Consider the following 72,089-nt stretch of genomic DNA (forward strand, 5'->3'; position numbering starts at 1 on the left):
TCCACTCATCTGCTGCAAATAAAACAAAAACACATAAAAACACTCCATTAAACGCTTGTAATGTTTGAGGACAAACTCTGGACGTAAAATGTTCAGGTGCACAAAGGTGCACTTCATATACCTTAAACGTATCCGTTCAGATAAGCTGTACTCTATGTATTTGATCTTTATTTGTCATTAAAGCATTTAAATTACAGGCTAACACAATGCAGCATCCATACTGTAAAATCATTCCGATGGACGGTTGGGATTTTGGCGCGAAACGAAATTCATCCTCTGAGAAAATACACCAAAAAAAGAAAAAGTTACAAAAGTGATTTTATAATTTCACTTCCTTTTTAAAAAGAGATTTGTCTTTATGTTCGTATAAAATAATCCTTTCTTAGTCCCGCAGTAGGGACATCTACAGGATTACAGCAGCATAGTGGAGTATATATAATAAATATAATATAAATGATATATCTTTATATATATATATATATATATATATATATATATATATATATATATATATATATATATAATACATATATATTCAAATATATATATATATTATATTTATATATCTTTACATTATTACCCACATAGTGGACAGTGCAAACAAGATACATTGTAAAAACAAGTATTATAAATAAGAAGTAAAACTGTAAAGAATATTAAAAAAGTAGAAAATCCACAATAACTATATATATGATATATACAGACAGAATAATTGTTGTGTTGCAGAGTGCATTCATATTGCACAGATTGTTGGTGTTGTGTGATCTAGATCACCTTTAATCGAATGACAATGATGCATCTGAACACCACATCTGGCTGTGAGCGCGATGAAACAGTCCAGCGGAGCTCAATGCACGAACAGAACACACCGGAATCACTCGGCCTGACTTCACGAGGACAGGCCAGTCTCTCAGAGACGGTCCTCTCGTGATGAACGAGGAAAGAGACGATACTTCTTCAACTGACTCATCCGAACCCTCACCTCATGATTCACAAATACTCCAGCGTCTGAATTATTCATCCATCAACCGTCTGCTGCTCACGTCCTCATGGCTGCATTCAGAACGCAGACACACTCACGGACAGACTGCACATTAGGCCAACAAACAGATACAGTTTCTCTCCATTCCTTTCATCTCCGAGGGTTTCGTGGTAAGTTTGTTAAAGTTAAAAGACTTTAAAGTCTCCCCCTTCCTCCCTCCTTCCTCCCCCATGCTTACCCCCTCGGCAGACTCCTCCAGGCCCAGTCGAGGCAGACTTTGGGGGGGAAACTGATCTCTACCACTGAAGACGTGACCCAAAAAAAGAGACGAGGGCAGAGCGACCTGGAGACAAGTGAGTAAAAAACAAAAAGAAAGGCCACTCCTGCTGTGTTTTTACTCAGCTGTGACCTCATCGTGCTCTGTGCTACCAATGGGGATGCAACACACACACACACACACACACACACACACACACACACACACACACACACACACACACACACACACACACACACACACACACACACACACACACACACACACACACACACACACACACACACACACACACACACACACACACACACACAGCACCTTCCTGTTTGTCAGTGCTGGTGGTAAACTTTCCACTGACACCTTCATTCAAAAGGACCAATATGAAGTTTTCATGCATTTTGACATTTAGGGAAATAAAAAAATGCGTCTGCATCGAATTTGAATACAATTTAGGGAAGTGTCGTCATGCAATAGAAGATGTGTGTGTGTGTGTGTGTGACTTGCCAAGTTAAAAATTAAGCCAGTTCAACAGATTTAAATAAATATGTAAATATGTAATAAAAGCTCTTCAACGTCGGAGCCATGCGTGTTTAACTCAACAGGAGGAGGACGAACATGCTGCTGCTGATGTTCCTGATGTTCTTAGCTCTTGCACGTCTTCTGACTGTCCTCCTCACGCCCCCCCCCCCCCCCCCCCCTCTAAAAAAGATGCCTCTTGTGGGTCAGTATCTGCAATCTATAATTGTCCGTCAGCCTCATCAAACGCCTGTCAATCAAACGTCTTGACAGCTGTCAGGGTGATAATTATGGAAAGCGATGAAAGATTTCGAAGGTTTTTTTTGCCATGAGAAGAGGACAAGCACCACATCCTTCCTGTTCATCGTTTTAAAAGTGTAGAAGAAGAGTGGTTTTATAAAGGAACAGAACCTTTACGTTCTGTGCTTTAATAAAGATGCGACCTGTTTAACTGATGAGTAACACCATGACGCACATTCAATAATACACCCAGACACTTAGAAGCTTGACTGCACTTTTATTTAACAAGTAAATATATATATTATATATAAAAGAGCACGCAGCAGCAGTGGTAAACACAAGGCAGCACGCAGTCAAACACAACTGGATGTTCAGCTCAGTGACTCGCTAACAGGACTCAGCAGCTCGAGCGCCGCACGTAACGGCTGAACACAGTGACAGACAACGCCAGTGACTGTTTTTACCTTGATGTGTATGTTAGATTCTTTATAAAAATGAATATTGAGCAGCTGTGATGTTTGGCTGCATGATCTGAAGTGAGCGTAACATGGAGACACCAAACATCTGGTTCACTGTCTGAAGAACAAGGCCAGAATAAATAGGCACCGACTTTAACCGACGGATCTCATTCATCTCAGTGCCGACACCGTTCTAAACACCAGGAACCAGCTGTGTGAACACGTTAACATCCAGATGTTGTGAGTTCATGTGTCCTCCACTCAACAGCCCTTTGAATACAAACAACAGAAGAAGAAGAGCATCTGACGGGGACTGAGAGAAACTCTCAATCTATGTTTGTTGAATGCAGATGAGCCGTTTCCTTGGCTGCATAAATATGTAAATGAAGAACACGCAGCATGAATACACACCACGAGTGCATACTTTGAGCTGTACAACGAAAGAGAAGCGTTTCAACACTCGTTTAAACTGGTTCGGCCAGCGTCCACAGAAAGGAAGAGGGTGAACCAGAGAGCTCAGAGAGACGGATACGCCCACACACTTCCCGGCTGGCTGGTCCTTCACAAAGCGCTCGCGGCGATGGAGTGTTGAGCAACACGAGTTCGTGTTCTGATTTTTACTTTTGTGAAAGTTGTGAGGAAGGTATACGCGGTGAAACAACAACCTTAAAAGCTTGACGTCTTCTTCTTTTTGCGGCGCGTTTGAATTCACATTCGGTCGCGTCGTCCACAGTTCACGGCTTAAAGCAACATGCCTGCAAACAATAAAATACAAATAACATACTGTACATATAAAAATATTTCATACTTCATAAACTTCCCACGAGAGCATTTACATGATATGAAATAATAAACGTCAGAATGTCAACAGGGCGACTGCGCAGTGCTTTCAGTCGATTCCTCTGGGCTCCTTGTTTCCTACAGTGTGTCCTCGTATCGTCCTCCGAAAGGGGGGCGGAGCCCCGAATCGCCCGATGGGTCGGCGATAGTTCCATCAGTAACTGGGCTCATCCATCTCTTCGTCGCTCCAGTCGGGCGGTGCGTCTGTTCCAAAGTATCGGTCCCCGAAGTTCCCTACAAGAGCCAAAGAACACCAGTTAAAAGTGACAGTTGAGGTGGTAGAAACACTAAATGTCTGTTGAGTCACGTCCATCGCTGAAGGAGGTAACACAGCGGGGATTGAGCTCAAAGTAAAGTATTACAGTATTTACATATTTGCAGTATTATGAGGTCGGACACCTGGAACGTGAGCTTTTATCTTTTAAACACTGTGTGAGGGTTGTTTCTACGTTATCGAAGCTCCTCAGAGTTCTCAGTCTCCTCCGCCCATCAGCGTCTGCGCTGGGAGAAGATGTGGGACGTTTACTCACCGATGCCGGGGATGATGTGAAAGAGGTTGTTGACCTTCTTGTCCACGGCGGTGGTGATGATTTTGACCTGTGGGAACGCGTAGGCCACTGAGTGAACTCCCATTTCTGCCATGAGCAGAGACACCAGCAGGATCTTGTCCTCCTGAACGTCATGGTCCTGCAAATGAACAACACACGCATGAACACGGGCGACATGAGAGGAACCATCGCGGGCTTTTCGTGGACTTGCGGCGCACCCACCAGCAGGACTCGAACGGCCATCATGGCGGCGGCTCCGGTGGACACGGTGCAGTCCATCAGGATCACGTGGTCTTCACCGATGTCTTTCGGGAGACGCAGGTAGTGAAGCTGAGGACGTTTAGAGACGAGACGTTTAATGCCAACATGTCACGTACGTGACCGGCACCATCCTGTAGCTGTAGCAGAGTAGTGATGAACTTAAATCCACACCTCTGGTTCTCCCGTGTCCTGGTTGGTCTGGATGAGGATCTTGCCGATGCGGACGTCTTTGCACACGGCCCTGAGAGCCGGCTCCATAGTCTCCCCGGCTCGCAAGATGGACACGCCTGTGATCTGAAGAAAAATAATAAGAAGAAGAAAATAATTCAAACGGAGGTTAATTACATCCGTTTCAGGGGAGAGACGGAAATCCGTCCGAATAAAGTAAATGGAGTTCACTCACCCTCTTCCCGTGGAAACTCCTGCCTTCATAATCCTCTCCCTGGGGGGTCTGGACTACGTGGACCTGAGACGATATTAAAGATCACAACAGTGTGACTGTGTGAATGTATGTGTGAATATATATATATATATATATATATATATATATATATACATATATATATATATATACATATATATATATATATATATATATATATATATATGTATATACATATATATATATACATATATATATGTATATAAATACAACAGCGCTGCGCTGTAGCGTACTATAGGAGTCATTCATTTTTCACTTTCAGTCACGTGTGTGTGTGTGTGTGTGTGTGTAATGCAAAGCCTGTATCTTAAGGTTCAGGTATGGGAACTTTCCACTGTGGTGACTCGGTAAGTTTCCGTGCTCATGCTGCGTCTGATTCTCTTTTTTAGGAAATACAAGTGCGTACTACTTTCTTTTTCCTTCCATCTTTATCTCTCTCCGTTTCAAGTTCTCATAATGGATCAGCTTCTGTCTGTCTCCTCCTCCTGCAGGTATCTAATGTCCTACTGCAAACAGAGGGACTACAGAGCATGTGCATTCAGTCACGGTGTGTCTGTGGCACCTGCGAGGGGAGGAAGGAGAGCGCTCGCTCGATCAGCAGACGCATCAGCCTCTTGGAGTAGAAGATGAACTCGTCCCGGCTGGTCTCCTTGTTCCTACACGAGGCCGAACGGAGGACAAAGAAAGATGCTTCTGTTAGATGGCGGCTAACGGAGACAGGTTGTCGCGGTGGACGTGGCGAGGATCGTACCTGATGATGGTGTGCATGCCCCTGACCTGAGGCGTGCTCTCCAGAACACTGAGCGTCTGGGGGAGGGGCTGGGCCTGGTGTGCAGAAGCCAGGGCTGCCCTGTAACCACGGCAACAAATAGCGGGGGGGGGGTGGGGGGGAGACGCATGAATACGACTCACAAGCAAGGCTTCAGTCTGATGAGATGGCCGTTAAGAGGCAGAACAAAGCTCAGCAACGATGTTCATGTTCTGGTTGAAGAACATTGTGTGGTTAAGTTGACAGACGTTGACACACACACACACACACACACACACACACACACACACACACTCACACACACACACACACACACACACACACACACACACACACACACACACACACACACCTTTATGTTGCACGGCCTCGTCATTCCAGCACACCCTGATTGATCCCAGCCAAAGTAAATAAATACATCTGTTAAAGACGCACGGAGGATGCTGATGATCGTTATGGGCTGATATTCAGCGAGGATAAGCGATCTATAGATTGTCACTGGCTGATCTCTGATCACTTTGAACTGTGAACAACAAATCAGTGTTTAAATCAGCAGGAGGAGAGCTAGTAACGTTAGCATCACCGGCGCTAACTGCTCCATGATGATGCCTTCAGGCTCTGTGATACAAACATGAGTACATTACAACACGATCATGATGTGTTCAATGTAATCTTGTAAAACTTTTGTTTTCACAGCAACATGAAATAGATCTTCGAGAGGAATGATGAGCTGATCATTTCAATTGTGTCGTTTTTTTGTTGCAAATAACCGCTATAGATGACTACAACAAAGTAAAAGGATGAACACTGACTTCAGTATCTTTGACGGTTGGCATTTAAAAAGCGTGATCAGGGATCTTAAAACGATTTATTTGTAGTTTTATGATCCGTTGGTGTTTGTAGTCCATTTCCTCAAGTCATCAACACATCCACTCTCTGGTTCTTCACTCATGTAGACGAACCCTCTGCCAGCTTTCACACCAAATTTAAGGATCACTCATGAACTTCAGTTCAGGTGCATCGTCTCCACTCGGCCGAGCTTTATTTGGTGTCACAACTTCTGTCAATTTAACCACGTTTGCAGTCAAATACTTTCAGACAACAATCCATTCCGTGTGTCGGAGACGAAAAGGAAAGTGTGAAAAACACGCCGGTGCTTTGCTCTACTTCCACTACGGGCACATCTAGATGCTGGGTGCCCTCCCACCACCCTACATGTGCAGGTTTACACACAAGCTGTGCACTCACACACCGTACTGTATGCACATTCAGTAAACACACACACAGAGAGGTGTAAGTACGTGCAGAAAACTGAATACACCACGAATCATTTTTCAGCAGGAGTTAAAGCAAAGTTGATTATGGTCGTGTGCAACCGCTGTTGCTTTGGGGGGAAAAGAGGCAGACGCACAAAATTTGCAAAACACACGGTGCAAGTGTTGAGTATTCAGAGGAACGATTACAGCAGAGACCACCATGATGGAAAATACACTAAAGTTAACACAATACATATATATATCTATATATATATGTATATATATATGTATATGTATATGGGTTTGAGATGCTGTGTCAAATGAATGCACGCTGGTTATTTTCCATGATAGGTCTCTACTACTTGTAATGACTCCACACATTCGGTTGAGTTAGCCTAGCCTCCGTTAGCCTAGCCTGGGCTCTAGAGGAACAGACACAGATGCAGTCGTGTTGACACTACAGTCTCCACCACGTCTCCGTTAGCCAGATGCAGAGAAACAAAGAGAAATCATAGCAGATCTGCTCACATATCCCAGCGAAGTTTCCTCTAAAGGGAGAGGTTTTGTTTTTGTTTGAAACGCAACCACAACAGAAAGGACACACAGAAAGACGACAAACAGATAAGAGGAGGGGGGGGGGGGGGGGGGTGAGAGAAAAAACAACATCAGGTGGATGAGGAGGTGAAGGGATCATCACACACACACACACGGGGGAGAAAGGGTGACAGCTTTGGGCCTCCAACTGTCAGAGAAAGGTCACTTTAAGTAGAATAACGTCTCCTGGTTCTCACGTGTGCTCCAGAGGGAGAAGCAGAGTAACGGGCTGTAAGGGAGCTTTACAAATATTAGATTATCTTTCCAGATCGGATTCATACACAAACCATGTGTGTGTGTGTGTTAGCGTGGGAGGTGCGGCTGTCACTCTTTCACCGTGTAGAAACAGCAGAGGTTGATATTTCAGCTCACAGGCCTCGGCACATCCTGTGTCTAAAGACAGGCACCGAGCTCACTTCCTCTCTCTCTCTCTCTCTCTCTCTCTCTCTCTCTCTCTCTCTCTCTCTCTCTCTCTCTCTCTCTCTCTCTCTCTCTCTCTCTCTCTCTCTCTCTCTCTCTCTCTCTCTCTGTGTGTGTGGCCGACATTCAATGGAAAAACTCAGCGCTTTGTAGTAGTAGGGTATTGGAAACTTTCTCTGTGGCTGAGATATGTGACAGTCAACAATAGCTTCCTCCCTGTCTCTCTCTCTCTTCCTCTCTTTCTGTTCTCTCTCTCTCTGAAAGGAGGGGTCAGCGACTCCGACTCGTTGGTGTATTTTTAGACACAGAAGGCATGAAGGTACGAGGTAGAGAGAAGGAAAGTCTTTACATGCTGGCTGCACCACACCACCTTCATCTTAGCGGCTTTTGTGCATGTTTATATATAAATATCTATTTCACGATGGTCTTTTTGGAGTCTTAACGACTCTTGATCGCCAATTAGCCGCATTAGCGCTACAACAGTGCCGCCTGGTGATGTGCCGAGGCAGCCAGCAGATCAGTGGAAGGTAGAGGTCGTTGTTTTTTTCCTCTCTCGCTCCCTCTTTCCCCCTCTCTACCTCCCAGTAAGAAGCTGGAGCAGTCATGCGGGAGGTGGGGGGGGGGGGGACAGATGGCGGGGGCACTGGACAGATGGCGAGAGGAGAGAATGGTAGACAGGATAAAGGCCACTCTACCTGACGCTGAGCTCACGCTGTGGGCCGCGGAGGGATTTTGGGGGTGGAAGGGGAAGTGGGGTGAGAAAGCAGTCCATCAGTTGTGTGTGTGTGTGTGTGTGTGTGTGTGTGTGTCTTCGTTTATACTCGCGTGTGGCACTGTAGCGCGTTTGTTACATTACTTTACGAAACGCATTAAACCGACCTCCTCACTGCTGAGGAGGGATTGTAACTCACCGTTAACTCATATCTCATGTTCATGGACTACTTTATCAGCCCGGTAAAGAAACAAGTCAAGTTTTAAATGCATTATAAAATCGAAGATCCTGTGGCTGCAAAGTATTTACTCAAATGTAGATTCTTAAGACCCCTTCGATTTCTAAAGCATTTCAAAATGAGCTTTTATGGACATTCACATCGGCCCACGCCTCCTTACAAAGAAGTAAGTAGAAGTTTACGTCATTTCCTGCCATGCAAACCATGCTACGGTGAGTATAAACCAAGATTAAATATATATATATGTGTGTGTGTGTGTGTGTGGTGGAGAGAAAAACAAAACTGCATTGTGTCACAAAGTCCCCCCCCCCCCCTCTGAGAAAACAATCAGTGACACTTGGTGCATGTTGCACAACAAATCCAAAAGTCCAAACTGAATAGTCTTATTCTGGAGAGGAAGCAGGATGAACCTGTGATGGTGGGTTATTGTTATTAAGGCCGAGCAATTAATGCCAATTATTCATCAATATTAAATGCTATTTTTAATTAATCTAAAAACCTACACTCCATCAAGTATATATTCTATGTTAGGGCTTAAACTCGGAGTAATACATTAATAACATGCTGTCAATAAGACAGAGTGAAGTGTATAGTTTGATACTTTCGCCCAAATCAGGTAAAAAATTCAAATTGCCATGTTTTTATTTTACTGAAACAAATAGACGACAATCCTATATTTCTATCTTCTATCTTTCTGCTCACACTAACGAGCCCAGTTCATCCTGCTCTTATAATCGGTGCAGTGCGTCTTCTCTCCACTAGAGGGAGCGATGGAGCCTTTCAATGACTGACAGTAAGATTAAGGGACGGTTGCAGCTGATTGTTCAAACGGTGTTCTAAAAATGCTTCAACCACATAGAAAACTAACACCAGGAGGGATGAATGAAGGGCCATAACTCCACTAATATGCTGAGTCAACTTGTGTTTACTGTGTGTGTGTGTGTAGGTCTGTAATACCTCCTCCAGCTGACTGTGGACATGCTGCACGATCAAATCGATGGCCACCATGTTGCAACCGCCTGACGACAAACAGGAAAATAAAGCGACGTGATGTTCACGTAGAATCATGGGAGTTATTCACATATACAGTGACTTATTCAGGTTGACAGCAGTGCAATGCAAGAAAAAAAGACTTACAAACACAAAACAATCTTGTGTCATAGTAGTAGTAACCTGTATACTGTGTGTGTAAACATGTGTGTATGTGGAGTATGAACGCACCGCGGGGCACCACGATGTCGGCCATGCGCATGGTGGGTTCGATGTACTGCTCGAACGCCGGCTTGACGAACTTGTTGTACTGTTTGATGACGCCCTCGATGTCCCGGCCCCGGCCCGTGATGTCCCTCCTCAACCGACGAACCAGCCGGATGTCGGAGTCCGTGTCCACGAAAATCTTCATGTCCAGCAGCTGTCGGGGGAACGTGACACATGAGAGATATTAATGTTAGGGTTAGTGCTGCAGGAACGAGTCCAAAATCCAGGAAGTGAGTCGGCGTAAATGAGACGGCTAAACTTCCTCTATAGTTCCTCTATAGACTAACGTGAAGTCACGTGACCGCGGTGGAGTTCCTTTATAGACGAACGTGAAGTCACGTGACCGCGGTGGAGTTCCTCTGTAGACTAACGTGAAGTCACGTGACCGCGGTGGAGTTCCTTTATAGACGAACGTGAAGTCACGTGACCGCGGTGGAGTTCCTTTACAGACTAACGTGAAGTCACGTGACCGTGGTGGAGTTCCTTTACAAACTAACGTGAAGTCATGTGACCGCGGTGGAGTTCCTTTACAGACTAACGTGAAGTCATGTGACCGCGGTGGAGTTCCTTTACAGACTAACGTGAAGTCATGTGACCGTGGTGGAGTTCCTTTACAAACTAACGTGAAGTCATGTGACCGTGGTGGAGTTCCTTTGTAGACACGTCAATTAGTCTATAATTCTGATTAAAGAGTCAATGACTTTTAATTAATATCAGCTATAATCACATTAATAAGTGCAGTATCTTTCTCAATAGACAGACTTGAAGATGAAAAATATGTTTTTAAACTCATAATTATTAAAACAATGACATTTAAGCACCTGAAAGCATTAACTTTGTTGTATTAGTCTGTCTATAAAAAGTTAAGGAAGTGACATTTTACAGTTGAATATGAATCTTTAAACATGTCTTCAGTGTTTCTGTGCGCGACACATTTCAGCCAACATTACATGCAGATACATATAGAAGTAATATGAATCCTAATCCAGTGTTTTGAAGTTACATTTCAAGACAAGCCTGTTTTTGCAAAGAGGACACCGGTTGGTGTGAGTGAATTTTAAATAAGTTCCCTCCCACATTACGCACAGAGACAACATGTTTTGACTCATCAGCACAATAACCTCGCCCTACCTGCAGGAGCTTCTTATCAGCAAAGGCCATGATTCCCTCGAAGATGATGACGCTGGCTCCGTACACGGTTTTCTGTGGAGGACACAACGTTGCATGAGTTGTTACACACGGACATACAGGGAGCACGTCACCATCAATCCTAATTAGACCGCTGAGAGAAAGTCCGAACTGTGAAAAGCACGAGAACGAGAAATCACAACAATAGCTTGTCGGAGGCCACCTGGAGAAGCGGATTTGCGATGTGACTCTGAAGCTCTGGCGGAGGGAGATTAAAAACCTCTGAGGTAATCGAGAGAAAAACTGAGTGTTTCATCCTCACCCACTCCTTCTGCCTCCCGTGGGTCGTGAAGTCGTACACGGGGATCTTCACGCTCTTGCCCTGTTTGAGTTTGCGCAGCGTGTGCGTCAGCAGGTCGAAGTCGAAGGCGTCGGGGTGGTCGAAGTTGTAGTCGTTGCTGGCGGCCAGAGTCTGCTGGTCTGGGGTCAGCACCTGCAGGATCGCCACAACGCCGGGATTATTAAACAGCGAGAGACTTTCTGTGCAAAATATTTCATCTGTCTCTGTTTCTTGCTTTTGCCAAGACGCTCACATTAAAGTTTGCATGTAAACAGTTTGACACGAATGCATTGTAATAAAAACAAGCACACAGGCTCAGATCGTGGTTTTCCGTATCGTTAACACGAGCCGAGCGTTCAGGAGCGGTCGAAGTTAGGGGACCTAAATTTAGGAAGAACATCATGCGCCACTGTGACGTCTGTACCAGGTGGTGTGTGTGTGTGTGTGTGTGTGTGTGTGTGTGCCCTTAGGGTAGCTCAGCATTACAACCTCAGACTTGGTATGTTGGATGATTTAGAAGAGCAACACTATTCCAGTGAGCTCATTACACACTTAGTGTGATGAACTGGTGTACCAGGCTCAACACGATGAAACGCAAATGGGAGATATGAATTTGGAAACTTCCCCAGTTCATTACTGACATCAAGACAAGTTTTATCTGAAATGTTCTGTTTAAATATGTAAATGAGGCATTATGTAAAGGTAACGTTTGGTGAATTTAGTAGAACTCTACAGACGAAGTGAAATAAACACCTGAATGTGTGTTTAGGATGTTTTCTTGAGACTAGTCTGACAGAAGACGTGTTATTGAACACACACCTGTTCATGAATGTTGTGATGTGAGGTTGTGTGCAAATGGACACACGCAATCATTACTGGACCTGCACCATTATGGCCAAAATGATATTTGTATTGCTCCTCTACGTTTAAATAAACCGAGCACTGCTTTCACTTCCATGTGGAGCTACGTTACTGCTGATAAACCAATCTTTGCATCAAAATAAAATAACTTACAATAAGGGTTTTTGTTTTTGCTTTAATGGCTAAAGAATGAGTGCGGCCCGCATTTTAATAAAACGTCAACAGCGCAGTCGATCGTGTTCATGTGACTGTGAGAAGCCAAAAATGTATGTGATTGATGCTTGTTCAGTAAATATACACTGCACACACATGCACACCTTGTAAAAGGAGTCCATGGAGAGCAACACGACCCACGGCACGTCCAGAGCTTCGATGATTTTCCGAGCTACCGTCGTCTTTCCTGAAGCGCTGCCGCCGCACAGACCTGTGACACAACATGAGACACAACATGAGACATCTGTCAGGCTGCGAAAGTAATACAAAAATACCTTTGCTTGGTGGGACCGCACTGTGCAAGCGCTAGCTTGACGAGGCACCCTAATAACGTGCGTGCTGAGAGCGCTGCAGGCTATCGTTGGCATGCAGGGAGGCATGCTGAAACAGATACCAGAGCTCTCTTCAAGATAAACCAGAGACACTTCTAACTCAGTTACAATGCCAATAACAATGTGAAAGAGCTCGTTGATACACATTAGCAGTACCGTACTTTTCGGACTATAAGTCACTACTTTTTACCCCACGCTTTGAGGAGTCGGCTTATAGTCCGGTGCGCTTTATATACGGGTTTTTTCCGTAGCTTTTCTCCGCCACAACAACCGCAACTTCCGGTTCCGGTCTAACACAACATTTACGAGCTCCCGACACAGAACAGTTGCTACCAGCAACCCCTCTGCTACCAGCTGTTACTGACAGGGTCGCTACAATATGGATGAAGTACCTTTGACCTCTCACTAGGACTGTTAACAAAAAAGGTTGAAGAGCAAGATGCTTTTAACAGTACATGTCCGACTCGCTAGCTTCTAAGCTAATTTTAACATTACGGCCAATGGGGAAATGTTAACCGCGATTAGCATTATCGAATATATAATATATCTTTGTACATCTTTTCATGCAGCCATACTTGCATTACAGACTAAGGTCTCTCACGGCCACCAAACGAAAAGCAATGAGGCAATACCGGTAACTGTTGTTGCTCATAGCTCTGAATAGCTATTGTGCTAGCAGCAACTGGCCAAGCCAGTTAGCCGTAAATGCTATTCAGAGCTATGAGCAACGTCGACACGCTGCATGAGAAGATCAGCTTTTTCACAATTGTGGCAAATCTTCCAGATATGATCTTAGTTCATGTATAATTGTGTTTACAATGGCTGGTATGATGATAGTCTGCTTTATCTCAGCCATTCGTTCTTATTCAGCCATTCAGCCGTGAAGGTACCGGGACATGATGTGGTGTGTTCAAGGACCCAAATGCAGACTCCGGACAGCAGAGTTATATTGCAAACCAAGATGAGCTACGAGCAACAAGTTATTGCCTCGTTGCTTTTAGATTCTAATGAGAAGACACGCTGCTTCGTTTTACTTCTTCAGTTTGGTAGCCTTGAGAGACCTTAGTCTGTAAGTATGTCTGCATGAAAAGATGTACGAATATATATTATATTCACTATATTCGCAAATGCTAATCGCGGTTAGCATTTCCCCATTGGCCGTAATGTTAAAAGCTTAGAAGCTAGCGACATGTTATGACGTTCATAGAAGAAGACAACTTCAGTACTGTTAAAAGCATCTTGCTGTTCAACGGGGACGCCTGCGGCTTATAGACCAGTCTATATCTATGTACAAATTATTTTTTCTTTTAAAAATCAGCTGGTGCGGCCGATACACCGGTGCGCTCTATGGTCCGAAAAGTGCGGTAAATACAGTGTTCACTTATTACTGTAAAAAACACTTCTTATCTGCTTGTAGAGGGTATCAATACAAAATGACCTTTAAATTCAACAGTGTCCTAGTAGAGGTACTCAGTTCTTTAGACTCAGACTCAGTTCTTTAGAACGAGTGTTTGTTGCGTCCTACCGATGACGAAGGCCTCTTTGGACTGCGCTCCGTGCTCGTTGTACCACGGCGGGCGGCCCGCGGTGTAGATGGTTCGTTTGGAGGTGCGCAGAAGAGGAGGCTCGGACTTGCACTGACTGGTGGTCCTCTTCCTCGGGGAGAGGCCGGTGCTGACTGTGGGGAGAAGCCGGTCCAGAGACCCCTCGCTGCCTCCGCTGCAACAGAACATGTTGTCACCGTTTATTTTGTTGCTCAAATTACTGGTTTTGCATACAATTCTCTCACTCTCGCAATTTCTCATTGTTGTATTGCGCAGACATGCGCTAAATCACACTTATTACAAACAGTGACATGTAATCAGGGTTTGTAATCTGCAGGTTTGCCTTTGAGCAAAGCTCCTTCCTGCGACACAAACAAACACAAACGGTCAGCTCGTCTTTGGGATGGAATACAGCTGAACTTCAGAGAACAGTGACCTCGTTAGCCTGTCGTGGGTTAATGTTTAACAGGCAAGCTTTGTCTGATCGTGTACAGTAAACTGCTGCAGATATCAAAGTGCACTATAAGTTACTACCTCTGTGGAAAAACATTATTTTGACTCGATAAAACCACAGCAACTACGGCCCTCCCATTCGTTGTGCAACTGAATCATGCAGCACAGGGAGTTGCAGTGACTAAGACCTTTGTGATGGAGTGCTTTGACAGATAAACAGTGACGAGTCGTTCAAAGCAGGTACGAGACTCTCGTGGGAAGCAGGCACAATGAATTTGCATTCACTATTCAAACCAAACATGCTGGTGGATCAACATATTCGACACAACACCGATACTTCTTCCACTCAGAGAACTTCATGTAATAAGTAGAGCGACTCGCCTGTATTTCAACACGCACACTTCTGTAACAGAATCTGGCAACCGAGCGCTCAGAGTTTAATTGAGGGGCACATCGAGAGGGCGGTGGAGAAGAATGAGTTAGTTTATGGTCGTGACTAATGAAGATTAGGTAAGAACTGGTCTGACCCGTTGCTGAGTACAGTAACCTGCCCCCCCTCGGATGAAGTCTGTGGTTCTGTACAACATATTATAGCCTGAAGACAAGACTGCTTGGACATAATCTTAATCACTGATGTCATAAATAATCACCAATGTCTTTGAGCCAGAAGTCTTGAAACAATACTCACTGCAGTATTCTAGACATCCGCACTTCACCCAGTGAGGATTGTAAAACGCCAGATGCCATAACTACAGTATGTTGTGTAAGAGAGCTCGTAGATGTACCCTTTAGTCTCTTTCTCTGTTATTCAGTAAACTCAGAGAGAGAGAGAGAGAGATTCTGCTGGTTATCAGTAAAAAGTCAAACCAGGGTGCCATAAAAGATAAGCCTGGTGGACTGTGCGGAATCATTCCCTTGTGCAATCTATCAATGCTTAGGTTGACTTCTAAACCCCCCCGACAGTCAGTGGAGGTATTTTCCATTTTTAAAGATACATCCCATCATGAACGGTTCTGCATCGAGACGAAACAAAACATAATCGAGAGTTTGGTTTCATTTCAGCTCAGTGCGACTCCTCTGGTCCTCTGCGTTTCATCGAGGGCGGAGCCAAGAGACGGCAGTCCGCTAACTGGTTGCGCTCGCTAACAATGTCAGCTGCTCGCCTTCAACAATGCTGGGCGGAATAAAGAATTTTAAAACTTGTGCACGCAGGCTGAAATTCAAGAGATGCAGTGACTTCAAACCAAGTAAGAGTAGAAGAGCTTTAGGTTTGTATTAGCTGTGAGTAATTAAAGTCCGCTAGTCGTCTTAGAGCTGCTATGTGAAAACCTTTATTTTTTGTAAACAATGAGGGAGTTCATATTTACCTAACCGCTTGAAAAAGTAAACAGCATCGCAAATAGCGGCTGAGATGCATTGGGACTCGTTGGAGGCCTCTAGTGATCGACGATAACAGCAGCAGTACATAAGACGGAGGTTAAACTACATCTTGAGTCTTTTTCCCGCCATAGAAACCGCTCTACGTTGTGGAGGATCTTATGGATTAAAGGCAACACATGGCATTCATTGAGAAAAACCCAACCATAAATCTACTGAGCATGACTACAACTCCTCAGTGCAGTTTGGGTTATGAGGAAAACAATTCAATGAAGTGAGAATATTTCTTCAGCTAAAGACACATTTCTGAAAGACTAAATATTAAATAATTAAACGTGTTTGTCTAAACAAACTGTACAAAATTCCTTACACACTGAAGCAACTCTTTACAAGTTGTGTTGAATCATTCATTTCTCCATCAGAGATGTGTAAAACAACAACACGATATGAACGTAATCGTCACGATATTTCGACGAAACCACAAAAAAACACCAGCGCAGTCACTCATTTTCAACCCGTCATGTTACTAAGTGACAGATGTAAAATTTCCCAAAGCAGTTCAACAAGAACCTGATATCAAAGAGAGCAGCCGTCTCTCCTGTTCATCCACAAAAAACAGAAGCTCTGGAGACAAAATATCCACAAATCCATAAAAAAAATGCACTTACCCGCCATCAGATCTCAGATTCCAACAGCCAGATATTCTAGCTCCTGAGTAGTATGGTAGAGAGTTCATGACTGGAGGAAAAACACAATGGAGGCTCCCACTGTGAGTACTCCACAAGTTGTGTTTCAATCCCAAATTACTACCAACAAGTACACTCCAAGTGTATATATACACACACACTCCCGCACAGTAAAGTTAACGGGTACAACACATCCAGAGGGCAAAATATAGAGGGGGGAGTCAGATTAGATGAGAAACGAAACTTTAAAGCATCGGTTTCGCTTTCTGTTTCTTCCATTCAGTGGAGCAATATAGAAAGAGACAGAGAAACAAAGAGAGAGAGAGAGAGACAGGACGCACTGCAGCTCGATGTGGAAATTCAGCAGCTTTTTCCCTCCTCTTTCTCTCGCTCCACTCCTCCCCTCAGCCGCCCGGCCAACAAATGTAAGAGGATAACCTCCCCTTCAGATTATGTTCATTAGGTGGTATTAATAGCATCAGGTTAGATCCGGCCCGTCCCACTCCTGACACACACACACACACACACACGCCACGCTCGGGTCATCTGCTTTTGACAGTCGGTGTCGCAATATAGTGACTGGAGCTGCAAGAGGGACAAGAAGAGGCACCAATAAACAAACTTGAAAGAAACTCCTCCTCTTATTCAGGTTTGTGTTGAGGAAGCGACAGAAAGGGAAGGGCACAGTGGAGTCCACCCCCAACTGGGACTTGCTATGTGTCTCTTAAACCGAGTACACCAGAGTCTGGAGACGTCAGCACGACAGCAAAGACACGTGTTCCCTCCCTAACTTCACTGGAGGTGGAGGGTGGGGAGTAAACAGCATGATGAAACCCAACACTACCGCTACTATCAGCTGACAGAGGAACCACCCAAGGCAATGCACACATAAGACACATAAACACACGCATGCACTCGCACCAGACAAACAAATCATTATTCTCAGAGATCAGAGGAGACAGACTAAACTCAGCAGGCCAACAGCTCACTAACCCACACCGCTTAAGGGGAAGTTAAACCAACATTTAGAGCAATATTTGGGGAGTGGACCTCATGTCGGGTTTACTTCCTCGTTAAAAAACCCACAGGGGAGAGGCACAGATGCAGTGTTTATCCCTCCAATGTTCACTGTAGTTTTCGGGACTGTTGCTTTAAAAGCTGCAGCCAGGAGACAGCTGCTGTAGCAAGAAAGCCACATGGAAACAAGAAGCCTGAACCGGTAACTATGCCAAACATCCAGCTGTCTGTCTCTCCGTGGCTGCAGACAGACAGACAGACAGACAGACAGACAGGTCAGCGGACACAACTCAAGTCACATTAACTAATACTGTAAGTACAGCGAGAGACGTGTGTAACTACTACTTATTAAACGTCTCATTTAAACTTTGATAATTTCATCATGAAAGAAAATGAATGTCTTTAAATTAAAAAAGTCACATTTCACAAGAGGCCATATCGATATTTCAACATGATCCAAAGTCCACACGCTTTATTCTTATCTATTTAAGAAACTAGGACAGAGTTATGTAAGCAGATACTATATATACATTACGGTATATATGTAAATACTATATGTATATTACGATATATATATATAGTATATACAAAATAACTGACCATAGCCATGCAGCTAAATACATTTTTTTTGAGGCTGTAGTTTTCTGGTACTTGTGAGCTGTACCTGAGTTATCTTTTTGCAGCAATATCAGTGCCAACAAGGCTTTGGCATGGCATGTTCCATTTAATCACGTGAGTCTACCAAAAACAAGGAAGAAACCCCCTCAGCGGATAAACCAATGCAGCAACACCCTCTGGTGGCTCAGTAGGGGAACCAAGTGGAACCTGTGAGACAGCTGACTAACACAGCATGACACCATGTATATTCAGATCAGCGCATTAGCCACCTAGCTAAATAATATGTTATTCTGTAGCCTTGTATTTCATCAATCAATCAAACTTTATTTCAGACTCAGTGTCCATATAAGACAAATACATAAAATGACATACAGGTACAAAAGCCTATCAATGCCTTACAAAGAGACATCTGTACCAATGTCTCCACAGCTGGGACTGGTAGCGTGTGCACCATCTCGGTCTCTTTAGTAGTGTCATCATGGCGTCATTTTAAGCGACTTGAAGTCTCTGTAAGCTTTTATTTTTTGTAATTTGACCACAAGTGTGTGTACAATATGCTGTGAACAGACATCTTCACTCCATCTGTACACGTACACTTTTCATCCTGAGGGCATTTTTTGTTTGTCAGAAATCAGCATTTTAATCAGCAGAAAAGAAAGCCCACGCCATGCTTATCCTCTCTGTCTTTTTCCTGCTTTATTCGAGCTATGAATGTCTCTCTTTAAGCTAATGCTAACGCTACTCCAGTGACATGTAGCATATTTTAGGAGACATTAAATATGCCTGTTTTTTATTTATTTTTATTATAGTTTTGAGGATGATGACTGTGAAGCTACAGCTATGTCAGGGGGGCACCGCGTGTGAAATATGTTGATAACCAAGTGAGACAGTTTGGGACAAAACGACGGTTTGAAAGTACGATGTGACATTTTTGTAATAAACGGTTAACGTCGTTACGGTGTAATTAACGTCCCGGCTTCCGTAACAGTGACAGTTAACTCATGTTACTTTTACATAAAAGATGACGTTACTTGAGTGACAGGTCGTGTTTCACGTATGTTAAAGATGCTTAAACCAACTGACAGTTTAAAATGTCTAAAAAAAAAAGAAAAGTCCCCCCAACACCCCCCCTTCCAAAAAAAATAAAAAACGTTTTATGAAGTCCGTGATTTCCGTTTTTAAAAAAAGACAACGTTTTAACCGTTTTACCTGGTCGACACAGAGGACGCTCTCTCTTCGGTCTCCATCTTTGAGAGCCGTTCTTCCCTACTAACGGCAGACATTGCTACTCTGTTGACAATCAGGTGTTGAGAGTAGAGCGAGGGTCAACGTTTTCAGGCATCATGGGACTTGTAGGCGCATCGTATTTCACTGTGGCGACGTTACAACTCCTCCACAGACGGACTTCAAGACCCAGAATGCACGCGGCTGCCTTCAGCCTATACAGACGTGTGCATGTGTGGGATTTTACATCTGAATACTGATTTTTTTTTTTTAATAATTGTATTACAGACATAGACATATTTTATAACATGGTTGTGTGGTTCAGTTATGTATATCATAATTATAAATAGATAAGATCATAATAAAAAAACTTTAGATACAATACACAATACAAAAGTAAATTACAACTGACAAGAATAGGACAATAAATGTGATAACACAATTACTAACTGCTGTTACAAATTGCACATGTAGGTCTAACTCGTAATTAATTAATTATTAATATTGATAAGCATCATATATATATATATATATATGTGTATATATATATATATATATATATATATATATATATATGTATGTGTGTGTGTGTGTGTATATATATATGTATGTGTGTATATAAGTATATATATATATATATATATATATATATATATATATATATATGTTTATATATATATATTATATATATACACTTGCATTAAAAGTTGACAGCTGACAGTTTTAGTCAACAAACTTTTATTAATTAGTTGAGGGATACTAATGCACAGGTAATACAACAAGTTTGGGAGAAAGAATGTAACAGCTCGGACTTGATGGAGGCGCTGATGCCTCCTACGTTAGGTTCTACACAGCTTAACTTCAGATACATCTTTAACACACCATTAGTCTCATTTCACCTGTTACCTAAATATCATAACCACGTGTGAGCTACAACATCGCCTCTTAAAACCCTCAACGGTTTTAAAGTAGGTAGCATACAAAACGAACCATTGTTGTTTTTGTCCAAATAAAAGGGTGAAATCCTCAGGCTGTCTCGGGGGCGTTTCTAAGGTTTTTGGAAATAACATCGCTGACAGAGGGAAGACACTTGAGCCTGCTGCTTTTCCCTGGGTACAAAAGTCACACCACACACAGTCAGGGTAACTAGAAAGCTCCAACAACACTCCTATGTCAAGCCTATTTCATGGTATAGTAAGTGCACTAAATACAGAAACAAACACACATACATATGCCCTGTTGTCCCATATTGAGTAGATAACAACAAAGGACTCTCTCACTGTGTTTGTCATCGTGTACTGAAAAAGAAAAGCTAAATTCATGTGCAATCGTCAGAATGGATAAAATAACAGTGTAGCCGACACACAGGCCGACAATGTTGTTTGTGGTCTACAAATGTTTTTTATCAACCTTTTTTTTTGTTTTTACTTTTTAGATTTCATAATGGGTAAAAAGCATTTTTCAAAGCAAACAAATAAAAGTAGGGGGAGTGAAAAAAAAAAAAAGCCATACAATTTTTGAGAAGACAATATCAAAATATCAGCAAGCCAACAAAACCAGCTGAACATGGTGTATTGCTGTTACTCTCCAATACACATTGTTGCAGTCAGCTCACACTGCGGGATAGATATGTGTGTTTTCCACATCGTAGGAAGACGGATAGTAAAGGGTGTGATAAAATATAAAATACCCACTGTCATAAAAGCAGTGCCTAGATCTATCATATTGCAACACCGAAGCTCGTCAGGTAAACACGGTCAATGTGACGTCATTGATGAAACGAGTAACAAGCAGCTGATGAACCCTTTCTGTGCCAACGCTGACATCCAGTCTTTTACAAAGGTGCTAACAGTTTATCACACACACACACGCACGCACGCACGCACACACACACACACACACACACACAAGGTCTGGACAACTCCATATCGAGGTCCGAGGACCGATCAGTGCTTGTCTAACTCGTCCCGTCGGTCAGTTTGAACCTGGATAGAAGATAAAAGGTCCATCAGAGACGGAACACATGCATAATCATCCCCACCTGAACTTAAGCTCCATCAGTTGATTAATGATGGAGTGAATTCAGCTCCAATCTTTGCTCTACAATATAAAAAAAGTCGGTCACGGCGTAGGGATGACACCACCTGGGACACGTATTATTCTTTTTAAATGTTCTGCTGACATCAGTGCTCGATTTATTTTAAATATTTTTGTCTAAATGATGACGTTGACATTTGTTGGTGCAAAAAATTCAGACGACGTTGCCGGTGAGGCCGGATGGATTATCGGACTTCAGGTCCATTAAGGTAGAGTGGCAGATGAAACACCCTTTGTTATCTCACCAGGACATCCCCACATCACCGCCGTGTCCACAGCTATCAGATTGCTATATCTGGGGAACACGCACGAGAGAATATAAAATAGATTTATGATCTGTCAGGTTTTTATTTTAAGCAAGCAAGTCATTATTTCTATGGACATAGACTCCAGATATAAATCAAATATTTGAATCCATTTGCTCGAATCGTTAATATAACTGCGGTTTCTAGTACTTCAAACACGTTAAAGTGAAAATATTCTCTGATTGCACACATTTTAGATGTTAAAGTTAATTTAATAATAATGGATTTCTATTATTTTTTTAAATATCTGAAGCTGAACTAACTCGGAGCAGTTATGGCTTTGTGTGGCGAGTCATAATTATTACAGAATCTATCTAGAGAGAGTTCAGCGTCATCCATGTAAAGAGAAATTTAGTTATTTTTTAATTCGCTAGAGTAAAATATTACTCCTGGAGTGCAAAAATACAAGAGGGGAGCGAGAGGGGTTAAGGGTTAAAGTGCAAGGCGGTAACTTTGAGCATCCAGGAATTAATTCATAAACATCGTAATAAGTCTTCATTTGCGATTATTTTGTTAATAAAAGATTATTTCCCCTCAACCTCTCTATAAAAAGATATTCTCTCCTCAGCTCTTTGATTCAAGCTAAAGCAGAAGCCCAAACATGGCCTCCTTTTTAAAATGGTGTCGCATCTTTTGTCTTTTGATTGTGCTGCAGCGGTGCAACAAGCTTTCACCCCTCGGCCCAACGTTGAGCTCTGCCGGTCCTCTTTTAGACAGAATTCTTCAAGTTGTTTCTTGTTTAAATCAATTAAACAATGCCTTATTTTGTATTAACGTATACTTTAGAGATGGAAATCTCAAAACAATCACTTTTTTTTAGGGGGAAGGGGGGGGGGGGGTGGGGGGTGTTCCACTTATTAACTTAAGCGTAAAAGAACTATGGAAATAATCTTTTGACACTTCGTCAAAAAAACATACCTTTCATCGTCACGTGATGCAGATTAAAAAACAAAAACAAATCAAGTCATAGCTGCAGGAAAAACAGACGGGAATTTGATTAAGAACTGACCAACATTTTAGCTTATGTGACATTTGCTTACTTGAAACATGAAAAGTAAAAAAAAAAACAGGAAAAGTAAAACCAGAAAGAAATTCGGAAATTCAAGTTCATTGCACTACAGCACACACTGCAAAAAGAAATAGAATCTGACTGCTCATGATCCGATTGGACGTGTCAGGCTTTAAAAAGGACAGATGGCATCATTGCTTTGAGTATATAGATATATAGATATAGATATTGTTTATGTACACAGTACAGTATATCTGTGGGAAGAAAAGAACGAAGTGAAAACACTAGCTATCATTAAATGACTTCACCATGCTAATAGAATATCCTTTTCTTTTTTAAAACCTCTCAAACACAACATGAACATCGCAGAGAGAATCTGCATCTGTTTAGAAACCGCTGCCATCTTTGATTTACGACCGACGCCCCCCCGCTGTGAGTGCAGAAACCCAAATGTGAGCCTTTAAAAAAAAAAATTAAAAAAAAGGAGACAAAAGCGGAATGAAGAAATAAAACGCTACCGTTACAAGAGCGTTGTTTATAACAGTAGACACTCTGGAAAAAGTCTGTACTAAATGTTTTACTTCTTACGGGTTGATTTAGCTCCTCGGTGCAGAGTCCCTGCGGAGGTACAAAGGTCTTTTTGAGCTTCCTGTCACCACATGTCCAGCGAGCGTCCTCTCTGACAACAGCGCCCTCTAGGGTTTGCTTCGTCTGGCGGCGCAGAGCACGGGCTGTCTGTTTGGGCCCGGATTGGCACCGTCCGTTGGGTCGGGGATCCGGGCGGGGGACTGTGAGGGGGTCACGGCGGGGGTTGAGTTTTGAGTGGCGGGCGACGCTTCAGTTTGTGTGTGGAGAGGCTCGGCCACAGGGGGGCGCTCTTTGGGCTTGCGGCCCCTCTTCTTGCCGGTGGCGGTGGCGCCGTTCCTCACCTCGGCTTTGAGCCCGTTGTTCTCCAGCGCTTTGCTCTTCGTGCTGGAGGCCACTTGGCTGGCCGCTGCTCGAAACCAGTTCTGAGGAGATAGAACTCACACGTCAGGCCGGTCTCATCCAGAATACGACCGCCGTTTGTTCCTCGCGTGAACCGAGAAGTCAATCGGTGTGTTTGTCACGTAACTTGCGTACTCAGTAACGGCACTTAGCGTGGTTATTTTAACCCAAAAGACGATCTTTTCCGAACCCTAACCAAGTATTTTTGTTACCTAAACCTAACTGAGTTTCCTGTGAAGACGGAAGTTTATTTTGAAAAGACCGCATGCATGTAACAAGCAGAAATTGTCACTAACTTCACTTTGAATAAATATTTTTGAGGAAAAAAGCGATTTTACAGAGACGCAGACAGAAGGATATGTCCATTCAGTACAATGTCAGTAGCTAGCGTAGCATAGAAATGCTAACGCTAGTTAATGACGTGCTAACTGCTAATGTTAGCTACACGATGTTTTACGTGGAAACGTAACGTTTTTAGGAACGTATATCGCAGCCTGGTCACAGCTGGCTGATGCCGCGCTATGATTGGCCAGTCTGCATGCAAGGGGCGGGGCATAGCGAAGAGTCCATTAGTTGGGGTAAGCCACCTCGTCTGAATACAGTAATATGAAGCCCCATAAGATGTTAATCATTTCAGATTGTAAACATTTTGGGCACCAGTCTTTTATGCGTGGGAATTTTTAGTGGCAACAAAATGTGTTTATCAACTAAACAAATTATTGTTTTACACATATTTCTGATGTGTTGACAAGATCGGTGTGAATTTGTTCCCACAAGTAATGCACTTGTTTGCACAACACAGGCGTAACACCTTGTTATCTATCTATAACGTCTGTAGGGTTTTACTGTATGTTCACAGAAATATGCCTATGAGAGAATACTTTCAGTCATCATCAATAATATAGAGGTTTGTGAAGTTCACCGCTGAGGCTGACCCACCTGTGAGTGTGTCTTGCTGATGTGGTACTTCACACCGCTCTCCGAGCTAAAGTCCTTCTGACAGATCAGACACGTGTACTTTCCCAGTTCTCCACCACCCTGCAACACACACACACACACACACACACACACACACACGTGTTATGTAGCTCAGAACAACGTCTACATCACTACATGCTTTTGTGAATCTGCAGCCATTATATAACATTTTTCTCGTACATTTTAGTTTGTATTGCTTTCATGTGTTGGTGCAATAATAACAACATTTTCAGCTATTTTAAATCTATAGTTTTCCGGAATCAGGTGAGAGAAGTCTGTAACGTCCTTTATGCCTCTTCTAAATAACTCATATTTATATAAGTATAAATGTGGGTTAAAGTTCTGTGTGTATGTGTGTGTTATTATTTCTACTGCAGTAGACACAGAGAGAAATGAAACCCGGCTGGGGGCTTTTATACCTGGCTGCAGTTGGCAAGGTGTGCTTTTAGTCCCGATACACTGGAATACACAGCTTCACAGTTCTGAGACAAAACAAACAGAAAGAACACGGAGAGATCAAACTCACTCAATCCACATTCCTGTGAGATCAACAGCCGGAATATCATGAACCTGGTGCTCAATATCAAGACAAATCTCTGAATCTGGATTTAGTTGATTTCAAATACGAAAAGTAATTTTCTCTCCGTGGAGACACGTTAAAACAGCCGGTGTCCTTACTTGGTTGATGCAGCAGATGAAGCCCTTCTCCTTCACTTGGTTCTTCCAGGTCTCTAGAAGCTCCTGGCTGAAGTTGGGGAGGCCGGGACGGGTGTAGTTTAACTACACACAAAAGAAAAACATATACACACATATATATATATATATATATCAGTATTCCTGGAAGTCTTATGCTGTCAAAGTATGGATATAAATTAAAAAGGGCCGACACATTTACATCCGTTTTTTTGTTTGTGGAACCTTCTCATGGAAATGTTGGCTTTGATGCGTAGCGATGTATAACCCAGACGGCAACCTCCCGTTCTGCCGAGTAAAGCCGATGCTTCATGTGTTAAAGCTGCATTCTCTCTCGTGTCCACCAGGGGGCGACTCCTCTGGTTGTATAGAAGTCTATAGAAAATGACTCTACTTCTCTCTTGATTTATTACCTCAGTAAACATTGTAAACATGAGTTTATGTCTCAATCTCTAGTTTCAAGTCTTCTTCAGTACAGCATGATGTTCATTTAGTACATTATGGTCCATTTAGAGTCACACAGACCATAAAGCAGGGGATGCTTTAGGCCGGGGCTACACGGTGATTGACAGAGTGCTGCCGCTACCAGATACCGATACATATATATACATGTTTACTCATCTTGGTTTGTTGTGTAAAAACTAAAATTACACACGTATCATTTCCCCCCCTTTTGTTTCGGACCAGATTTGCACACAACCTCTGCATTATTTACAGACTACCAGAGGATCAGGCTCATGTCGGCTATGTTCACGTCTGCACGTGATGTGGACTACGTGTGCTTCACGGCGCCGCCCTCCGTCCTCACCCTCTTGCTGTCCGGCACCAGGTCGTCCTTGATGCGGCGCTTGGTGCCCCAGTCTTTGGCCAGCTCGTCCTCGGCGATCTCCTGCAGGTGGAACACCGCCACCTGAGCCGACCGGCGCCTCACTCTGCCGCTCGGCGTCCGTTCAAAGTCGTCCCCCTGGCTGGCGGTCTGCGGCGCTCTGACTCGCTCCCTCTCCTTGTCCTTGTCCGCCCCGGCTTCTCTTTCCTTGTCCCTCGGCTGGCCGGGCGGGGCTCTCTCCTGCCAGTCCTTCTTCTCCGGCTGGCTCGGCTCCTTCTTCCCTAGTGATGGAGACTCCACAGACACCACCTGGGGGAGCAGTAGCACACTACTTTGAGTGGGAAGTGTTTGTAAACTAGTTATTACAAGAGATGCAGCGATACCAACGCTGATATCGGTCCGATACCGACTCAAATAGCTGGATTGGATACCACTATTCTGATAAATAACAAGTCAGTACATTTATTTCTCGTGTGCGAAATACAGGGGAACACTACCCGAGAGCCTCAATTGCAAATTTAGCTAGAAGACAATTTAATTGTTACTAAAATGTCTTTTAAAAGCTTAGTAATGTCCATAAAACACAGTTATTCACAAATATGAATCGTGAGTACGAGAGACGATTTTCAACCATAAACCACAGCCAGCCAGAGCCGAGCAGAGGTAGCACGAAGCGAGCCGGTCTTCAGCTCTGTTTGTGGACCTAAGCGGACCCCCTTTGGACAAAGTTGATCCGGTGGCTGTTCTTAAGAACCTGGATTAAAGCAGGACATCGTCTCTCCTCTTCTAGGAAGAAGCCGAGCAGAGGTCCGTGTGTGTCGGTTAAAGAGAGGCGAGTGTGTGTACGTGTGAGTGGCCTTATGGTGTGTTAACGTGTGCAAACATATTGGTTATCGCGTCTGTGTAGGACTTCAGCCCATCGGGCTTCGTTTTCAGTTTCAGCCCCGGAACAGAAAGAGTCTGCTCGGTGCATCCCTATTCATTACAGTGAAGTCAAGTTAAAAACTGCTTCATCAGTGGGGAGCTGAACAAAGACCGTCTCCCAGGATGATCTTACCCTCTCGTTGCCAGTGTTGTTGTTGGTGTCGGTGGTAATGTCCCTGTTGTTGGTGGCCGTCACGGCGGCGGCGGCGTTGACGATGGCCGGAGAGTGTTCGGCACGCACGTGGTAATCCCTGCCAGCCTTGGAGTGGTAGGTTTTCCCACAGTGCTGGCACAGAAACACAGGCTTCTCAACGTCAGAGAACTCTCTCCCACAACGTTTCTGGTGGTACTGGTAGCCCATCAGGCTGGAAAAGTGGGCCGAACAGCCCTGCATGTATGTGTGTGTGTGTGTGTGTGTGTGTGTGTGTGCGCACATGTTTGTGTGATCGAGTGAGGCCAGTGACAGAAATGAGACAGAACGAAAAACACACGTTAAGCAGGAAACTGGGTTAGTGTGACGGCATGTAGCTGTAATGGAACAATATCACAATCCAAACAGACAGATGAGGAGAGTAAGAGTGAAACTTGGTTCTAAACAGGAACTGGTTCTAAATTAGTAAAAACACGGAGTATCGATGCAGTCCGGAGTTCACGGTTCTGCTATCGGTACTTTTTTAGTTCCTGAGTGAGACGTCCTTGTCTCAAACGTCCTCTCTCTGTCTCTTTGTCTCTCTGTCTCCTCCCAGCACAGCGTGAGACTCACATCACGATCAGAGAGAAGGAAACATTGTAGAACTCTGGTCGTCTCAAACACAATAAAAGCCTCACAAGTAAGTTCATCACAACATGTGACCAACAAGCAGAACATCAGTCTGTCTGTGCAGCAGCCAGCAGGTAACGGTAGTGATGTCATACGGCAGTGATGTCATACGGAGTTTGATCAGAAGAACAGGATCATCAATGAGAGATGATCACTGAGATCATTGTTTCGCTGAGAATGTATTTTAAAGATTTTGAGACTTCTTTTCTGAATTAATTGTCTTTTATTCTCACAAAATAACCATAAAGAACCGATAAAAGTACCGATAATAGTACTAGTATCAATAAAATCCTAACGATACCCGAGAGGAGGGAGTGACATGTGACATGAAAGAGAGAAGGAAGCAAAGAATGGGAGAAGGAGAAAAGGACACGAGGAGACAAACAGAGTGTGTACCTCGCTAGGACACTTGATTCGTCCCATCTGTTTGAGAACTCGCCGCAGACGTTCTCTCTCCTCGTGCTTGTCGCCCGTCTGGCCTTCGCTTCCCGAGGGCTGAGGAGACAAACAACAACGTCGCATTAGAGCATCACACCACAACCCCGCCTCCCCTCTCTACCCCTCGTGTTGTTTTAAAGAAAACAACAACAACTATGGTGACGAAAATGTGTTTTCCATCTCGGCAAAAACGCACAGCGCCAGGATCATTAAACGTTTTCATGGCGAGGCCGCTACTGAAGGCATGTTTATAACAAAACAACTGTCAAACTCGTGTTTTCACTCGAGTGCTGGCTGGTAACGACAGCACGCCGCAGCCAAGAGCAGAAGAACAGATGGCGGCGCTGCCAGGAGAGAGTCTCACCGAGGAGTCCCAGAGGAGCAAAACCTCGCGTGTGTTCCCTCCCGTGTTAACGCTCGGAGAAACAATTGAGACGACTGGAGAACACGAGATGAGATATGCCGCCAAACGTGCTTCGCTTAAAATCACGCTCAGCCACTGATTTACACCGGCGGGAGCGGAGAGCACAAAACCAACATCACAGCACCGTCCGCTTATCCAACGATACATAAAATGTCCTCAGTATACAAGATAAACAACAATTAAAAGCACGATTTATTGTACATCTGTTAACTAGATAAACAGGCATCAGAGGTGTGAGTGTGTCTTAATGTTCTGTAACTCTGATTCCTTCTCATTCCTTCATTTTTGAATTTACTCCCGTTGAAACTTTTCTCTTAGATAGAAAAAGGAGGACAGAAAAAGAAGCAGTGTGACACGAGTCAAAGCTGCACGTGATGAAAGAGTTCTTTAATCAGCAGCTACTCGAGTCTGGAGCACAATCACAGCTCAGCTTGTCACAAAAGTCTTAATCATCTAATCTGAAAAAAATGTTGTGGGAAAGTTTGCTGTATGTACCGGTATATCATATACTATGTGCTCACACAAGCACACAAACACGCTACAAGGTTTGCCGAACGCGCATTCTTTCATTAATCTTTCACGATTAATGAAACACGACTGAATTATTTAGCACACTTTCATAGCCGCGCCGTCGCTCTAATGCAGGAGTGTCACGATACGTTCCTAATGAAGCTCTCTGCCGTCACGAGTGAAGACAGCTGCAGGGAAGAAATGTGAGCGCTTCAAGGGCGAGAACGCCATCGGCAGTTCAAACGCATGATCGTCGACAGACATTCTATTTATTTTCGAGACGGGCGCGGCGGCGGCGGCCGACAGTGAATATGCAACACATAGGATGTGATGTAGCTCACGAGGGAAGACACGGGTGTTCTCGCCTGTGGATGCATACCTATGAGGGGAGGTGTGTACATGCAGGACACCGCTCACCAAACACAGGGAACGCTGACACTAGCAAAGTGTAAGTCTGACCACCTCCTGAATGGGTGTTGTGCTTTGGTGTCTATTAATAACTAACTACCCTGTTCAGTGGGTCAGTGTGACAGCGGTGAAACATTAGATGGTTTAAGGGGCAAAGACCAGTTTTAAACAAAGTCAGAGAGCAGAGTTGGGTCGACTGATTCCGGGTTTTGCCGGTTGGTCCTGGCGTACAAGCTTAAAAGCGGTTTGATTTTGTGCAAACTGACTGAATGTCCCTCATGACACGTCATTTAAAATGTAGCCCACATCAGCAACTTTTACTGCATTAGTAATTTACTGGCAACCGAGATGAAAGAGATCAAGTTCTTTTGGGATGACGCGACTCCTCCGGTTGTATAGAAGTCTATAGAAAATGACTCTACTTCTCTCTTGATTTATTCCCTCAGTAAACATTGTAAACATGAGTTTATGTCTCAATCTCTAGTTTCAAGTCTTCTTCAATACAGCATGATGTTCACTTAGTACATTATGGTCCATTTAGAGTCACACAGACCATAAAGCAGGGGATGCTTTAGGGCGGGGCTTACTGTGATTGACAGGTCTCTACCAGAGACGTCACGATGACTGCGTCCACTTCTTACATACATTCTACGCTACAGAGCCTCCGTGTTGTTGTACGTACTGAATATGACATCGCTCTTTCGCCTCGTAATATTCGCGTTCTGCGTGAACATACACATGAAAAAAATAAAAATAAATCGGACAAATTGTTAGGTGGTGGCGCTGCGGTAGTGGCATTACCGTGGACTGACTTAATGGACTGGAGTCGCCACACTGTCGTTCATGGTCTCGCACGTGAGCGCTCTGAGGATGTACCTTGGTGCTGTGCTCAGCCATGGTGTGGTAGTTGAGGCCGGCCTTGGACCTGAACTGTTTGTGGCACTGCTGGCACTTCAGGGCATCCTGGAGCTGCAAGGGGTTAAAGGCCAAAGAGAAGATCAAATAACATTTCTATTAACAAGTAACCCAACTATCGCTGGCTGTGCTCTTTATTGGCTCCATCAGTAAAGCACTCTACTGCTGTAACCCAATAGAGTTTGTTATTAGTGCGCAATTCTGGAGGAAACAAAAAGGACAAAGGCCACGTCGAGCAACTTTTGGGAAGCAGAAAAGCCAATTCAACACCAATTTAACACTTTTTTGTAGATGACCCTCCTCGTCTCAGTATTGATTTGGAGACGGAGGTGTTTCGACGGTGACTGACCCGCTGGTAATGCGGTGATTCTGCCATTGCTTTACAGCAGACTGTCACTTCAATAGAGTCACACGGGTCTCTGGGCCAAGCAGCCATTAACACAGCTGTAGGAAGACGTCTGTCCGAAGGGCCCGGAGGCTGCTGCACCGCTCCGGCTAGTTTGTCCTCGAGACCGCTCAATATAACGGTCACCACGACCTCGTTTATTGCTGCTATTCACCACAATCGAGTGCATTGCAAACAAAACTGCAGGAGTGCACAGTGTCCTTTCCCTTGATCCATTTCCACTGATATTAGCTTTCAAATCGGCGCAGATGAGTGAATGATATTACACGAGAACGCTGCACCGCCTGATGTTATTTCTACAGCCGTCCAATCGATATCATTACTGTAAAGGCTCCCTGGACTCTGCACAGTGGAGTCCTCATGGAGAGGTGTCCAATAACGTTGCAGTGAAAGTTACAATCTAATGTGGAAATTACAGCTCTGGGTCCAGAGAGCTTTATTTCATAGAAAGAAAAGCATTATGGTTCACAAAAACCACGGTTGACAAGATGTAAACTGTATTTTGAAATAAAGTTTTACTGACAATGGTTCTCCTCCAATATTCAGTAAAACATGTGTTTCTTGTCTCTGATCATGTTTCATTGTAAACAACCAATCAGTGTTTGAACCAACAGGAGAGCGAGTGACGTTAGCAGCACCGCTAACGGCTAACCAACAGGAGGAGAGCTAGTGATGTTAGCAGCACCGCTAACGGCTAACCAACAGGAGGAGAGCTAGTGACGTTAGCAGCACCGCTAACGGCTAACCAACAGGAGGAGAGCTAGTGACGTTAGCAGCACCGCTAACGGCTAATCAACAGAGGCTCACTTCAGTTACACTATGATGCCTTCAGGCTCTGCTCAGTGAAAATGAGTACTGGATGAATGAATTATGAATTATAAGCTTTTACAAAACCTCTAATAACACATCATTAAAACTATCACAAGTTTGTTTTGTTTTACCTTTGCCCATTTTTAGTGTTTGGAGCTTGAACGCACCATAATGTAACCTCCATACAATTAGCTGTTAGCTTCTTTATTAGCAGTACTGTGCTCGGGAGAGACTCACTGTGATTAATCTGAACAGTATTCATGGTAATGAATTAGAATATAAAGTGCCTAAGTGTCTGATTAGGTTAGTTTTTTCCAAATGTTGCTATGCTGCTGTTCGCTCATTTAGCTCAGCGAAACTGTGCTGCCAACTGGCTGCTAAAAGCTAAAAGCTAACTTTAACTCGCCCACCTCATTTCTTACAGTGTAACATTATCAGGGATCCGCAAGTAGAAAGAATCAACTAGTCTGAAAACTATCAGACTATCTCTATCAGAAGTTCCAGTCTGATCGACATCTGCGTCGCCCACTGACCTTCTGGCAAATCTCCATGTGTTTCTTGAGGCCGTGGATTGTTTTCCTGGTGACGATGGCGCAGGTGGGACACACCACCTCACCTCGCTCGTGGATCGCTCGCTGCCATTGGGTGTCGGCCCCTTAGAAAACATGTGGAAACAAGTGTTACTCCGTCAGATGGCCCTCTGAGGGGTATAACATTTACATTTGTGCACTTAGTGTTCATGTTTACCTCACAGGTTCATTCAATCCTTGTGTTCACAGGTGATAATGTGTTGGGATGTAAAAGAATCCCTGATAGGATGAAGCCTAAAAAGAGGTTCTTGATAGTCTGGAACAGGCTTATTTATATATATATATAGTGGCCATTTACTTATCAAACATATTTATAATTTCACAAAGGAATGTCTTGTTATTATTTTTGGGGTCATAAATTGCTCTCTGTTTGGCACAAGGTGTCAGCATTTTAACCAGGACATCCAGCAGGTATCACATGTCATCTTGAATTACACTAAACATCACTTTGGTTCATCAAACCGCGATACTGTTAGTTGCAGACCAAACTTTTTCCACAGCACCAAGTATTAAAACAGTCAGCTGCGGAAAGTTGGGGCTTGTTAAGTTATTCTTGAGACAAATATCAGAATAGTTCGGTAACAATTAGTCGATTAATCCATTATCTGATAAGCAGAAAATAGATTTTATACAATTTTGATGGTAAAATGCATAATATAAGTGTTTTAAATTGCCAAATATTCAATGGTCCTATTTATCAAATGTGAGGTTTTGTTGCTGTTGCTGTTTCATTAAATAATAATACATTTTAATGAATTCAATTTGGACTTTTTGTTCGACAAAACAAGAACAACAATCACATTGGGCTCTTAGAAATTATGGGACATTTTGACTATTTTCTGAAATTTGTTATACTAAATGATTGATTGACAAAATAAAAGAAACATTGTTGAATAATGACAATAATCATGGTTTAGCCCTATCTCACTATTTAGTGAGGTTTATCATACATCCTATTTAGGCATAAGAAAAGGAAGGCAACATGACATCATTCATGATTGATGGATTTGAGTTTGTAGAGAAATTACCAGATATTTGTACTGGTATCACTTTTTAACGACACCAAGATCTAAAGCTCTGCATTTATATTTGTGAATTGATTTATTTGAAAGATCTAGGTATTCACCAGAGCTGGTTGCAGCTGGATCTTTCTTGGAGGACTGACTTGAAGTCGGTCTTCTCTGGGACTCCTCACTGAACCCACTCCCTTCTGACCTCTTCACACGACCCGCCTTCAGCTTCTCCTCCACCTTAGTCATACCTGCAACACACACACACACACACGGGCGTGGTAGTAATTAATACTCCCATTGAACGTATTTAAGGTAAAGTGAGCGATACAAGCAGAGAGGGACAGATGGAGGACAGGGCTGAACAAGAGAAAGTTGATACTGGATATGAAAAAAGAGGTAGTTACTGAGAAGAGGAAGTTGTTTTGAGTTATACTGAATCAGTGACAGATGCGAGAAGAGAGTCCTGCAATCTGTGGTTGGATTGTTTGAGACGTGGTGATAAGTAGTTTACAGCGCCGCTATATGAGTCATGAGACATTTTCATCATATGAATGAGACAGAAAGAGAAAGAGAGATGCTGGGAAAGCTGTGTGCACGTGATGTCTGCTCGGCGCGTTCAAAGACCAGCACCATTGATCGGCAGCAGAGGGGAATCACTCGTAATCACTCACAGAGCCCATTACACGATGTTCTTCAGTTCTTATGAACGCCTCAAACCGCTCCATATGTAGGTATGAAGGGCTCATTCTAAGCTAAGCAAAACAAAACAACTCGCACACCGATGAACACGTGGCTATGAATGGACTCGATTAGAGTCTCCAACATCGGCCAAGCGTGTTAGAGATGGAGAGAAAACATTAATAGTTTAGCATAGCGTTCCGCTAACCACCTCAGCCGAGAGATGAAGAGATGGCCTGCTGTTGGGCTTATTTTTGGTAACCAGTGTAGCATGAAAGCATGGCAGAATTACAAAGCAAACTAGCGGACAGCTAGCTACTTAGCCAGCTAGCTAATTCCACCATACTTTCGTGTTACACCGTTTACAAAAAATAGGAAAAACAAAGTGTTCACTGGCGATAGCAATGTGCTTTGTGGATGAATCATTAAGGTGTTTATTTTACTCATTTAGCTGCTGGCTAGTTAGCTAGCTTTCTCGCTAATATCACCAATGCTTTCATGCTACACTGGTTACAGAAAATGAGCCGGGGTCGGCTAATATGGTCCTGTTGGTTAATGTTTCTCAAGTAACACTAGAGCGTGAGTGACTGTACATATTGAGAGAAACTCAATTCTGCCAATAGATCCCCCTAAATCCGACACGCCGCCATTTAATATCACACCCACAGGAGATGACTTGATTACATCATTTACCTTTCAATCCAAATGTTCCGGATATGGAAGGCTGCTCTCCGGTGAACTTCTTCGGTGTTTTCTGCTTCCGTCCTGGCTCAAGAGACGGAACGGAACGGTCAAACACACACAGGCGTATAACGAGAACACGTGGTCCATCACGAAAAAGATATGTTGTAATCTTACTGTGTCTCATTCGCTCCGGGTCTTCGTCGGGGAAAGAAGTGGGGATGCTGTCCCCTTCGCTGTCGCTGCCCTCCCCATCGGACGACCCGCTGTGGGACTGCTGGGACTGCTGGGACTGCGGCTGGACCGGCTGGGACTGGTGAATCTGCTGCGAAGGCTGGCTGTGGCTGTGCAGTTTCCTCTCACTCTTCTGGTGGGCCAGCTCTCCGTTGTGGGAGGGCGTGGACACCTCGTGGGTCTTTTTCACTTTGAAGAACACGGGAGAGGGGGGACTGTTCTCCATGGGCCTGAAAGATTTGGGCGGTCAGCATTACGACGTCACTATAGCACCAATTATGTGGGTGGGAATTTGAGAGTCTAAATCCCATGTCACCTTTTCTTGGTGTTGGACTTGACGGGGGCCTTTTGAAGCTTAGGCTGCTCGTCCTTGGGCTCCACGCCGGCCCTGTCCGGGTGGTTCCACAGCTTGTGCTTCTGCAGGCGCACCTTGGTGGCAAACACCGCCTCACAGTAGGGACAGCCATGACTCAGCTTCTCGGCTACGGTGGCCTGATAAGACACGAGGAGAGGGGATTTAAAGTGAGCTCGCTCCCTTACGCAACATAAAACCACAGTGGGAAGCTGTTACTGGAAGGCTCCTGAAACAGCCATGTATGGGCAATGACTACGTTTACCTGCACACTCATATTCCACTGTTATTCCGAATACGACAACATTCTGAATTTGATGAGGCTCGTGTCAACATCATATTCCAAATGGAGCATTTTCTGGCTAAGACATGTGAGATATGCCGATATTATTCAGGTTTTAGGAGCATTTTTTGGACATGTATACAGCTCATTCAAAATTTGCAAAATGGCACAAGCGGCTCCTGTCGTTCCACTTTTCGATATTTTGACGTGACCGAGCGACATGTTAGGACATCGACCCGTCAGACACAGCCGAGAATGGAGCCGCTTTACGTTAATCTGAATATGCACGGCTGCGTGTAAACGGGATTATTAGTGGAATATTACTTTTCATTAGCCTTGTAAACCAAAAAAAATTAAAATATTTGGTGCATGTAAACGTAGTCAATGACCCCTAAATATTTAAGGTGCGCGTATTTTGAATCATCTGGAAGTTTTACACCCTGATTTAAACTAACCTTACGGGTAATTTGATCTTTTTTACTGTGATCAAGACTACTCTGAAGCACAAGGTGGAAACAGCCGCATAACAGGAAAGAACGGAGGTTAGTGACTCACCCCCTGGCAGCGTTGATAGTGGTACTTGACGCCATAGATGCTGGGAAACTCTAACCAGCAGCCCGAACACGGACACTTAACCCTGGAGCGGCGCTTAAACTCTTCCTTCCATTGTACTATCATATGGGCCTGCTCAAGGGGCGAGGAGGAGAGAGTTCAATGCATGCACGGATTATCGCTAGAACTGTACTGTATATGTCGTGCATATTCATGGGGAGCTGCCTACTCTGCAGAAAATAAATAAATAAATGAAGCCCACTTTAAAACACCCACTCAGTTCAAAGAGAGATACTCACAGGGATGCTTCTCAGTTCCTGCACTTCTGCTTTAGGGCGACCTTTCCTCTTCCCCTCTGCTGGCTCATCACACACCGGACCTGGTATAATATATATATATATGAGAGAGAGAGAGAGAGAGAGAGAGAGAGAGAGAGAGAGAGAGAGAGAAACATTTCTCAGTTAGTACCGCAATGGCTTCATATTCATGGTAAATGAATATGAATTCATTCTAACGTTGTATTAGCACTTTCCAGATATGTTTCTTGACATTTTTGGGAGCGACACAAATCAGAATCAGCTTTATTGGCCCTGTATGCTGTGGCAGCCGGGGTGGGCGAGCCCAGGGAGTAGTGATGGCAGGAAGGTACTACAGACTACCAGAGAGAAATGGATTGCACTTTGCACACGCCCCCTTAGTGCCAGCAGGCAATCAGCGCAACCAGGCACACCTGAGAGAGCCGGCCAGGGGAGCTTCATGGGCGGAGATAAAAGGAGAAGGAAGATGTGAAGTCGGGGGAAGTAACTTAGGTGAAACCATTCAAGACGGTGAGAGATTGTGAGACTACTTAGCCAACGACCCTGGAACGGAAGACTACCCCCACTGGATTGCCCCCGGCTACTGACCCCTGCTTGGAGGAGAACGACGCCCCTGCCCCATCCCTGGACCGTACGAGAATTGCGCCTTGTGTATCAGACCCCGGAACTGCACCTAGACCCTTCTCTTGCTTAACGGACTTGTATTGGCTGTGTGGCTGCTGTGTCGTTCCCAATATCCCAGTAAAGTATTTCATTGCCACGTCTTTACGTCTCCGTGTCTTTATAAGTATTGCATATTGTCCAGTAACACCCCTGACCACCCCGGGGCTGTTACATTGGTGGAGAATGTGGGCATTCTAACCCGCTTCTGGACAATATCTAATATTTATATTACGCGTCGTATCGACATCAAAATGTCCGCGCCCAACCCTGTGCAGGAGCTTCTCGCAGGTCTCATAGCCAGCAATGCGGAGACTCAGAGGAGGCACGAAGAGGCACTGCAGCTGCAAGTACAAATGCTGCAACTTCAACAGCAAACACAGCACCAACACCACCAGCAAATGGAAAAATATATGGAGGTGCAAACCAACCAACAGGAAGTGAAACGACTGGAGCGAGTGAATCCCTCGCGCTTCCTGGTCAAACAAACAGCCAGTGACGAAGTGGAAGCTTTCCTTCTGACTTTCGAAATCACGGCAAAACGTGAACAATGGCCCGAGGACCGGTGGGCAGACTTGATCGCTCCTTTTTTGACGGGCACCGCGCAACGGGCGTACCAAGACCTAGCCAATATTTCACCCGTCACCTACGCAGCACTGAAGGAGGAAGTGCTTCAGCGTAGCGGGGTGACTCTTCTGACAAAAGCGCAGCGATTTCATGAGTGGAATTATGATGCCACCCTCTCTCCAAGGGCGCAACTGTATGATATCACGCGGATCACTACCGCCTGGCTGATGTCGGAGCCCCTCTCCTTTTCCCCCCTTGATCGGGTAATCATGGATAAATTACTGAGGTCATTACCGTTTGAAGCAAAAAAATTGGCAGGACAAAAAAATCCCCGCAGTCTCGAGGAACTGACTGAGGTAGTGGAGGGCTGGCAAGCGGCGCAGGCTCTGGTGCGTGGGGGAAGACCGCCCAAGATGGAAATATCCCCCCGGCCCCGACTGTTGAAACATGGAGATTCCCCACGAGAGCCGGCCATGAGGACCCCTCCCGTGGAAACCCCCCAGCGCAGATCCCTGTTAAACCCCGACACCCGCAGGTGTTATGACTGTGGGGAGATGGGACATATTGCCTGGAACTGCCCACAGCGGGGGGACGCCCCCATGCCCACAGCTAGCGAGACTAGTCACCCCTGTGGACTACTGACCACCTGTTGGGCCCAACAGGGCGATTTGGCCCCACTCACCCCAGTACGAGCGAACGGGCATGACGCGACCGCCCTGGTCGACTCCGGCAGCGCCGTCACCCTCGTCCGCCCCGACTTCGTCGAGCTACCCTATCTGAAAAGTACCGTATCAGTCACCTGTATTCACGGGGAGACCAGAGACTACCCCACCGCGATCCTAGAGCTTCACACCACCCAGGGGAAGAGCACCGGACCGGCAGGGGTGGTACCCGACCTACCGGTGGACCTCCTGATCGGAAGGGACTCCACTGTCTTCCCGGGGCTATGGAGAGGCCTGGCCAACGGGAAGAAAGCCCCACCACGAAAACCACACCGCACACCAGGAAAGTTGTGTGGGTTCCAGGGGGCCGACCCCCTGAGCTCCACGTCCCCCCTCTCAGAAGGCGCCGCCAGCGCCGCCGTCCGGGCCGCGGAAGCCGCCATCCGTCCAGCCAGGGAGGAGGACCCTCTTCCAGCCCCCGAAGAAAGGGATCCAAGCCAGGCCAGTGAGGACGCCTGGGCTGATTTGTTCCCACTAAACCCCGAGGACCAACCCCTGCCTGCCCCTCTAGCGGGACGCTTCGGGACCGCCCAGCTGGAGGACGCCAACCTCCAAAATGCCCTGCGACAGGTGTCCGTGGTGGACGGCAAACCCATGGATGGGGTAAGACAACTAATTTACCCTCACTTTGCCATTAAAGCTAATCTGTTGTATCAAGTGGTAATGAAGGACGGGGAACCCCTTGAGTTGTTATTGGTGCCCCGCCCTTTTGTGTCGGTGGTGCTCCAGATGGCCCACACCCACCTGTTGGGGGCCCACCTGGGGGTGGAGAAAACCCTGGACAGAATCAAGGCCCGGTTTTCCTGGCCCGGGGTGAAAAAAACGGTGGAGGACTACTGCCGGAGCTGTCCGGACTGCCAGCGGGTCGGCCCCCAGCCGCACCATCGCAATCCGCTGATCCCCTTACCCATTATTTCAATTCCCTTCAGTAGGATTGCGATGGATTTGGTGGGACCCCTCCCAAGGTCCAGTAAGGGATTCCAGTACATCTTGGTGGTGCTGGATTACGCCACTCGCTACCCAGAGGCCATTCCCCTTCGGACCATGGCCACCAAAGGTATTGCCAGGGAATTAATGATGTTATTTTCTCGTGTAGGCATCCCGGACGAGATCTTGACTGATCAGGGGACCCCCTTCATGTCAAGAATCATGAGGGACCTGTGCGGGCTAATGAAGGTAAACCAGTTAAGAACGTCGGTATACCACCCGCAGACAGACGGCCTAGTAGAGAGGTTTAATCAGACCCTGAAACGGATGCTCCGGAAAGCCATGGAGGCAGACGGACGTAATTGGGATCAGCTGCTCCCTTTCCTCATGTTCTCCATTCGTGAGGTTCCCCAGGCCTCCACGGGATTTTCCCCCTTCGAGCTGCTGTACGGAAGACGGCCCCGGGGACTCCTCGACCTGGCCAAAGAGGCCTGGGAACACCAGCCATCACCCCACCGTACGCTGGTGGAACACGTGGAAGAGGTAAGAGAGAGAATGGCAACAATTTGGCCGATGGTTCGAGAACACATGGCCGAGGCCCAGACTGCCCAAGCCCGGGTCTACAATAGGGGAACCCAGCCCAGAGAATTTAGCCCGGGGGACCGAGTCCTGGTATTAGTCCCCACATCTGAGTGCAAATTCCTGGCTCGGTGGAATGGACCCTATGAAATAATGGAAAAAATAGGAGAAGTGAACTACAGGGTAAGACAACCAGGGCGACGACATCCCACAAAGGTGTATCACATTAACCTGCTAAAAAAATGGGTGGCCCGTGAGGCCCTATTTTCCCTCTCTCTCTCTTCCCCTCCCACCACAGGAAAGACGGAGGCAGTAGAGGTCCCCATGGGAGAGCAGCTGACCCCCAGCCAAAAGCAAGACCTCCGCGAGCTAGTGGACCGATTCCGGGACGTCTTCTCCCCAGAGCCGGGGTACACCGACCTCATCCACCATCACATACATACCGAACCTGGGAAGAAGGTACGTCTCAGGCCGTATCGGGTGCCAGAAGCCAGGAGGACCGCCATTGAGACAGAGGTACGCAAAATGTTGCAGGCGGACATAATCGAGCCCTCCAGAAGCGAGTGGTGTAGCCCCATCGTCCTCGTCCCCAAACCTGACGGCTCAGTCAGGTTCTGCAATGACTTCCGCCAGCTCAACCAGATCTCCAAATTCGACGCCTACCCGATGCCACGAGTGGACGAGATGATCGAACGGGTAGGGAGTGCCAGATTCATTACCACCCTGGACCTCACGAAGGGCTACTGGCAAGTGGCCTTGGCCCCCGAGGCCCGAGAGAAGACAGCCTTCGCCACCCCCGAGGGGCTGTACCAGTACAAACGGCTCCCCTTCGGTCTCCACGGGGCCCCACCTACCTACCAGAGGCTGATGGACCAAGTCCTTCGGCCCCACCGAGAGTATGCCGCGGCGTACCTAGACGACATCGTCGTACATGGGGAGGAGTGGGGGACCCACCTGCGTCGGGTCGACGCCGTGCTCCGAGCCCTGAGGGGAGCGGGGCTAACAGCTAACCCCAAAAAGTGTCGCCTCGGCCTCCGAGATGCGGATTACCTGGGGTACACCATTGGGCGAGGTTGCGTCAAGCCCCAGGTAGGGAAGGTCGAGGCGATCCGGGAATGGCCCCGCCCCCGCACCAAGAAACAAGTAAGGGCATTTATTGGACTGGCGAGCTATTACAGGCGATTTGTCCCCCACTTTTCCTCCCTTGCAGCTCCCCTGACGGACCTAACAGGAAACCGGCTGCCAGAGCGGATCCAGTGGACAGCAGAGACAGAGGAGGCCTTCGAGAACCTCAAGAGGGTGCTGTGTTCAGAACCAGTGTTGGTGACCCCGGACTTTGAGAAACCGTTGGTGGTCCAGACCGACGCATCAGAGACCGGGGTAGGCGCCGTCCTGGCCCAAGTACAAAATGGTGAGGAACACCCGATAACATACATCAGCAGAAAACTCTTGCCCAGGGAACAGAAATATTCCACAGTGGAAAAAGAATGCCTAGCCATCAAGTGGGCCCTGGGCGAGCTCAAATACTACTTATTGGGACGAAAGTTCACTCTGGTCACCGACCATGCCCCATTGGTATGGATGTCAAGAAATAAAGAAAATAACGCCCGGGTCACCCGCTGGTTTCTGTCTCTGCAGCCCTATGCCTTCTCTGTCGTCCACAGATCCGGTGCCGCTCACGGAAACGCCGATGCCTTGTCCCGCAGGGACGCCTGGTGTTCCTGGAGCAGTCCTCCCCCCAGGTCAGATTTAAGGGGGGGGGTGTGTGGCAGCCGGGGTGGGCGAGCCCAGGGAGTAGTGATGGCAGGAAGGTACTACAGACTACCAGAGAGAAATGGATTGCACTTTGCACACGCCCCCTTAGTGCCAGCAGGCAATCAGCGCAACCAGGCACACCTGAGAGAGCCGGCCAGGGGAGCTTCATGGGCGGAGATAAAAGGAGAAGGAAGATGTGAAGTCGGGGGAAGTAACTTAGGTGAAACCATTCAAGACGGTGAGAGATTGTGAGACTACTTAGCCAACGACCCTGGAACGGAAGACTACCCCCACTGGATTGCCCCCGGCTACTGACCCCTGCTTGGAGGAGAACGACGCCCCTGCCCCATCCCTGGACCGTACGAGAATTGCGCCTTGTGTATCAGACCCCGGAACTGCACCTAGACCCTTCTCTTGCTTAACGGACTTGTATTGGCTGTGTGGCTGCTGTGTCGTTCCCAATATCCCAGTAAAGTATTTCATTGCCACGTCTTTACGTCTCCGTGTCTTTATAAGTATTGCATATTGTCCAGTAACACCCCTGACCACCCCGGGGCTGTTACAATGCGTACGCATACATGGCATGTGACATACACAGAACATACAAATAAACAAAAAAGATAAAAAAGTAGAAGCAAACACCCCAACTTCAGTAAAATACCTTTTCTTCAGAACCCCTGAATCCACTCGCATATTCAAGCTCAATACGGACATGAACACGTACGATGAAAACAGACGCATACGGCTGTGGTGATGGGTTTGAATATTGAGAAGATGTTAGGTGTGATTGTGGCATAAAGTAGAGAGGGCAGTGTGGGTGAAGGCCTTCTGTTGAGACAAATGGATCCGCTATAAATCGCTAGCGGCCTGTGTGAACCCCTGACACAGCACTCAGCAGACCCACTGCCTCAGCTCTCTCTCTCTCCCTCCCTCTTTCCTCACCTCATATCTCTTTATCTTGCCTTTTCCCTCCAAACACCCTTCCCGATCTTTCTCCATGCGAACTTGGCAGGCCATGCTCATTACTCTCTTCTCTGCTACAATTAGACCTCTGCGCTACTATCCGCCCTGCGCTCTATTTCTTCTGAACAGCGCTGCTTGAGAGAGAGAGCGAGAGAGAGAGAGAGAGAGAGAGAGAGAGAGAGAGAGAGAAAGAGGGAAAGAGGGAGGGAGCTGAGGACGAGTGTATGCATGTGGAGGAAGAGGAGGGAGGGGCGGAGAGAGGATGCTGAGGGAGAGAGGAGAGAATTGCAGAGGCACAGGACTTCGTCATCTGACCAAGCAGAATTGTGAATGACGGTGCTGCAGGTCGGAGCTGAGGCTGTTCTCTCTGCTCCTTTAGAGTGATGTATCTTTACATCCTCGACTCGCCGGCATTGATCCGGCAAGACCGGATAGCGGCAGCAGAGACGTGGCAGGCAGGAGACGGAGGCGCCGCTTCAGTCATATCAGATGTAGAAAATGTCAAAGGGAAACTCCTTGAAGTCGACGTGACAGTCGTTTGCTGTGAAGTGCGGCAGTGGATTACTGTGTGTTTCAATATCCATACTATCTAGTATGCCAGGAAAAGATTTAGTATGTCCCAATACATAGGGTGTCACATGCAGTATGCCAAAAATACCAGGATGTCCTGCTGCATCTGGTTGTATTTTGCAGTAGGCAAGCCAGCATGCTTTTCTGGCTCAACTGACCCACAATCCTTTGCATAACAGATATATGAGCAAGAGATGCACTATGCACTAAAAGTGAAAAATAAAAAGTATGCGCTTTTGGAACGCAGCTCGTGTCCGCCGACTGCTTTCTCCTCATTGACAAGCAGCGACAGGATGCACACAAGCTTGCTGCTGGTGGCGGATCAGAGCACTCAGTATAATCCTTGGAGGGATTTTTGTCATCAAATAAATGAACTGACTTCCTGCCATTGTCGCTCAAAAAAAAGGATGGCCTTCAACCCCAAAAACTCATCTCCCTCTGTCAGTGACGTTAATGTGTATAAAAATGCAATCCAGGCCTAACCTGCCGTGACCTCCCCGTCTCGTTCTCCTCTCTTTTTTATTACACAGTATCAACTTTCCCCTTCTCCCCTCATTTGTCTTCTTTTTGTTTCTCACTGGAGACACAAACACACGACCGACGGGATTACACGTAATCCTTTACTTCAGCGTCACCGTAATAAGGTAGAAGGGAGAATAAGGCCGGGCTGAAGGAGACTCAATGAGAAGTAGTAGCACAGTATTGCTGTACCGTGTTTCGGGGAACAGCTCAAGACAAAAACACACACCGAAACACACAAACAAGTACACAAAACCCTTACCAGTGTGTGCATAGATATGAGTGTATTAATATTCTCCAGGCGGCAGAGCATTTCTCTATTAGCTGTCTGGGTAGCAGCTGGGGAGGTGATGCAGTCGGCGGTGCAGCTCTTGTGCCGAGGAGGAAATTGAGCATGCATTCTAATTCCTGTCTGAGAAAATAAAGGTCTCGCAAAAGAAAAAGGCGTAATTAATGAATTCTACTCTTGGGAAAGATATGTTCTTGTTGCTATGGGAATAAGACCCACTTGTCTTAGTTACCATTATCAGAGGCTTCAAGCAGGCGGGACTATTAGTCCGGCACAGGCACACACACACACACACACACACACACACACACACACACACACACACACACACACACACACACACACACACACACACACACACACACACACACACACACACACACACACACACACACACACACACACACACACGCACACGTACACACAAGAGCCAAGGAAGCACAGGTGCACATTTAACTGTAAAAAAATGAAATATATAACAGCAGAGTTGTCTTTCCTGGGGTTAAGTATGCAAACGCAATTTAATGTGTTCAGTATCTTTTGCATTGCTCTGATTGCTTGAGTATAGGGAAGCTCACAGGAGGCAACCTGCAGGTCTGAAATGTGTAGTTCCGTAAAGCTGCATTCTCTCTAAAGTCCACCAGGGGGCGACTCCTCTGGTTAAAAAACAAACGTGTTATTGTATAGAGGTCTATGAGAAAGTGAACCTACTTTTCACTTTGTTATATAGAGAGCTGCTGTGATGATGTATTTTTTGTCGCCCAACCAGGAAGTTAGTGTCCCACTGGTTCCCTCGACAAAAATCCAATGAGATTTTTCGATTGGATTTTGGATTCTTGCAGAAACTATTCTATGTGGCAAACACAAGTTTATGATACTTACAAGTTTTGTTCAGCAAGATCATCTTCACAAATGGACACCACTTTTATTACTTTTGAAGCATAAATGCTTAAATAGGCAGAAGTAAAAAGCCAACGTTCGGTTATAAGGAACTGCACCACGGTTGCATGAATACGAGTATAAACACAACGAGGCTGTGAAGGCGGACTAGTCGACGTGATGACTTTTTGTCGTTTCCTTTTCACACTTTCGTTCGCAACCGCCTATTATAAGACACGTTAAAGCTTCAAAACTCACCAGAGGGGTGTTTACAAAATGAAGTGCAAAAACGCTGAGTCATTTATCGCTTTTTCGGACTCATTCCTGCAGACTCTAATGGTCATTAGGCGACTCATCTGGTTGTATAGAAGTCGATGAGAAAACGAGTTGTACATCGCTCCAACCTCTCGTGTTACTACTGGTTGCAAAAAAAAACAACAAGATGGCAACAACCAAAATGCCAAACTTCCACTCCTTATATACAATCCATGGTGGCGAAAATTCTGGCGCCCAGCAATCGCAACCATTGTCTTGGTACGAAACAAAGCCGGCCCATTGTGTCAGATCTAAACCTTGGTTACTCAGCCCCAGAGGCCACGGCGATAAAACAGCTGTTCAACAATGTCAAACTATGACTCGCTCCCAGCTGTCTGCAACTGTTGCGCCACACAGAAGAAAAGACGAAGAGAAGAAGAGTCGGGACCCAGGAGTGCTGGCAGCTGCCGAGTGATCTCAAATAACCTCCAACTTCTCCTAGCTACGCCTGCAAGCGCTCCCCCTGAGTGCAAGGGTGCACACACACACACACACACACACACACACACACACACACACACACACAGAGAACAGTCATTTGTTTTCCTCGACAAACACACACACAGGAGCCTTTGTCTGCGTCTGCACAGCGGGGTTCGGACATACTGTAGATTAGAGAGAGAGATGACGCACACAGACACAAGCACCACTCGCCACTGACACAACTCCACGGGAAACAAGACACTGCTTCACTACTTCCTCAATCTCAACAGACAACAGGGGGAGAATTTGATACGGCCGGAGTGTAACCACCTCTTTTAATGTGTTAAGCTAGTGTGGTTTACAGTGAGAGCAAGCACCGGACCTCACTGACGCCTCGACTGTTTTTATTTTCTTTAAAGTTCATCCATTGTGTGTTTTACTTCTTCACAACTTTCCTTTTTCACACATTCTGTTTAGTGTAACGTCAGCTCTTTCGCACACACACACACAGCTCCTACTACATCCTATTTTCCTACATGTTATTTGTCATCCTGTGATCTTACTCTCTCACACACACACACACAGTACAAACCTTCCCATCACATACGCACCTCTCTTTGACGATGTCCCCATAATTCCCTCCCAGTCGGGCTGGATTCCAGACAGTGAGTAAGTAGAAGGAGAGAGAGGTGGAGTAGCACCAGAACAGTCTTCTGACTCAGACACTGACTAACTGAAAGAAAACCTCTCTCTCTCTCTCTCTCTCTCTCTCTCTCTCTCTCTCTCTCTCTCTCTCTCTCTCTCTCTCTCTCTCTCTCTCTCTCTCTCTCTCTCTCTCTCTCTCTCTCTCTCTCTCTCTCTCTCTCTCTCTCTCTCTCTCTCTCTCTCTCTCTCTCTCTCTCTCTAACTGCGTATCTATGCAAATCTCTTACGCAAATACACTTGTTGACAACACACGCAAACATGTTTTGAGTAATTAATTTTCATGTTCTTTGCATTTTTGTCAATGATGCCGCGCCGGCGGCGGCAGTTTTGGGTTGTCTGTAAATCGATCCGTCCCACAGACTGTACATAAGAAGTGGACATAGTCATCGTGATGTCACCTATTGGTTTGTGAACTGATGTTTTGAAGCCTCGAGTTCGCCGAGGAGGAGTGACGTCTCTGGTAGAGACCCGTCAATCAGCGTGCAGCCCCGCCCTAAAGCATCCCCTGCTTTATGGTCTGTGTGACTCTAAATGGACCATAATGTACTAAATGAACATCATGCTGTATTGAAGAAGACTTGAAACTAGAGATTGAGACATAAACTCATGTTTACAATGTTTACTGAGGTAATAAATCAAGAGAGAAGTAAAGTAATTTTCTCATAGACTTCTATACAACCAGAGGAGTCGCCCCCTGGTGGACACGAGAGAGAATGCAGGTTCATGACACTTTACATTACATTACAGTCATTTAGCAGATGCTTTTATCCAAAGCGACTTACAATAAGTGTATTCAACATAGGTATTCAAGAGAACTAGTCACCAGAAGTCATAAGTGCATCTTTTTTAAACAAGCATCTAAGAGCATAAACCAGAGCAAAAGTACAGTGCAGAAGCAATCGCCCCGAGGCAGCAGAGCGAAGAGGTCGGGCGGGGGTGTAGGGCTTGACCGTGGCCTGGAGATAGGAAGGAGCTGTTCCTTTCACCGCCCTGTAGGCTAGCGCCAGAGTCTTAAACTGGATGCGAGCTCTTACAGGGAGCCAGTGTAGAGAACGGAGACGGGAAGTTGTGTGGGAGACTTGGGGCGATTGAACACCAGGCGAGCTGCAGCTTTCTGGACAAGCTCCAGAGGTCTGATGGCCGATGCCGGGGCTCCGGCAAGTAGACAGTTGCATTAGTCCAGGCGGGAGATGACAAGAGCTTGGATTAGCACCTGCGCCGTCTCATCAGCATTGGCTTCACTCTTCAGAACTAGATACACCCCCTGGTCTGTCCGCCCGTCCTATTCTTGTGAACGTGATATCTCTGGAGGGAATCTCCAGGGCTCAAAGATTAACTGATTATATTTCGGTGGTCAAAGGGCACTGTAACTTACCAAAGCAGGTTTTTGGCCACAACTCAAGAATTGCTATGCTAATTATGACAATTTCACAGAAATGTCTAACAGATGACATTTTGGACTGAAAACACTGAAAAATACAAAATACATTTTGTTTGCCATTACACTTCCTCTAATCTCTATAAACAGATTCATTAGCCGACTCTTTAGGCAATGGGACAAGATTTTGGTATCGTAAGCGTTCTGGTTTCTGTTTGTGGTCCGAGTAGCATTGACCAATCATGTTGGAGCAGGCTTTGTTTTAATGCCGGTAAACAGTTCAGGTTGGAGAGCAAAAAAAGGCATAACGCCTTGGCCGAAATGCAATCTGGGAACCCACCGGCGATCGTCTGACAACGATTCACAGTCAAACTGATTTAAAGGTTTGTACTACTAACAGACTTGGAGCGTGAGATATTCTTACTAAATAACAGGTATTTAGTGTCCAGTCCAAGAAGTGTGTGTCCTAAATAAAATCAGCGGTGTGAACTACTGAACAGGGAATCACTTTGTGTAAGAGGCCAGGAATCACCACACAGAACTCTGGTAGGCTCAGTTTACTAGCACCAGTAAACCACACATTAAAGCAGCCAAATCAAAGAAAAGATCTCGAGATTCCTGCTACATAATCTGGTGACTTACGGAACCCCGACAGCCTCTTCAGACCTGCATCAATTTTACAGCCTTCCACATCAGCCGCACGCTTCATATTATTGGAAACCTGATCCATTGCCTGATTCCCACTTGGCTCATTGCCAATCGTATGTTTAGTGACATCCAACCACAACAGCTTCGGGTGACTGACCACACATGCAGCCAGTGAAATCCGGGGGGATGATGTCAACAGGGAAACTGACGGTGAAGCGAATAAAACATATTTAATGTCATATTTACTCCTCTGGTTGTCAAAAGAAGTCTGGTTGTATAGAAGTCTCTACTTATCTCTTGATTTATTACCTCAGTAAACATTGTAAACATGAGTTTATGGTCTCAATCTCTTTTCAAGTCTTCAATCCATAATTTACTGAATGAACATTTATTTCGTAAATTATTCTTTAAGGCGAGGCTACCTTGTGATTGACTGGACGTTGTCTATGAGAGTCACTGAAGCTGTTCTGTCTTTTACCAGCAATATTCTGTCCGATGAATAAACGTCTGGTTGGAGCCATCAAAAGATATCGTGCCCTGAATTAAACACAACGCAACGGAGAGTACACAACTGCTACAGTTGCAACAAAAACAAGATGGCAAGGGCCAAAAGCTAAAATAGTGACGCCCAAATACCAAGATGGCGATGTCGGGCAAAAACCAAGATAGGGACAGCAAGAAACCAAGAAGGCGATGGCCAGAAACCAAGATGGCGAAGCCCAAAAACAAAAACCAAGATGGCGAAAAGGCCAGAAACCAAGATGGCGAAAATGCCAGAAACCAAGATGGCGACTGACAAAATGCCGAACTTGAGGCTTCAGAACAGCAGTCTACAAACCAATGGGTGACATCGCGCTGACAACGTCCACTTATTATTATATACAGTCTTTGTATACACACAGTTCATATTCCAGCCCCCATTAAAAAAACACATGCGTTTATGCAAGGGCACATATCATACGAGCCAGACAGACAATGCCTGCTCCAGACTGTTTGCAGTGCCCTCCTTATGGACAGTGACGCATCGACTCAATCGCTCTCCTCTCCTATTCCCCTGTACTCCTTCTCATCTGCCATCCTTAAAGCCTGCCAAATAAAAGTGTGACAACGATGACAAAGTACTCTCCTCAAAAAAACCGAGATGCAGCACCGGAATTCAATTTCATCACAAAACAAACTCTTCCAATCTATCGCTCTTTATCGATTTCACCTTTTCCTTTTTCACCAAATTTTTTGAGACTCAGCAGGCGAGAACTACAAAATATAGGAATATATGAGACGTGAGTATTGGGGAGTGGGGATAGTGAGTGGGAGTAGGGTGAGGATGGTTTGCGGGGATGGATGCACTGCTGCTGATAATACTGCTTAATAAGTGAGACGAGGGAGGATGAAATGGTAGCGAGAGGAAGTGTGAGAAAGCTGTAGATTGCTGCTGAGGCAAATATGCAGGGTCAGCAGATGGGCCTCAAATGAAGGTCCTGCAGTCAAGAGTATATTGGACATGGTCATTTGAGAACACTCACGTCTGTGCACACACATACAGACATGTAAACACAAACAGCACAAGCTAGCACATTTTACAGTCACACATAGCCACAAGCATAGAAACCTATGCTTGAAAACAATATGCAACCGAGGACTGAAACGCTAACAAAGCTAGCTTAAATCAAAGGATTATTTTAGCACCCTATGTCTACCAGCATGACGATGGGACATGTTAGCTGTTAGCTTGCTAATGTTAGCTACTGTAGGTAGCAAAGGCACTTGCAAACATAATACTGCATAGCTTTTTGATTTATCGACGTTCCACTGTAACCCAAGTTGCAGAGTCAAAATGCGTTAATTTAAACAGTAATAACAGAAATATAGTTAGCTTAAAACTGACTTTTGGACAAAATGCTTGCTGCACACGTAGCGTTGGGCACACTGAGTGTCAGGAGCCCACAGTTTTCCCATTCTTCCTGCTGATGCTTGTATATAACATAGAAATGAAATAGGAGTAGAAAAGACAGTTTCCATTACGACCGCTGTAGCGTGCTAACTTCCAAATCAACTAAACAGACTCGCGGACTCACTGAGGTGAGGTTTTGCAGTGACGACTAATACGAACAGTGGAGTAGTAACGTTACGAAGCATAGAGAGCCAGAGTAAATGAGTGAACTTTAACAACTTAATGTTTCATCCACACATTGCTATCAACAGATGAGTGACAGCTATGTTCTGTAACCAGTGTAGCATTAAAGCATGGTGGAATTAGCAAGCTAGCTAACGAGAAGGACAGCTGGCTGGTTAGCTAGACTGCTAATTCCACCATGCTCAAATGCTACACTGGTTAGAGAAAACGAGTCAAACAGCTTTGCCCTGCTGTAAGTGCATCCCACCACACAGAAACATTTAGGTATTTTTATGATGTTTGCTACCAGACAAAAGTGACAAACTTCACACATTACAAAGCCAATTGAGACTTAAATATGCTCTTTCTATATGCCAACAGGAACATTGTGTCCTGGGGTAAGGTATGGTAGGAGGGAAGGATAATCACACACACACACGCCTAGAGTCCACTCATTTATGCTTGCATTAATGTTTGCAGAAAGGAGCCTAATTTCAGGGCTTGCCTAAAGCATTTGGCAGAGCAGCATTAGTTCTGTCCAAATACTTCCACTGAAGGTTGTTTAACAGCTCAGACTGCTGGTGGAGGGAAAAAAATGACAAAACCAGAGCTCTAATAAGATGTTAATGTAAACAAATGTGAGAGCAAGAAAGAAATAGAGAGACAAAGACCAGAGCAAGTCATCCTCAAGGACCACATCCTTTCCTGCCAGTTGTCTGGTGTGGCGATGTGACAGCTCAACCACACCACTTCAGGAAAAGCAAGCACACAAACCGGATTTGCAGCGTTCTTCGTTTCTATGCATAACATCACAGAGGGGGTTTTCAGGAAACCACAAAAAAAACCAAGATGTTGAGGATTTTCTTCATGGTTACATGGAAGGACAAATCGATCAGCGCAGGTACTGATAATACAACGAGGTGGGAAAAGTCCAAACTTTCCATGAACATCGGATTAAAAAAAATGAAACACGAGCAGCGGGAAGATAATGCGTTACCTGGTTATCTGAAGAGCACACTGTGTACAACGGGCATAGAGAAAACCTCCACAGGGAGCCTTGGATATTGATGTCTTTGTTTCCCCAAACCGAGACTCGCAGCCCCCCTCTTGGGATAGACAAGCTAGCGCCAGGCTCATTATGATTAGCACCGTAGCATTTGTCCTTATCATTAGCTACAGGGAGCTCAAGCCAAACACTGATGATTAATAAGCAAAGGAGGCCAGATTTGAAAAGGTCGTTTGAAGAGGCAACGATATTTTGGATGTAGACGGAGTCGATGTTTGTAAGCTGGAGGGAACTACAGAAAAGTGAATGAATATCTTTTAGCCTCAACTACATCTGAGTGAATCACAGCAGTTATGGTGTTGGTGGTTAGGGAATTACAAATGTCACCGTGATCCAGTGCCCTTTTTGAGAAGAAAATGTAAAAAAATTCCTCATGCTCTGCTTCGTCTGAATCAATTCCTACAGTTACTATTTCTCCTCAAGGTTGCTGGATGTTCTTAGAGAATCTTAAAACCTCATCACGTAAAACTCCAACCAAGACCAACTAAGCCTCTCCAAAGGCAAAGGAAACCCCAGGTAACGTTCTAGATACCACAAACCTTTTTCTTCGACTACAACACAATGGCATTGTAGATTTCTATCTTGTGCAATCAAATTGTGCTGGAAGCTTTCCTTATCACAGACTTGCAAAAACAACAAAAAAGCACTGATATAATTACTGTACCGGTATTTTTTGAGCAGCTCCACTTTAATGAGAGTCAAAGCGGATCAACTGTGGGAAAGGAAAACGAAACAAGACGAGCAGAAACGGCAAAGTCTTAAGTTACCAGAAAAAGTCCCGTAAAAACCAGGACCAAGCCTGTTACCTGTGAAAGCATTGTCTGAACACACACACACACACACACACACACACACACACACACACACACACACATCAGCGGTACTCATTAGTGAATCTCAGCCAAGTGTGTGTCTCTCGTTACTACCCTCCAGTCTCAAAACGATCAGCTCAAAGCCCACTATAAACCTCACACTGATTGATTTAAGCACATCCTGTTTATTGAGTCATAAAGTGTAAAAATAAAATCAATAAAACATGACACACTGAGAGGCTGCGGAGAAAAGCCCTGTCATTCAAACGCACGCCGTTCTGCTGCAATCAATGCTTTAGGAGCCAAGCAGCCCATCAGTCGGCCGCCTGTAAACAATGAGGAGTTAAAGAACCAATGCTGTGAGTTAGTGCTGGACAGACGCAAAGTCCCGCCCCTTCCCGTGTGACCTAATGGGACCTCATTTCAGAGAGAAATGTGTACGATAGTCAACGGCGAGAGACAAATAACACTCTGATCCCATTTGAATCGTGCCACGAATTAAACATGTGATGTTTGTCCATTTAAAAGATAATTTTTGGGCGTCGAGAAAGTCGCATTTTGTGGTAGATTTGTCGTGAAATCGCTCAGTGGACTACGTCTCTCGTCTCGCACAACGTGCGTCACCAACACACAGACGTTAGCGTGTCTTGCTAGCGAGGCACACAAATGTAGCGTTATCTTACGTGATGTGTTTTCTATCCAGCGAGAGAAAGATGCGTTGGAAGAACATCCTCGTAGGAAACACACCGGCGTCGTAGCTTCAGAGAGAGAGAGAGACGTCACTTACGCCACTTTTGGGCGTCTTTCTAACTACGTATTTTCAGTCTTATACTTCATAAATCTTACGACAAACAGATTGTCTTCACCAGCAAAATGATCTGTCCCTCGCCATTGACCACTGTGACTTGACTACTAAAACGAGGTCCTGTGGTGGTCCACCAACGAGCCTCTCTAAACTGCCAACTATTAGAAGATTAAGCGGATTCCCGCTCCGTCTCGCAAAAATAATCTCTGTATTACTGTCCACAGCGGGCCACACACACACACACACACACACGGCCTTCAGGGCTGAATATTAACATGGAAAGAAAACAAATCCAAGCACCTAGTCCTGTGCTGTGTGCGTGTGCGTCTGGGAATGAGAGCTATTTCGTAGCAACCAAAACAACTGGGTCATATTAGAGCAGCTCCAGTTTTCCAGGTCCAAGACTCCATTAACAAAGTCCTGATGATCTGCCGGGTCCTGGATTGGAACATAATTCCCCAGCCTGGCTCTCGCTCTCTCTTTTCCAAAATCTTCCATCCATCTCCGCCCAGATGGTTCAGAGTTTTCACTAATGTCAGTGCTTGGCAATACAAGTTTGTTTGGTTTTTTTCTCACTGTAAAGGCGGTCTGGGGGGAAAGAATGCTGTAGTTTCCAGGCCCTTCTGTGGTTGAGAGGGGTAAAGTTATATCGAGGCTGGGGACCCATTGATTCCTGGTCAAATATAACCCGTTGAACAAAAACAAAAAAAGCAACAGAGACAGTTACGTGTTTGGTATGCTGACGAAATCCTCGAGAAGCCATGCCGGAGCTCTGAAGCCGCGTGCTATTATAAGCTACGAAACAATTACAGAAGACCAGGCGGTTGAAGGCCAATGGAACACGAAGACACATTTGCAAGAACACAATTGCAGCCATCACATAATGTGTTAGTATGTCATAGGGCCGGACACTATATCACGTGGTGTCTCTTCCTGGTTCCCAATGCGGTAAAGTGATTTTCTGAACTTGTTCTATTATTCATCAGAGGTGCAACAGACCTTAACAGTCACAGTTTGGATCGCATCACAGCTTTGAGTCACATATCTGTTCAGCACAAATGAAAAAAAAAGGAGCAGATATAACTTTAGAAGATCCCCGACCATGTTTTATTTTTGCCGCCGACACCAATTGTTGATCATCGATTCTCCCTTTTGGCCGATACAGATTGTTTCAAATGATAAGGAAAATAAAAGATTGTATTATATTGATGTCATGAGTAGTTTTAATGATCGATCGTAGAGCTATCGTTAGGAAGTTAAAAACGTCATAATTCTCTCATATTTATTTTATATTGCTGTGAAAACGTCTCCGACAAACAAGTGTCGTGCCTAAACCTACATTTTACAAGATTACATCATGGTAACGTTAGTTTACCTTCGCCCGACACTCATTTTTACTGAGCAGAGCCTGAACGAAATTCACATAGTGTATGTATTTTATGAAAGTACAAAGGTTCATCCCCACAATATCGTTGCAATATCGATAGAGAATATGTATTAATGTCGTGTCAAATGAGAACTTTTCTTGGTTCACACATTTAAAAGCACCTGTGAGAAGAACACTCACTGTGTTTGCTGTGGTTTTCCGGGCCTGCCGTGGTCCTGACCGGCTCCTGGGGATGTCCATGTTTGGGGGTCCGGCCCCTTGGCAGCCCCGATGAGGACAGCTTCCCAAGCCTGGGGCCACTTGGGCTCTCCATGCCTGAGGGGGGGGGGAAACAAGAACACACAGGAGAGATTATTGTTTTTGCACTTCAGGTTTCCTTCGTCTTGAAGTCAGTGTGTTTTGTTTTGTTCTTGGTTAGACGCCTGAAATAAGGTTTGTGTTTAACAAAAGCTGAAGAGATCTTTAAGTTTAGTTCTCCGATATAAAACATGTCAGTAGATACCTCTCTGGTGGATTTAGATAGAAGCTTCTACGCGTCTTAAAAAAAGAGTCTAAATGAGACGACTAACTGTCTTCACTGGAACACTCGTCCTCCTTTAGCTTAGTGGTGGAGACGTGAAGTCATGTGACTGTGGTGGAGTTCCATTATAGCCTAACAATAGCTTTTTACTTTGTATTCCCCGTCCCGACTCCTCGTCCTGACTCCTTGTCCTGACTCCTCGTCCTGACTCCTCCTCGTCCTGACTCCTCCTCGTCCTGACTCCTCCTCGTCCTGTCTCTTCGTCCTGACTCCTCGTCCTGTCTCTTTGTCCTGACTCCGCGTCCCGTCTCTTTGTCCTGACTCATCGCCCTGTGTCCTCGTCCTGATGTCTAAATGACGACTAAACGTCCTCACTAGAACACTCGTCCTCCTTTATCTTGGTGGTGGAGACATGAAGTCCTATGACCGTGGTGGAGCTCCTTTATAGACTTAACGTTAGCTTTTTACTTTACACTTCAAACATCATAAAAGTGGAGTTCACGTGTGAAGACTATCTTGATGAACTAAGCGTTTAAGTATCATAAACTTGTGTTTCCCTCAGAGATTACTGTCTGAAATAGAGGGAGGGAACCAGTGCGACGCTACCTTCCTGTTTCTCCCTGCAGCCCTCTATAGAGATGCTTTCTGCCGCTCATTCATTTCACTGCGACGCTAACTGTTGTTAGCGTCGTCCACCGTGAGGACGCCGTCCCCTTCGCTCTACACTTGCGCCTCCTTCCCCGCCGGTGCTGTTGGACTGAAGGTTGTCTGAGTGGAGGCGCACACACATCGTCTGCGCTGGTAATGAGGGCCCGACCTTCCATGTTTCATTTCAAAATCAATACGCTGACTTACACGCTAACTCCACGCTCTGCCTATTAGACAGAAGGTGAGTCAAGGGGAGGGAGGGGGACCAAGGTACTTTCCTGCCTTCTTTCTTCACGATGAAAACAAGTGGTGCGTCCCTCGATCGGGTCACGTGATCAGCAGCAAAAATAGTTTCGCTTTCAGCGGCAGTTCATCTTTATTTATTGACTGCTAGATACGATTACACAGCTTAGCCTACCATTTAATAGAGAGGCAAAGTCCCACCATGGGAAAAAAGAAATATGTACGGCAGTCAACGGTGAGAGACAAATATTTATTTGTTGCCGTTTAAATCGTGCCATGAATTACACACGTGATGTTTGTCAATTTAAAAGGCGATGTTGCTTGTTTGTCGTAGCGCCGTTTAGTTTAACCGCTCAGTGAACTTCTCTCGCGCAATGTGCGTCACCAACATGGCCGATAGCTTGGCCCGCTAGCGAGCTAGCTAACTTAGCTACGTTCCACGCACGAATGTAACGTTATCTTTACGTGATGTGTTTTTTTACGCAGCGACTCTTTTTAAATCAGCCGGGAAGAGAAAGAAGGAGCGAGACCTCGTTGTTGTTGTTGTTGTGAGTAAATCCTGGTACGAAACACACCGCCATCGTAGCTTCAGAGAGAGACGACACTTACGATACTTTTGCGTGTTAAATCTGTGTAATTACGTATTTTCATGGTCTGATACTCAGAAAGAGACTTATTAGACAAACTTCTCTTTTATATTTTCGGGCAAAAATTCAAACAGTCACGTTGACTATTTTTTCCGAAATAAAGTCCAACAGAGGTCCACACCAGAAAGGGGCGGGACCAAAGCCATCACCCACAGTAACCCTCCTTTATGTCAGTTTTGGGGGGCTCTTCGTTGATGAACCAGTCTAAAAGTGGGACTGCTTTACGATCTGTGTGACACTGTTCCTGTGTGAAAGAACTACAGACGGAGCTTTAACTTCTTAAAGACACAGAAAGATGTTAACTTAATGAAATGCCTTTCATGTCCTTCAGAGAACATCGTACGCTGGCTTAATACTTCTGAGTTTCCAGAGTGAACTCTGTGCTTTTTCTTATTAAACTTGGCCATTCCTACAATATTCTGTCGGGAAACAAAAACATCACAACACTTTCTAGTTTTGCTCTGGCATTTGTTCAGCCATGTTTGAAAACAACAACATTGCAGCTGGTGTTTTCATATATAAGATTGTTTCCACATTACCATGCATTTGAGCGAGACACAACAAAACCTGGCTGACACCCACTCACCTCACACACAATTCTGCTGACAAACCAAACCTGGAAGAAGTATTCTAGCTCCGCACGTGGCACTCTGCCATGCTGAGTGTGTGTGTGTGTGTGTGTGTGTGTGTGTGTGTGTGTGTCAACCACAACAAGGTACATAGTTGCCTATTTATGTGGTTAAAAGACTCTCTTTTGTCGGCCACACCTACCTGAGCTGTCGGCACCAAGAGGGCCACCCGGGGTCACCCACGTGAGGGAGGAACCGGGGCACCGAAGTGGGCGTTTTTTTCCACCAATGTTATGTTACATGGCAATCACACCTGCTGTGCGTCAAGGACCGGTCAGACTGGGCTCTTTTTGGGGAGGGTAGGGGGGGTTGAGGAAGCAGACAGCAGTCCTGTCCCCCCACTCTGCGGACCGACGACGAGGCGGAAGAAAACGAGAGCAGAGCGGTTCGGTCTGCACATGAACAAGCAACAAAACAGCAACAATCCTGGACACTTTCTCCTTTTTATTCCCAGGTTTCTCCAGCAGCCTGTGCCCCCCCCTCCTCCTCCAACTCCGCCACCTTCCTCCTCCTCCTCTCCTGCATTAACATGTAGGCTGAACACCACGAGGCACTTTCTTCATTCACCCTCTTCTGCTTCGTTAAAGCCGCTCCGCAAATAGAAGAAATAGAGCCAGGAGAAAAAAAAAAAAAAGATAGGTCCCAACCTCGACTCCTTGGAGGTAAAAAAAAATATTAGAATACGGGATGGTTTATATAGGCAGTGAAGCAAAATGGCGACTTTATTACGAAGGAGGAGTAAAAAAAAAAAAAAGAGAAAAAAATAGAAATCCTTGCGCGTGCTGGAGCTGAAAGGAGGCACAGCAATAAATGAAGTGCAGAAATGTCGACGGAGGAGAAACACTTTGGAAGAGAAGCGGAAGCGAAGGAAAACGTGCAGGAAAAATAAACGTCTAAACCTCGGCTGTGTTCGGCTCCTCGGGATTATTTCGGCTTTTTTTTTTATACGGATAATATCTCTGCGGCCGTGTACAGTATTACAGTAATGTGTGTTGGGTCATGCGCGTATCCACTCCACCTTTTGACAGTTGCAACTACAGTATTGGAGGCAACTTGCAAACTCTCGCGTTATTATTATTATTATTATCTATATCGAGCAGATTAATATTGGGGGGGAGGTTGTTCTTACTCTCACCTCCTCCCTCCCTCCCTCCCTCCACGTCTAAATAAAAACTCGCTGCTCTTCCGACGTAACGACGCTCGTTCCTGACGAAATACAAATAAAATAAATAAATGAAAGGGTCAGGGCTGAGAATTCCTCAAATCAACCTTCTCCAAGTGTTTTTGTAAATCTGCCAGATCCGAAGCAGCGGAACCAGAAGATGATCCTCGTTCAGTTCGTGTACCTCTCTGTAGTCCAGTCACTGCAAGTAGCACCTCTCCAAAACCACTGGAATATTAAACATGTCTGCTAAATGGAGTTTATCTGCTACATCAGCATTATAACAGACTTTTATAATAATCAATACCCCCCACAAATATCAGTATTAATGCATGATGTGTTAATCCTACAACACAAACACTACAGGCAATACAATGTTGGATTTTTGTGATTTTTTTAAAACTATATGAACATTTACTCCCATTTAAAGGTAATAATAACTGTTACTTGATCACAGCCTCCTTGTGTCACAGCTCACTGAATGAATCACTCGCGGCATCGTTGCCACCTGAGAGGAGCCTCTCTTCGTCTGTGATTGGTGCCAGTCGTCATGACCTAATATTTCCTATTAGCTGAAAAATCATCTGAAACCCATGATGTAATGTATGTTCAAATAATAAATGTTTGAAGCACCACCAGTGGAGGGCAGCAGAGCCTCATTTATTTTGTACTTTATTTATTCAGAGTTCACAAAGTGATTTGACAGACAAAGTGAATATAACAACAGAAAGCTCAACGAAAGCAAAACAAACTGAGGTCAAATAGAAACCCTGATTAAACAGATGAAACAATTGATAAAATAAGGACAAGCAAAAATACATGAACGAAATGTAGCAATGATAAAATAAAGCAAGGGAAAGAAGACATCACATAAAGACCGTCTGTAAAAATGAGTTTATCAAAGTTATTTACAAGAGATTACTGGAATAACTTACATGTTTATTTTATTACTTTTAAATCCAATTTTAAATTGTTCACACTTTGTAAAACAATGACACTATAAGAGCTGCATGAAAAGTATGAAAGACTTTTTCATATTAAATGTCCAGTCGATGGTTTGTATTCTCTAGTCCTCCACTAGGGGGCAATGCTGGCCTGTGAGTTATCCAGAGCAGCTCCTAACCAGGTGGCAAGTTTCTGAAAAGTGAAGCCGATGCGGAAGTGTCTTAAAGCTGCATTCTCTCTACTGACCACCAGGGGGCGACTCCTCTGGTTGTATAGAAGTCTATAGAAAATGACTCTACTTCTCTCTTGATTTATTACCTCAGTAAACATTGTAAACATGAGTTTATGGTCTCAATCTCTAGTTTCAAGTATTCTTCAATACAGCTTGATGTTCATTTAGTACATTATGGTCCATTTAGAGTCAAACAGTAGCGGGGCTACCTTGTGATTGACAGGTCTCTACCTCAGCGTTGTCCGGTCTGAGAGTTGTCCGTGTTTTCGTCTCACAACTTTAACTCTTTCACACTGTGTTTTCACTTAATTTTAACATTTCGGTTGTCTAAAAATATCTCCGTCAGCGTTCGGTTCGCTTCGCTCCGCCCTCACGTATCACTTCTGGTTGGAAAAAACCAAGATGGCGACTGCCAAAATGCCGAACTCAAGGCTTTAAAAAACGTCAGTCTACAAACCAACAGTGACTTAGTCCACTTCTTATATACAATCTACAAGGTTCCTACGATATCTTGCAAAAAGTTCCTCCTACTTTTTCGTTCGTTTTCCGACAAAAGTCCAGCAACACAATACCAATATCTGCTCGTTACATTCATACGGTATTTTCTAAATAAACGTCTGTCTTCACAGGAAACAACTTAGTTGGGTTCAAGCAAATAAACAACTTAGTTAAGTTCAAGCAACTAAACAACTTAGTTAAGTTCAAGCAACTAAACAACTTAGTTAAGTTCAAGCAACTAAACAACTTAGTTAAGTTCAAGCAACTAAACAACTTAGTTAAGTTCAAGCAACTACACACTGAGCCTTCTGGGTGTTTCACTCTCCACTGAGTGACATTTTTCCTGTAACCGCCTGCCCAACTCATAGACTTAAATCTGTAATGGCCGCTGGTGAGTACTTCATGAAGGGGCCTTGTTTGACCGCTGATTAATCCTTTTACCGTGGCAATGATTAATGTTCCCACTCGTCTTCTGCTGAGCGAGCAAAAGCCGACGTAATATATATATATTTTTCACCGGGTGCAGTCGTCTGCGCCCCTTACAAGGCTCTTGAAGAGTCCATCCAGTTGATTGTGTTATTCATCTTGTGACCTTTTACCAGGGAAAGATGAAGCTCTTCTCTCTCCCTTGATTTGCGTTGCAGTGGGTTATCCTGAATATTAACACTTGGGCGCTGGCAGAGAAACAAAATCACAGTCTTCAGCTGTTTGCGGCACCGAGCGAGCGGCTCCACCGGAGCAGCTGCTTACCGCTCAACAGAAGCGGATGAGAGCGTTTCTCATCATGCTTCAGTGCTGTCGGACGACTCCAGATCCGGCTGATCAAAGACACGAGCAGATAACGATAAACAAGCCGGATGGAGTAGCCTCGGAGTTTGGTTTTTTAGAGAACGATGACGAAAGACGAGCTTTGAAAAAGAGAAGACACTTAAACAGTAACCAATTAACTGCAACGTCCGACCATCTGTTCCCCCGGATTTAATTCTCTGTCGGGGGGTTGAGAAGGGCACTGTTCACTGAATCTGTTTATCATACGTGTGTGTGTGTGTGCCTTGTTATCAACTGGTGAGATGCTTCATGTGTCTCAGTAATTGGACCCAGTGTGTGTGTGTGTGTGTGTGTGTGTGTGTGAGCTGGAGACAGACTAGGTGTTTCTTTAGGGAGGCAGTGCAGCACTTTGCATTTATTTAGAGTCGTGACCCTGAGTGACTGTCGGAGCGCAGGTGCAAGTTTGAGATATGCTCACGCTAATAAATATAATTCCATTTTTATATTCAGTTTAGGATTCATTTTCTGTCTTCATAGTTTAGCCTATTAACATTTCTCTCCATCTCACGAATCATTTAGTCTTCTGAGGAGGTTAGCAGAATGCTACGCTAAACTATGAGTAACATTTCTCTCCATCACTTTAGCGCGTTTTCGATATTTAGCTCGCTCGAGCCTCGAATCCCAGTCCATCATCTCAAATGTATACGGGTGAGGTTGACTTTGTATTTATTTATGTTGGCAGACATTCATACTTACTTCTGCTGAGGGTCTCTTGGTGCGTTGATGCTACAAGAATAGAACAAACAATAAAACATTCTAATACAACGTGAAGATAAGGACCAACACTGCATCTCAATGAGTTCATTCTAAACAGACAGCGTTCATCACGTTCCATACCATGTCTTCATATCTGTACAGCAGATACAATGTGTCTTTTTCATTTGTCCCTTTCTTGCATTTCAAACAGCACATCAGTCATCAGACAGAGTAAACCAAAAGTGTTCATATTTACAGTCCATCAGGTAATCCAAAAATAATACAGTGAGCTTTTCCTCCCTTTTAACAGTCGAGTACTTACGTTGCCCAAAGACTCCTTGTCAAGGGACGGGTGGAGGGATGTTGGCAGGGGGAGGTTTTTGTTTGTTTGATTTATTCATGTATGTGACTTTAACGTCTTCCTCATATACAGCTGTCTGCTGCTGTCTGCAGTGACACCAAAGGATGCTCACTTGAGCTGCGCTGGGACTCCTGCATCTGGGTGTAGCTGTCATTTTGACTTGTGAGCATTTGAAATCACCGTGTCACACTCGTGGGAAGGAAGTCGGTAGGAAACGACAGAGGCCGTGTCCCATTTCTTCGTATTGGCATGCGAGAGATGACGTACAGTGTGGAGCACAAAGGACCGAAGCTGCGAGGCTGGCAAACGCTGCCTCGCTGGTAACAGGCAAAATGTACATTTCCCTCAGCAGACACTCGTACTCGCATCTCAAATCATTTCTCCTCTTCACCTTTTAAAGTATTGCTTCATCAAGCATAGACAGCCAGTGATTATCACATGAACTCTGCCCTCTGGATCCATTCCATGAATAAAAAGACTAGTGTTACAGTGAACGCAGATTTACAGTGACTGTTATTCTACAACGCTCATACTGTATATATTCATATATTTATATTATTTCTCGCTGACATACTGCAGATCAGTTTTTGCAATACAAACAGACTGATTGTTGGAATGACATTCGGCTTGAGTTGTTATTATTGATCCTCTGAAACCTATAATTCCAAAACTGAAGTCCTGAGAGGAGAATGCGACCCGTGGATGAAGAGTTGATCGGGATCGTGTCGGCATTGGTCGAGACCAGGTCTGAGTCCTCGTGGAACAGGCTCAGCGTTAGACCTTCGAAGGGAAATCAGGATTTCTACACTTCTCGATCCAGTGGCCAAAATGGTGGCACTTGGTTGTATGAAACCATGCCAAAGAGTTGTCCGTGTGATGACCTCAGACAGACGAATCCTGGTTGTGCAAAAAAAGAAAAAATAAGTGTTCTGATCCGAACGAGACAGGAAACCAAACAGGAGATTTGCTGCGATCAAGCATATGCCAGTGACAGGCCTCCATCATCACCGGGGATGTGAATGTTACATCTTATCGCTATGTTACAGTGGGTTCCCCTGCCTTGAGCTGGGGGGGGGGCGTCTTGTGAACCAGATTGGCCGCGTTGAATGAGAGTCTTCCAGACCGGTTGGCATGTAATCTACAGGCTCGTCGACTCTCCGCTCACGTATCTGAAGACAGCAGCTCTTCCGCGGCTGCTGGAGATGTATTGTGTCAGGGGGACGAGGGAAAGGGGATGCCAAATGGTTCCAGAGAGATGAGCTAAGAGAAGTTTCCAAAAGAGGCTGCAGAAAGAGGGGAGAGACAGGAGGAAGGGGGGGGGGGGGGGTACATAGTTAGGATTCACTTGTCTAGAAGCAAAAGTGTAAGTTACTACAACAAGCTTTTAACTGGTTATGATGCAGTCTCACTTTAAAACGGATGTTTCTATATAACCGGTCAGCAAACACGACCATCGGTGAGATTATTGTCTGTTTCTATGAAACTCAATGTTTGTCCTCGGGTCTGATTCCACCCTAAAACCAGAGGACGCAAGTTCACCACAAACTCTTTCACCTCAGACTCCGCTGGGGTGCCGGATTGTTCGTTGGCATGAAAGGAGGCACTGAAGAACCAGAACCAGGCCTACAGACCGTGCAGACCTGCAGTAAAACTAGAGGTTTTCTAAAGCTCCATCAGGACTACGTTTTCATTTTAAAACACGTAACTTTTGCTCCAACATGGATCACAAAGGAGAGGCGTGGTTGACCTTGTTTTCTATGCTCGCAGCTGTTAAATCCTGTAGTTTATAATGCTACTACTGCCTACAAGTACAGCTGTTGTTTTAGCGCACGTGCAGGCCCAGTGCACGTGAATGGTCATGTGATATAGGTCACTTTGAATGAACACTTTGTCGTGTGGGGGACTCTGGTGCTCAGAAGCACTGCTGCTGTCGTTCCTCGTCGTAGCTTTGAAGTGTAGAGATATTGAGCTCTCACTTCATCGCTCATTGTAGCCTCAGCGCACGGTCAAAAATACATTTCTCTCCATTGGACTGTCTCTGTTAATGCACCATGAAGCAGACACATCCTGGAGAGGCAGTTGATACGACTGGGGGTTTCTACACACAGAGAAGAACCACCTCTTTGATAGAAACACTTTTATTTTTAGAATCAGCTCCCGATGGAGTCGTTGGTGCAGCAGGAGGAGGAGAGGCAGAAACAAATGCCATGTGCCTTGTTTTTCTCTGTCTATCAAGCTCAAGAGTTTCATTCTTATTCCAATTTGGTGCTGAAGTTCGTCCGGCGGACCACACGGATGGGTAACCATCGCAAGGTTACAGAGACAACACAGTCTTTAGATTTGAGGCAGTTGGGGGGGGGGGGTCAAGTGTTGGTCATCCTGTTTCAGCTAATTACCACCGACTCCGAAACGTGGCAGAAGGCTAAACACAAAGGCATAGACTGACTGTGATGAAAATTTGATGTGCTGAGAAGGAAAGAGGGAATTCACAAAGATAAGAGAACAACCAGAGGGTGAGGAGAAGAAGAAGAAGAAGACGAAGGAGAAGGAGAAGGAGAAGGAGAAGGAGAAGAAGAAGAAGAAGAAGAAGAAGAAGAAGAAGAAGAAGAAGAAGAAGAAGAAGAATCCCAGATCTTCCCACAACCCCTGCATGCTTCACACTTCCCACCAGAGAGCTGTGGCTCCGGGCTGTGGAAGACTCATCCTTACCTTCCACTGACTGACTGATGTATTCTGCCTGCTACATGAAACACTGAAGTTTTATGCACAAAAAATAGCAACGGAATAGCTTTGACAACCATGAAGGGTTATGCACAGGAGGAAACAAACGGTGAAGTAATAATATGCAGACCTGAAGTGGTGGATGGGCCTTCATGCTGTTTGTACATTCAACCTGTACAACACTTTACAACTGTTTTTACAGGTTTATTAATCCTCCCCATGACGGGTCACGTATCCTCATACAGCTGCTCGTATGATGTCCTGCAGAAAGTTACTCCTCAGTTTTTATACGTTTTCCTACAAAAGTCACAAGCAACACGTGTCAATTTCCTCTCGTTACATGAATACGGTCTTTTCAAAACAGACTTTGAGTTCTCGTTTTACTCGCTGATAGTTTGTAGGACCCATCCAGCTCCCCTCCCGTCTGCCCTGTGAGGGCTTTAGCTGTCTTTATACGTACTCCTTTAATATAACGTGGATAACATATTCCATGGGATGTCTACGAATGACGCCGCATTGTTATTCGTAGGTACAGCTACGAATGATGGACGAGACCAGCTTGAACATTGGGGTAGTTCCTCTAAAATACAAATGCAACTATGCTGTTTAAATCCTTCTCCCGAAATTCTATTTACTAATCAAAAGTCAAATATAGGACTCATCTACAAACAGGCGACACCTTTTCCATATTTTCTCTTTCAGCCACGTGCATTTCTTTGAATTCGTGTTTCCCTCCGTTGGTTGTCGAGCGGAGAACAACATTTTCAACATTCATTTGAAGCAGAAGTAATGTGGATCCATGTTGAGTTTGAAATGCTGTTGAAGACGTGAGCCTGCTGCAGACGTGTTAGCGTGGAGCGGAGAGCGCCAGGGCCCCACAGCCGGGGAACGAAAGTCCCATCAGCCCAAGCTCTCGTTCGCTATCCGCGTTCTTTCATTAACCTCTTACCGTGTCTCATTCCGTTATCTCTGCGATCCCCTCCCCCCCTTTATTCCTCTCTGTCCGTTAAACATCTCACCTCTAATCGCAGCTCCGTGTCCTCTTTATTTTCTGCTCGCTTAACTTCCTTTTCTTCTTCTCTCCATATTCAAATCCCTCAGGTGTTTCCGTGCTCTTTTCTCTCTCGTGTGTCCTTTTTCATTTTTGCTTCACATGTTTTATATTCAAAAGGAGTTGGAGAGACACCGAGCGAGCACTCATTTGCTTGTAAAGGTGTAAGAGATCACCCAAGTGGGCAATTTTTACAGAGTTGCTGACGTGAATGAGCGCGAGAGTCCTGTAACGGTCGCGGTAAATCGTGCCATCGCGGCTCGGATCAGAGACGAGCTTCACTTCACACTCCAGCTTATTTTGTATTTTCATCCTCTTTTCAACATTTATTGTGAGATCAATATTTAATCTTTGGAAAATCCATTGCAGATGAATCAGACCTGACAGGCGGTACGACTCAAGGCTCCGCTAAATCACAGCAGAATTGTAAATGTATCTGGAGAACCGCTCAGGGAGAATAGCTGAAAGTGTGTGTTGGGTTGTGTGGAGTGCAGCGGGAACCAAAACCGCCTGCAGGTGCATCAGCTGCTGTTCAACAAGTCTGGCTCTCTTTCTTTCTCACCTCCAGCCCGTTATACTTTGAACCTCACCTTCACCCTCGCTTCTCCATACTTATCTTTTCCCCCCAACACACATCAGCCTCTTTTAAGAGTCCCCTTTCTCGCTTTTAGCTCTATGAGGCTGCTAAACGATAGCATCTGCATGCTAACATGCACACAAAGACAACGTTAACATGGCGATATTCACGAAGAATAATGCGCCGCAATTCGTAGGTATCCCACGAAATCTGTCGCATGTTATGCACGTAATAATGAAAGAGGAAGTAAAAAGGCTGCACAAGCCCACACCGGGTGGGTGGGAGAGGAGGTGGATGTGTCCAACAAACGGCGACCTATCAGCCAGGAGACGCTGTTACGTTCCCCGTGAGACACCAGAAGTCACAGTTCATTAGTTTGTCACGGAACTCGTGTACTTTCAGTCATCTTAACCCAAACGCAATCTTTTCCTAAACCAAACTAAGTGTTTCCTTTTAAAGAACGGAGGTTTATTTTGAAAGGACCACATGTATGCAACAAGCAGAAATTGGCACGTGTTGCTGGCTTTCGTAGGAAAATGACAAATGAGGAGTAACCTTTCATAACATATCATGCAAACCGTGATCTGAGGATGGGTTGACCGTGTCCACCATCGTTTAGCACGTTAGCATGCTAACAGTTTCTAATCAGCACGAAACACAGAAAACCGCTTGAGCACATGGGACCTGTTTTAGTTTTACAGATATTTGTTTCAAAACTATTGTTCAAATTTAAACTTTGACCCAACGGTGGCGCTGTCACGACAATTCACAACGACAATGTTCATCCTGCGGGGAACATGAATGCATTCATATTCATCCCGATACTTTCTCTCAAAAACCCCAAAAACTATCAACCTCATGGTGGCGATAGAAGAAATGTAAAGGGATCACAAACCTCTGGGGACCACGAGTGAGAGAATGAGAGGATGAATTATGTGATCGTATGCGCCTCCATGTTGAGAACCACTGCTGTAGATGACAGGAGTCATTTCATGGTGAACTGTTTTTTTTAATGTGATGTTCCAGTCCTCGCTCAGACCTTTAGCACCTCTGCCCTCATCTACTACCTTATTACCACCTCATCACACTTAGCACTGAAACAACCCCCATCATCACCCTCAGCTGCTTCCCACCTCGTCCTACTTCTGTCACCTCTGAACACCCTCCAACCCTGTGAACCTCAGGTGTTTTATACGGCCGCCAAATGAGCCTGCCCTTATAGCTCAGAGTCTGCTGAACTGGCAAATTACATTTCCATCGCTCTATTAATAGAAAGCTTCCAACAGCAATTTAATCCTTTGTCCTTGCCAATCAATTGTATTCCATCCCTTAATTTAATTCAGTTTGATTCAATGCATGTTTAATTGGCGTGCGTGCCATATAAAAACAATTTGCACCAAGTGAATGCGCTGGAATAATAAAGAGAGGAAACATTAAATGAGTGAGTTTGGGTTAGAGGTCGAGCGATAGAACGTTCTGCAAGCTGTCGTTGGTAGAAATGAGCTCCGTTAGAGGCCGATAGCTGACAACCTCCGGTTCTGACGAGTTAAGCCAATGCGGAAGGAAGTGTGTTAAAGCTGCATTCTCTCTAGTGTCCACCAGGGGGCGACTCCTCTGGTTGTATAGAAGTCTATGAGAAAATGACTCTACTTCTCTCTTGATTTATTCCCTCAGTAAACATTGTAAACATGAGTTTATGTCTCAATCTCTAGTTTCAAGTCTTCTTCAATACAGCATGATGTTCATTTAGTACATTATGGTCCATTTAGAGTCACACAGACCATAAAGCAGGGGATGCTTTAGGGGCGGGGCTACACAGTGATTGACAGGTATTAATTGACAGATTACGAGAGACGTATACGGCGTCTCTACGTCACTCCTCAGTCTAAATAGGGTCGCTTCGGGTTCACTGGTTGCAAAAAAGCGAAGATGGCGACGACTGTAATCCAAGATGGCGACGATTGAGTCGCCAACTCGAGGCTTCAAAACGTCTACAAACCAATGGGTGACGTCACGATGACGACGTCCACTTCTTATCTACAGTCTATGGTTTCATAAACATAATGACATCATCACCTTTTTCCTGCTCCAAACTATGGCGATCATATCGCTTGATCTCCAGTTTGACGTGTTATCCTGGTACTAGCAGCTCAGTTTAGTGCTTTGGCTCCTCCTGTGAGCGCTCCTCCTGTGAGGGCTCCTCCTGTGAGCGCTCCTCCTGTGAGGGCTCCTCCTGTGAGGGCTCCTCCTGTGAGGGCTCCTCCTGTGAGGGCTCCTCCTGTGAGGGCTCCTCCTGTGAGCGCTCCTCCTGTGAGGGCTCCTCCTGTGAGGGCTCCTCCTGTGAGGGCTCCTCCTGTGAGGGCTCCTCCTGTGAGCGCTCCTCCTGTGAGGGCTCCTCCTGTGAGGGCTCCTCCTGTGAGCGCTCCTCCTGTGAGGGCTCCTCCTGTGAGGGCTCCTCCTGTGAGGGCTCCTCCTGTGAGGGCTCCTCCTGTGAGGGCTCCTCCTGTGAGCGCTCCTCCTGTGAGGGCTCCTCCTGTGAGGGCTCCTCCTGTGAGGGCTCCTCCTGTGAGCGCTCCTCCTGTGAGCGCTCCTCCTGTGAGCGCTCCTCCTGTGAGCGCTCCTCCTGTGAGGGGAGGTGACCACCCACAACGAGCACAACCACAGCCGGAGAACAGGCGCGTCCAAAGAGCTGAATCCAGGTCAGCAGTGATTGACTGAGGCAGCTTATTGATGGACCGGATAATAAAAGTGTTTACTAAAGCCTTCATTCAGAGGCAGGGCAGCAAATCAGGAGCACCCCGTCAATAAAACCACATGCAGCCACGAACAACACTTCGATTTCTCCAACTTCACGTATGTGACAGCAGGCATGCGTGGCCTCAGACTGCCTCCTCCCGATTTAGCCGCCCTCCTCTTTCTTTATGTTTCCAGCCTCTCTCTCTTTCAAAAACACAGTCACTCACAGAGGTACACAGAAACATGGCCGCTCTCTCGCACACGCACACGCCTTCTTGTTACTTACTTCGACTGAGGAGCTGCAGGTTGCGGACCTCCTCTCTGACCTGCAGCTGGAGGACTTGTTGGAGGACCTCCTGCCTCAGAGTCTCCTGGACGATTCCCATCCTCTCCAGCTTCTCCCCGTTCAGACGCAGCAACGCCCGTCCTGCCATGGAGGACGAGGGGATTTAGTTTCTCTGCTCATCTTTCCACACAATTATGATTCCAATTAGAGCCGAGTCATTTCACCAATAAACAAAGTTTTTTCTTTACCCTCTGAACCCCAACAATCGCCAAAACTACACCATTTATCAGAGCCAGAAGCTGTAAAAAATTACATCATTTTCATTTTTTCGAGGGTACTTAAACACATCATGTGTGACGAAAACGTCCGTCAGAAAAAGAACGTGTCGACAGTTTTGTGATTGGGTTTTTGGAAAAGGGTTTTGGTTGTATGTCTGAAATAAGGTCCGTGTTCAACACAAGCTCAAGAGATATTAATGTTCTCGTTCAACGCCATAAAACGCTTCAGTAAATCGTGTGAATTCTGAAGCTTCTACATTTCTTAAAAAAGGCGGTTTGCAAACAAGCATCTCAGTGAGATGACCTAATGTCAACACGCCGACTAGACGGTTTTCGTTGTGTTTTTCCTCACACTCGCGGTGTCGTTTGTTTTATAGCCTCACGGTCGCTTTTCACTCATTTTATTCAAACTTCAAAAACCAAAAACGTGGTGCGAAGATTATCTCGCTGAACAAAACGGTTGTTTACCACGGACAAAGATCCCGTTGTGTTTTTGTCGAGGGAACCAGTTTGACGCTAACTTCCTGGTTGGCCTACAAAAGTACGTCATCCATTGCAGCTCTCTATAAAGAGGCGGACTCCGGCTGGCTGGAGTTTAACGAGAGTTTGGAAGTTAACCCTGGGGGACACAACACATTTAACATACCATTACCCACAGTAAACAGCTTTTACAACCAAGCTGCACTCACACAAACACAAAGGCAAGATAAGAAACTTTCATAATACAGGTGCACACACACACACACACACACAGATTACTATGGGTAGTCATGTCCTTCACTGGGGCAGACCGTAGAGGAATCCATCATACCTGCAGCAGCTCTGTACGATGCCCAAATCATAATTAGACTCATTACTCACTCTCCACATCACTCCATTCATTCTTATTTCCCTCCCGAAGACGTCAATATATCCTCCGTTTCTGTCATGAACGGTGTCTTTCTCATCTCTCCCTCTCAGACTTGTACATCTACAGACTCAAAATGAAGATTGTAATGCTCCACAATCATCAAAGCCTGTTTGTTGTGCAAGAGAGAGAAATGCAGTCCGATTGCCCCGAGAGACGAGGACCTTTGGGAATGATGAGGATTGATGGCGACACTTGTTTGTTTCTTTGATCTACAGAGATTGAGGAAACTGTTTTGTTCATAAAGTTTTGTTGAAGTTAAGCGATTGATGCTTTGTGGGCAGCGGACTGAACTGCTGAACGTTATATCAGGAAGCAGCAGGATTAAGATGTTCTTTTTCACATCCCAACTCTTTGAGATACAGCAGCTCTCACTGCTAAATGAGGGCAGCGCTGTCATCCAGGTCCTGCCTTACACTCTGAAACAAGGGTTCCAAACGGGTTCTACCAAGACCATCAAACAACCCTGTTTGGGTCATCCCTCTAGGGTGCTAGATGAGACCCTTGGAATATAATTGGGTTTGTTGTAGAACCCTTTTGGTTAGCACACATAGAAGGTGGAACAGTTCTGGATAGCACCGCCACAGAGGGTTCTCGGTGGAACCATAATGTCATAACAGGAGTCACAAACCATTTTGAGAACGAAAGCTAGCGGAAGGGTAGATATATATACATATATACATATATATATATATATATATATATATATATATATATATATATATATATATAGATATATATATATATACATATATATATATATCTATATATATATATATATATATATATATATATATATATATATATATATATCTACCCTTCTATATCTAAATCTATAATTTATGATTGTTATAATTTTTTATTTATTTATTTCCTTTTTTGTGTGGCTCATGGTGGGGCCATGCCCCATGGCCCTCTATTGAACAGCCGCCACTGCCTTTATATAAGATTCTCCCAGGAACCAAAAAGGACAAGGACTTCTATGAGGACAAGAGGAAGAACCCGTTATGGTTCTAGTCAGAACCCTTATTTCTAAGAGTGACACAGTCAGATGGAATAATACAGACAGTAGCTCCTCTCCCTGAGAAGAGGAAGCCATGACAAACCAGTTAGCTTTCATCATGGGTTAATGGATGTGTGTGTCTGTGTGTGTGTGTGTGTGTGTGCACAAATGGTTTAAAGGCAGATT

The 72,089-nt window shown here is 45.1% G+C and overlaps 2 protein-coding genes across 12 annotated transcripts; both read right to left on the reverse strand.

Annotated features, from left to right (window-relative positions):
* Positions 1–2,285: 2,285 nt before the first annotated feature.
* Positions 2,286–19,697, reverse strand: uckl1b (uridine-cytidine kinase 1-like 1b). 4 transcript variants are annotated; one of them, XM_079273612.1, is made up of 15 exons: positions 19,589–19,697; positions 14,210–14,403; positions 12,457–12,563; positions 11,261–11,431; positions 10,942–11,013; positions 9,775–9,964; positions 9,511–9,572; positions 7,118–7,137; positions 5,316–5,414; positions 5,127–5,220; positions 4,526–4,588; positions 4,294–4,416; positions 4,084–4,191; positions 3,844–4,000; positions 2,286–3,547 (listed from the first exon to the last, which is right to left on the reverse strand). In XM_079273612.1, exons 1-15 carry the CDS (start codon positions 19,660–19,662, stop codon positions 3,468–3,470), a joined length of 1,614 nt encoding a protein of 537 aa, XP_079129738.1. In that variant the 5' UTR covers positions 19,663–19,697; the 3' UTR covers positions 2,286–3,467. The 4 variants fall into 4 exon arrangements, with proteins under 4 accessions (XP_079129738.1, XP_079129739.1, XP_079129741.1 ...); XM_079273613.1 differs by lacking the exon at positions 7,118–7,137 and adding an exon at positions 8,299–8,315; XM_079273615.1 differs by lacking the exons at positions 7,118–7,137; positions 19,589–19,697 and adding exons at positions 8,299–8,315; positions 16,727–16,983.
* A 640-nt stretch (positions 19,698–20,337) lies between these two features.
* Positions 20,338–57,887, reverse strand: znf512b (zinc finger protein 512B). 8 transcript variants are annotated; one of them, XM_079274105.1, is made up of 17 exons: positions 57,765–57,887; positions 55,116–55,250; positions 36,836–36,915; positions 36,540–36,668; positions 35,666–35,841; positions 35,293–35,579; positions 35,128–35,199; positions 33,870–34,004; positions 32,687–32,808; positions 30,899–30,991; positions 28,639–28,737; positions 27,556–27,708; positions 26,481–26,807; positions 25,658–25,759; positions 25,399–25,461; positions 24,941–25,039; positions 20,338–24,024 (listed from the first exon to the last, which is right to left on the reverse strand). In XM_079274105.1, exons 2-17 carry the CDS (start codon positions 55,246–55,248, stop codon positions 23,710–23,712), a joined length of 2,385 nt encoding a protein of 794 aa, XP_079130231.1. In that variant the 5' UTR covers positions 55,249–55,250; positions 57,765–57,887; the 3' UTR covers positions 20,338–23,709. The 8 variants fall into 8 exon arrangements, with proteins under 8 accessions (XP_079130231.1, XP_079130226.1, XP_079130227.1 ...); XM_079274100.1 differs by having other exon boundaries at positions 27,556–27,810; XM_079274101.1 differs by having other exon boundaries at positions 30,824–30,991.
* Positions 57,888–72,089: the final 14,202 nt, after the last annotated feature.

This window comes from Melanostigma gelatinosum (genome assembly GCF_949748355.1).
Source record: "Melanostigma gelatinosum genome assembly, chromosome: 8".
Taxonomy (NCBI): Eukaryota; Metazoa; Chordata; class Actinopteri; order Perciformes; family Zoarcidae; genus Melanostigma; species Melanostigma gelatinosum.

Bases quoted from the DNA above. Each gene is read 5' to 3' on its own strand.
- uckl1b (XM_079273612.1), bottom strand. From the start codon at position 19,662: ATGTCTGCCGTTAGTAGGGAAGAACGGCTCTCAAAGATGGAGACCGAA. The intron at 12,564-14,209 runs GTAGGACGCAAC...GTTGTGTCACAG, and splicing joins CAAAGAGGCCTTCGTCATCG to GTCTGTGCGGCGGCAGCGCT. The intron at 9,965-10,941 runs GTAGGGCGAGGT...TTCCCCCGACAG, and splicing joins CTGATAAGAAGCTCCTGCAG to CTGCTGGACATGAAGATTTT.
- znf512b (XM_079274099.1), bottom strand. From the start codon at position 55,248: ATGGAGAGCCCAAGTGGCCCCAGGCTTGGGAAGCTGTCCTCATCGGGG. The intron at 35,200-35,292 runs GTAAGATTACAA...CTCTTGAGCCAG, and splicing joins CCCGGAGCGAATGAGACACA to GACGGAAGCAGAAAACACCG. The intron at 32,809-33,869 runs GTGAATACCTAG...ATGTTTTCTAAG, and splicing joins TCCAGCTGCAACCAGCTCTG to GGGCCGACACCCAATGGCAG.